At 25.4% G+C, this 72,089-nt stretch overlaps 2 protein-coding genes across 2 annotated transcripts; one reads left to right on the top strand and one right to left on the bottom strand.

Annotated features, from left to right (window-relative positions):
• Positions 1–8,870: 8,870 nt before the first annotated feature.
• On the bottom strand, positions 8,871–16,290 carry LOC145833977 (uncharacterized). Its single transcript, XM_082941273.1, has 5 exons — positions 14,980–16,290; positions 14,611–14,823; positions 14,104–14,146; positions 11,123–11,282; positions 8,871–10,402 (listed from the first exon to the last, which is right to left on the bottom strand). The coding sequence occupies exons 1-5, from the start codon at positions 16,246–16,248 to the stop codon at positions 10,246–10,248; spliced, it is 1,842 nt and encodes a 613-aa protein (XP_082797399.1). The 5' UTR covers positions 16,249–16,290; the 3' UTR covers positions 8,871–10,245.
• A 14,118-nt stretch (positions 16,291–30,408) lies between these two features.
• Positions 30,409–51,563, top strand: LOC145834120 (exportin-1-like). The gene is made up of 26 exons (XM_082941475.1): positions 30,409–30,537; positions 30,795–30,896; positions 31,336–31,408; positions 32,343–32,574; positions 33,004–33,118; positions 33,349–33,468; positions 33,644–33,698; positions 33,804–33,880; positions 34,332–34,487; positions 34,784–34,969; positions 35,275–35,478; positions 35,709–35,826; positions 38,728–38,883; positions 39,198–39,361; positions 43,777–43,878; positions 44,107–44,244; positions 44,741–44,827; positions 45,004–45,102; positions 45,823–45,945; positions 46,169–46,291; positions 46,998–47,115; positions 47,769–47,903; positions 49,503–49,659; positions 49,970–50,066; positions 50,498–50,660; positions 51,214–51,563. Exons 1-25 carry the CDS (start codon positions 30,418–30,420, stop codon positions 50,648–50,650), a joined length of 3,210 nt encoding a protein of 1,069 aa, XP_082797601.1. The 5' UTR covers positions 30,409–30,417; the 3' UTR covers positions 50,651–50,660; positions 51,214–51,563.
• Positions 51,564–72,089: the final 20,526 nt, after the last annotated feature.

Raw genomic sequence — 72,089 nt, 5'->3', positions numbered from 1 at the left:
TTATTCAGCGTTCTCGTCACAGTTTTACTGGGCATCTCCTGTTTGAAAATTTTGTCTTTTTGATGTTCTATTTCTAATAAACAGACAAATATGGAGTCTTTCAGGTCAGATTTGTTCGTATCCCGGTCGTTTGTTACCATTTTATCTAATCTTTGGTTGCACCAATCAAAAAACAATGCCATTTCCAAACACTCGTCTCTGAACTGCTTCAGTTTCTTCTGACCACTGATGCTTCCAGCGTTTTCCGTTGAATCAGCGGGATTGCTGACATTGTTGTTAGCCTCAGTGTGAGGTGTTAGATCATCAGAGACATTCTTTTCTGAAGGTGGTTTTTGTGGTGCTGGTTTGCTATCATCAACCTTAGAATGATCAGTAGAAGCACTTTGAGGTCCCTTTGTTTCAGCAGTGTGCCTTCTTTCATTTACAGAAATTTTACTTTTAGTAGGCAACTCAATATTTTTGGTCTCTTTTTTGGAATGTAGAACTTGTTCATTCCTCTTTTCATCTTCACGTTCTTTAGGATCCTTCTTTTTGTCTTTATGACGTCTGCCTAGTGATAATTCCGAAGGTTTCGTTTGTTTTTTTGGTCTGATAATTGATTCGTAGAGGACAAAAATTGACAAAGCACAGACCACTACAACATCGAACCATCCTAATTCAATAAGTATTTTTAAATCTGCCATGACTTTTTAGAAAACCTGTTGAATGTTTTACATTTAGATTTAGATATAGCTTAGTGAAATTTAATTATGATTCAGCATACGGTTACATGACATAAATAATCTGAAATTTAGCAGCATAAACACTCTAAACAAAATTATTATTGTTGATAATTGCTGTTCTTAATATTTACAAATATATTTTTAAGACTATTTAATTATCTACTGATATAAATTAAGTTTATAAACTGTTTGATAAAATTCTGAGTATAACATTTTGCTTAAATATTTGTGTTTAAATGACTGTACTTTGGTTAACTATTTGTTCAGTTAAACAAAATGATTTGAGAGATTTTGATAAAAGTCTCCGTGTGTATAGTTTTATTGCTGTATTTACATTAATTTCTAGTTGTCTAAAGTTTATGATATTTATCTTAAAAGAGAAAATAAAATAGTTGCTTTTATTTAACTATTTTAACTATCTTAACTAGTGCTATTTTGGGAATCAAAACAATGTTTACAACTTTGTTTAGAACAAACTTTAGTTAAGTACAAACTACAAAATCTTTTACATATTTTTTAAAATATGCTATAGATTGCTTTGTACCTGCTAGTCTTTTATTAAATATATCAAGTATAAGCTTAAAATATCAACTTAAAGTTTCTTACTGTGTAATATATGTTGTTTGAAATGATTAAGTGCGTGCTTAATAACCATTCTCTATCATTTACTTCATTAGAATAAAACACATTTTGCTATAAAGTAGAATATCAGTTGTACTTTTAATGAATTCTTCATGTACTTATTTGAAATAGTCTAGTATTAAAAACTATGACAATTAGAAAAATAATAAAACATTTTATTTCTAGCAACAACAAAACACATCTTTTATTAAATTTAAAATTAGATTGTTAAATTTTTTTACACTTATTTTCAGTAAATAAAAACCTTGTATAGGCTTTTATTATAAAATATTTTGTCTTTTTTCATTCTAAACTACTTAAAAACAAACAATATAAGGTTTTAATTTGCTTAAATTTGTTTTTATATAACTATATTTAATGTATAATTCAAGTATAAACAGAATTTACTATTTACGATACGTTTTGAACTTTACGACTAAAATAAATAAAGCCAATCGTGAACAATTTTATTTCAATAATAGTCTTTCTTAATCATTAATTTTTTTTTATTAAGCTGTTTACCACATAATATTGCAATTTATTTAAAGCTAATTGAAATTAAATTTGATAACCTAAAGATTTAAATAGCCATTCGATCAATTTCCACTCGAATAATTTCCCACCCAAATCGAATCCCATCTGATTAATTCCAACACGATAAATTCCCGTCCTTAGATAGCTTATTATAAAAAGATAATGTTGTCAGACTCAGACTCTCTTTTGAAAAATTGTTGCTTTAATAGCGTATAATTAAGTGTGGATGTTTGACTTGGTAAAATAAAAAATTTATATCAAAGTAGAAATTGAAAATTTATTCGAAAAAAACAAAACTTAAGTAAAATAGCTTTTTTTGAGACGTCCGTATTTTAATAAAAATTAATTTAAATGTATAATATTTACTTTCTTTAAAATAGTGTTGAATAAGCTTAAATTTACATTTACTTTTGTGTCACACTTGTTATTTAGGTTTTACTTGTCAACGGTTTTTTTTTTGCTAGGCTAGCTCATAGGTATACAATTTTTTAATCTCATAAAAGAACTTAAAGCAGCTACAAAGCAAGTTTTCCAAAAGTGGGTCGTAAGCATCAAAGGGGCCAAAGGAGGCATGAGGTCATAATTTGAAACTTACACTAAATATTCTTGAAATAATGATGTAGAACAAAAAGGAAAAGGGCCTAAGCGTTTTTAACGGTAGTTTACAAACTTATACTAGATGTTATGGAAAAAATTAAAGATATTTAAGGGCCTTAAGCTGTAAAAGTAGGAGCCACAAAGCCATAATTTGAAACAGACACTAAATATTTTGAAGTTGATGATTAATCAAAAACTAGAAATATAAGTTTGAGAAATAATGGATATTTTGAACAGATAAACATATCAATTGCCTATTTTCTATGTTTTTGCATTTAAAATTTGTAGCTAATCTGATAAGAATTTTTTAGATAAGTACTACAGGTATTAACTGTTTGCAATCAAATTTTTGACAAATAATGATAGTTTGTTTAGTTTTTACACTGTAGAAGCCAAAAACTGGTTGAATTTCAATTTACAAAACTTCTTGAATGCTTGTAGTAGAAAAGTAACAAAGCCTTTAAAAGAAATAAACGAACTTCTATATGCGTGTAAATCTATTGAATTACTACTTAGCAAAATTAATTTATAGTTTTAGCCGCTAAAATCTAGTTTACAGCCGTCTGTGTTCTGTTACTCAAGCTTATTTGAAAAAAAGCAAGAGTTCAGTTGTTTTACAAAAATAGCTTAGTGCTTTTTATAGTTTTTTAAACCATAATTAAATAAACTATAGCTACCAAGGTTCACCGACATGATTTTATATTAGATTATCTCATAAATACTACCTTTCATCAACTAAGTTATGGTTATTATATAGCTACTTATTTACTATTTAAGAAAACTATTTGATTGTGTCATTTAATTTATTTGCATTCTAACAAAACAAGAGTAAACACTTCAACAAAAGCGTTTGTAAACAAAAAGAAATCAGAGCACAAAACTGAACAATTCTAAACAGAAACCAAAGCTCAAAATTAAACTTATTTAATCAAAATAAAACACTCATAAACTATTAATCGTCAATCTACAACTGTTCGCTTGAAAACTGCTGTATTTCATCGTTCAAACCTTCAACAATTTCTTCAATCTTTAACAGGTTCGTTTCATCAATTCCTTTCAAAGACTTTGGGGCAGATTTGAATTCAGCTTCAACTTCTTTCTTGAGTCCTTCCCATCGATCACCGGATCCATCACCGAACGAATCTTTAGCTCCGTTGCCGAGCCTTTTAAACCCTTTAGACAGGCTGTCACAAGCCCAGCCTAAACAAGTGAGATTCATACTGATGATACCGACTTGCCCATAACTCATGTTGCCGTCATCAGTAGGTTTGGTGATGTTGAGATACAAATTATGAAAATTATTCAGCGCTCTCTCCACAGTTTGACTGGGAATCTCGTGTTTGAAAGCCTTCTGTTTTTGATGATCTATTTCTGATAAAAACTCGAATATGGCTTTTTTCAGAACAGATTTGTTCACATTTTGATCGTTCTAGCCAATTTCAATTAATCTTTGGTTGCACCTATCAAAAAACAATGCCACTTCCAAACACTCGTCTCTGAACTGCTTCAGTCTTTCCTGACTGCTCATACGTCCAGTGTTTTCTGTTGAATCAGCGGGATTGCTGACATTGTTGTTAGCCTCAGTGTGAGGTGTTATATCATCAGATACATTATTTTCTGAAGGTGATTGTTGTGGTGCTGGTTTGCTATCATCAACCTTAGAATGATCAGTAGAAGCACTTTGAGGTCCCTTTGTTCCAGCATTCTGCTTTCTTTCTTTTACAGGATTTTCACTTTTAGAAGGCAACTCACTGTTTTTGGCCTCTTCTCCGGAGTGAAGTGCTTGTTCTGCCATGATTTTAAAGAAAACCTGTAGAATATTTTTAAAATTGAGGTTTTATTATATGTTAGTAGCTTAGTGGAGTATTATAATTTACATTGAAAACACAGTAACTAAACATAAAGAATTTAAAACTAGCAGTATTAATACTTTTGACAAAAATGTTATTGTTGATAATTGCTTTTCTTAATAATTGCAAATAGTTTAAGAAATATACTAATCTACCTCTTTAACTGTTTGATTAAATGTTGAGTATAACATGTTGCTAAAATATTTGTGTTTAAATGAATGCACTTTACTTAAATATTTGTTTAATTAATTCAAACTATTTTAGAGATTGTAAGAAAAGTATTCATCTGTATAGTTGTATGCTGTATTTACATTAACTTCTAATTGTCTAAAGTTTTGAATATTTAACTTAAGAGAGAACATTATTTGTTTAATTTTTTTTTTTTATTATCAACTGTCAAAACTAGTGCTATTTAAGGAATCAAAACATTTTCAAGTTTGATTAATTAGTCTTTAGTTGCGTACAAACTGCAAAAATTTTTAACATTCTTAAAATTTGCTACAAGTTGCTTTGATGCCTGCTTGTTTATTAAAAAGCATTTCTATAGTAAGCTTAAATACTAACATATAGTATTATACTGTGAATTATATGCTGTTAGAAATGATTAATTGCGTGCTTAATAGCCATTCTCTAACATTTACTTTATTAGAATAATAGACATTTTGTTTTAATTACAATATAAGTTTTAAATTTAATAAATTTTTCATGTACTTGTTGTAGATAATCTAATATTCAAAAATATTACCATTGAAAATTAACAAAATATTTTGTTTTTAGTAACAACAAAACACATCCTTTATCTAATTTAAAATAATATTACTAAAATCTTTTACACCTATTTTCAGCAAACAAAAACATTATATTGACTTTTATTTTAAAACAGTTTTAAACTAGTTTGTCTCTTTTAATTCTTAACTATTTTAAGATAAAAGTCAATAAATTGTTTGCTTATAATTAATTTATAATTCAATTATAAATAGAATTTACTGTTTAGGATATTTTTTTAAACTTTACGACTAAATTATTTAAAGCTAATCGTGAACAATTTTATTTTATTAATAATATTTTTAGTAGTTAATGCTTTTTACACAGTTTAGCACATATTTTTGCAATCTATTACAAGCTAAATTAAATTAAGTTCAATAACCTAAAGATATAAAACACCTCTCGATTAATTCCCACTCGAATAATTTCCTACCCAAATCAAATCATTCCCAGTCAATTCCAACCCGAACCTATTCCCACCCAAGTTGTTCGTCACTTTTGCATGGTGTCATTTTCATACGGGTTCATTTTTTCACGATGCGTCTCTTTTTACGAGTATCCACTTTTGAATAAGTTGTCACTTTTACACAGATGACATTGTTACACAGTTTGAAACTTTATTAATATAAAACTATATTTAAGATAAATCAAACTAAGTTGAACTTAGATGTCAAAACCTTAAAAAATCAAATAAATCTAAAACTATATTTTAATTTCTATTATACATAGTTATATATCTTAACTAAAAGGATTGCTCGGTTTACTGAATTGTGAAAACCTTATTTAAATAAAAGTGTGCATACTAAATATTTTGTTTACTACCAGGTTTACTGTTATTTTTTTAAACTTGTAATTATTTTTCTACCGAAAACTTGTAGTAAATAAAATATTAAATTTTCACATTTTTATTTCTATTATACAAAATCTTTAATTTAATTAGAATAAGATATTTTAAAATCAAAATAAACTTCTCCTAAAACTAAACTTTTTAAAAATATTTCCTGTTAAATAAAATCTATATCTAAGTAAAATTTTCTTTCAACTCAAAAAATTCATAAGTCTTTGTTTGTTTACTTTTTCTTTAACTTTCAATAGAAATCACTTGGAGTATGTTAAATGTATGTTACAACGTTTTTAGAACTAGTCTAAAACTATTAGTGTTTGTCAATATTTTAACAAAAAAGTAAAGTTTTGTCTAAAAAATAGTTAAAAGTATAACTGTTTGCCCCCATATCGTGTATAAGTGCAGTTTTAAGCAATAAATAAACTAAACTTCTACTTTGATACATAATTTTTATTAAGATTCGTGTGTAAACAGTGTAAACACTATTATAAGTTTTTATCATTTTAATTTTATGTTATACAAGCTCAACCAATCGTACAACTTAAAAACTATTTGTTGTAGATTGAATGTACTGATTCTTGTTATAGTGTGTCTTTTAGTTTGTTTTACGTTGCAAGAAAGTCGATGAAAATTTTAAAATATTCACAAAATTTTAATTTAATAAAATGACAAACTTATTCACACTTTAATTTTTCAACTACTACCATTTTTCAACTACTACCATTCTTTCTCGGAAGTACTTAAAATTATTATATTTCTATTATTGAGAAATACAACAAAAAGTTAGTAACAAAGTTTGAATAGTTTATTAAGTTTATTGGCTGCCTTAAAATGTACCTACATATATTTTTATAGATTAAATTTTTTAGATTACAATTATAAATACCCTTCAAAAAAAATGCCGTATATAAATAAACGACATATAAACGTTTACTTTAATTATGCTGTCAAATAATTATTTATATTTACCACATGGAAATTAACACGAACTAGTGTTTGTTTAGAAGCTATAAATATCACTATTATTGTAATTTGATCTAAAATTACTATATAATAAAATAAATTAAAAGCTTCCTTGCTTATAATTGGTAATTGCATCAATTTATTTCAATTTATAATAAAAAAGAGCTTGTTATAATTTTTTATTAAATTTAACTGTTTTTTTAGCTTAAAAAACGCTTTAACAATGATATAAATTATAGTTTAAACAAATATACATATGTCAAGTTTAATCTGCTTAACATACGTTGTCATTAGAAATATTTAAAAACTTGGCTAGCAGTGTAGTATTTTAATAAAAGGATACAAAGTTAATCCTTTAGAATTTAAAAGCCAAGTTGAAATATAGCTGAATTGATTATTATGTTTGGCGCTTATATAGTTTATTGCACATAGATCATGTACAATTTAATGAAACATTTTAATGGATAACGTATGTCCAGTTTTAAATAATTAAACTTTTTTTTTTTGAAATGCTTTTATGATAAAATGTACTAAACTTATTTTGTTTAACCTTTTAACTACAATCATTAAAGCAACATTTCGGAAGTACTTTGGGGTTATTATGAACTTAGTATTTAGACGTATAGCAGTTGAGTTTTATAAGTAAGTTCAGACAATTGATTAAGTTTAGACCGCGCTAAAATATCCATATAAACAACTTGTCTGCATTAAATTGGTTAGATTATAATGGCAAATATGCATGCAAAAACTGTTGCATCTAAACTCTAAACTAACGACTTACAAACAGTTACTCATACTAAGTTAGAAAATGTTTCAATACAGAATGTACATAAAAACTTGTAAACTAAGCTTTTGTTTATAAGCTATAAAGCATACTTTAGTTGTACTTTGATCTTAAAAATTGGAAAAGTTTTTATTAAAGCTAAAGAGCTTTGTTTCTTACTGTGGTACTTGGATAATTAATTTGTTTTTAATATCAAAATAAGACTTTTAAATTATTTTAAAATTAAGTATTTGTTTACCTTGAAAACTCTTAACAATCTTCAATTCTAGATTAAACAAATATACATATGTCAAGTCTGAACTGTTATACAGACATTGTCATTTGTAAAATGAATAAAATATTTATTAATTTTGCAAAGCAATGCAATATCTAATAACTAGCATGCAAATTTAATCTTTTGAATTTCAATGCCAAGTTTAATTTAAACCATCGCTGAACAGCTGGTTAGTAGATTAAAATATGTTTTGGTTATTCAATGTTATTCATATTGCATATACAATAAATACTTTGCATTAAAATTGTGTTCATATTAAAAGCATTTTACTGCTTTTTAAAAATTAAACTTTTATACCCATCAAGCTTACCTTTAACTTTTTTCTCCAAATTAAAATTTAAGACCAGTTTTGAAAACTGTTAGCATACTAACAACGGTTTTCAAAATTTATAGAATTTTTTACGAACACTAACAAGTATAACATTAAAACCTAAAACTTATATCTTTACAAACTTTATTACTTGGTGTTCGTTTTTTGTTCATTAATTACAGTATAAGCATTATAAGCAATTCAACATCAAGTTATTTAAAAAAAAAAGTTAAATATAACAGTCTAGCTCACAAATGTAATTCAAATTCCTCTACATATGCAAATTTAATTATTTTAAAAAAAGACAAAACCAGATAACTTTGAAATGTTGCTAAATCGCTTCTGAAAATACTTAAAAGCTTTGGCATTTGCACTACACTAATAATATCGCGTATGCATAAAATATTACGGTTTTATTAAACTTGTAGGGGAAGTTTTAAAATATGTTTTTAAAAAGCAATCTATACTACTTTTATTGAAGCTTCAAATGAAAACTTTCTATAAATACTACGCCTTTATAAACTTATATAAACTACGACTTCCGATTTACTAAAGTTTATTTTACACTACACAAAAGGCAAAAGCAGTCAAGAAAACACACAAAAGTAAGTTTATTCAAACTCCGCTATCCAAACAGTATTTACACAAACTTCATCAGATAAAAAAAAAATTCTCTGTATTTAAACACTGCCACGTTGAACTTCAAATCGTGACGTCACAATCCTTTTGAAGCAACAATTTCACGCTCGAACGATTTCTGCAATCCACCGTGCAACGCTCTGTGTGTGACGCAATAATAAAGTCGGCAACGCCCTGGAATATTTCGCTGCGGTTTGAAGGGAAATTGGATTGCAGAACTTTTTATTTAGAAATGAAAAGAAAAATTCAAAGTTGTAAAGGTTTATTGTTGTAAAAAATGTCATTGTTTGGGTTGTTCTGTTTGAAATTAATATTTTCCTGAATACTTATATTAATTCTTGTTTAAAAATTCAAAGTTGTTTTAATATTTTTTGTTTATTTTAAGCTGAAATATTAAAAGGCAAACGGGTTTATGACGTAACAAATATAATTTCCGGTTGCAGCACCTCAGAGCGCGAACTTAAGAATTTTTCACAAATAGCGAAATGTTTCGACTTGTGAGGTTTTTTATGAAACTTCTTATCTTGAATTTAAGTTTATCTTTTTAATCTTTAAACTACGAGTTATGTTAGTAATATTTACAAATTTTAAAGCAGTTTTACAGAACTTAAAAAATTATAGTCCAAAAATTATGAACAATTTCAAAGTACTTAAAAAACAACCGTTTCTAACTACAGTTCTTGATTTAACAATGCCATTACAAAATGGTATAAGAAATTTAAATTTTTGAGGCAATTGTGTGGCTTGTAATTTCATATTTTACAAAATTTACTGCATAAAACGTGATTGGTGATATTTTTGCTTCAGTGTTAGTGCAAATAAACAAAAAAAACACTTCCTATAATTTTATTAATGTACAAACTAGCTTAAAATATACTAATGTTTAACGGCAAAATATTATGTTAATGTTTAATTCACCTAAAGACATTATATAAAAACTTCTACAAACTAGTTTAAACATACAAAAGATAGTTTTTACAGAAAAAAATTTGAGCACTTTTCAAAAAAACTACAGAAAAAAACGAAAGTGTTTCCGCTTCAAAAATATAAATTTACAAAAAAACTAAAGGACTTTGCACCTTACAAAAAAATTGAAACATCTACTTTGCGTGGGCTCTCAACTTAAAACCTCGTAGTTTTTATCTCAAAAATAAAACAAGAAACCGAATTATGAGAGAATAAAAGTAACAGAGAAGAGAATTTTTAATCAAAGAATCTCTACTTTAAATTCTCATCAAGTCGGAACCTCATTAAAATCATCTCCATAAAAAAACTCAAAGTAAAATTAGAGAGTCGATGTGAGATAATTAAAAGGAGAGAATTAAAATACGAGAGAAGAGAATTAATCGAAGAGTCCGAATCCCATGTCGTCGTCGGAGGATTCGTCTGAGGAACTTTCGACCTTCTTCTCCTCAACCTTTTCCTCCTCCTGTTTTCCTCCTGAAGGTTGGTTTCCTCCTGACGAAGGAGCGGACGCCATCATGGTGCTCATCAGCGTTCTGAAATTAAATTTTTTTTGAGGAGGTGTTTTTTTATATTTAACTTATGAGTTTTTTTTTTGTATGATAGTCTTTGCGTTCGTATTTTTGCGTTTTCAGAGTTTAACCTACTTCAATTTTATGATCAAACAAAATAAATGTACAGGAAAAATAACCTATGAAATTTATTACAGTAATATTTACTAATAGTATTTATTACATATAGTTATATTAGTAATATTGCAAAGCAGACAAAATTTTTGAGTTCAACTTATGACGTTTATTTCTCATTTGCTATATATATTAGCAAGTGAAACATCAGTACTATTAATTACATATGTGCACTTCTGTGCACGCACTGTGAGAAACTGTTAATTGGCTTGTTTGACTTTCTCGTAACTATTTGTTGAATTTTTCCAAATGGAATGCATAATAATTACGTACTTTTCAGTCTAGACATTTGATAACACAATAAGCCAAACATTGGGTTTCAAATATAATTCTTTTCACTGTTCATGTCATTTGTACATAAAATATTAAATCAAAATAAGAACAAAGTTTGAACTGTATATTTTTGAAGTGTTTAAATTAAACTAGTTTTTTAAATCCAATAGTACATTGTGTAGTAAATGTTGTATAAAGGTATTTGTATCTTTCAATATTTTACAAACTCTATTATAACTTTATTAGACTTATCTTGAAAAAATTTACATTTTTTTCTATCTTTATTCAAACACGAACCTGACATCGATACCCTGCAAGGCCCTCTCAAACATGGGGTACCAGTATGGTTCCACCTTGAGACCCGCGGACCACATGATGGCCTCCAACTTGTCAGCAGTTATGACCAGTTCGTCGTCCGCCAGTATGATGGCCGCATAAACCACTGCCATCTCCGATACTGTATTAATAAAAATTTAATTAATATTATACACTTTATATTAATATATGTTCATTTATAAGATATGAATTATATATTTGTATATATAACTAATATTATGTGCTCATTAGCTTAATGGCTGCATACACTACTGTAATTTCTGGTATTGTATAAAAACACTATTTGGTAAAATGTAGTTGATACTGTATTTTCTCAAGCTTAATAGCTGATTACACCATTGCTATATTTGAAGCTGTTTAAAATTAATTTGTTTACAAATATAATCAGTGTCGTATTCATTGGCAATGTTTCCGCATAAACTAAAGCAATCTCGGAAACCATGTGGAGAAATAAATGTAAATAACTATGAATTAGTTAAAGTTTATTTTTAACAGCATGATTTCCGTGTATACAACTGATTTTGAGACACTGTTTTGAGAAAAAAAAAAAGTTAAATAGTCATGTGTTTGCTTATGTATGGGTAAATACATTTTCATGATTTGAGTTTTCTAACTGGCTTAATACTTCGCTATGCTTTTAACAATCAGTAAACTTATAGAAACATCAATATTTTCTCTAACCTCTTAAACGACAAATGTTATGCCAAAGTCAAGCAAGTATAGCTGCATTTTATATTTTTTTTTTTTATTACAATTACATAATTTATAAACATATATAAATTTTAAGATAAACACTGTTGCTAATTTGAATAGTGAACATAGTGCTATCTTTCACATTATATAGAAATCAAAGTTTTATTGAGTTTTGTATTTCTTTTTAACAAAGTTTTTTAATACTATATTTTATGAACCTAAGAATCTTAAACCGAGCATAAACTTTTTATCATATTTTAAAGCATAAAAACAGCAAGCTAAAAGTTTTAAAACTAAGTTTAAGTAATACTTTTAGAAAACTGAACTAAAGTAAAAAAAATGAATGGAAAGGTTAGTTTTAGATTGATCTTGTAATAAAGTTTCTTAGAAGTGTTTCAAAACTTAAGTAACTTTTATCTTATATAAATGTTAAAAATTTGTTTTAATATTGAAAATCCATTAGGTATGTTACAATTTAATACAATAAAATAAGGAATTTTTTTATGACGTTGTATTAAAACCTTTTCTTAAAACATATTCTATAAAAAAAATTAATAGATATTCAGTTTTATTAAACAAATTGGTAAAACTTAGTTAATATTTTTTAATTTTTTTTTTGAAGTAGTTTTGAACTTTTACCATAGCTACAATTGCTTTCTGTGCGATTTTTTATAGTTTTATGGCTCATTTACCAAACATTTTTCAAAATGTAGAAAACTTGAAGTTGTTTTAAAAGTAAAGACCTAAGCTAATTAACTGGTATTTAAATATTAATTAGTACTTTCGTGGTGTGTTTAAGAATAGTAAACAGTGCTTCAAAATACGCCAAGTAATATTGTTATTTTTGCACCAACTCAAGTTTTTAAGCTCTTAAAATTTTAACGATACAACTTTTGTTGTATTTAAAGTTTTTTAAGTTTACTAAAATGTTTTTGAAAACAATACACAAGTTAAAGTCACAAAATAATACTCGTTTAGCTATATTAAATATCAAGTTTATAGTCCTTAAAGTTAGCTCAGTAGTAATGCTATTTTACCATAAACTTATTTTTTTGTTGTTAAAACGCTACTGATTAAACTACTTTTTAAGCATTTTAGATTTAAGTTAGAAACAAAATCTATGAACCTTATTTAAATAGTTTATAAATCTATTGTGTTTAAAATAATATTTAAACTAGCAAAAAAGCTCCGCTTAAAACACCGAGTTTACCGTTTTAAACGGTGAGTTCGAACTAATTTGAATATAAAAGTTACATAATCTTCGTTCGCTCGAAGCTCCTCTGTGCGCATTCAACCGTTAAGTTCGGACACGTAGCCAGAAAAAGCTAAAAACATTACCTAACGAAGCGCTTACTTTCCAAGTTTGAATTTTAGCGCAAAAAAAATACTTATGAAAGGTCAAAAGCTAAAACCTTTTCCTTTTAGTTTTTGGTCGAAAATGATAAGTTTTATTACGCTAAATTCCTACTTTTCTCTTGAGTTGCATTAATTTCGCTTCTTTAGCGCATTTATTTTAAATTGTAAGTTTGCAAAAGGAAATAAACGTTTAAAGCTTCAAGTATTGAAGTTTAAATTCAAGCATTGAACTCTATTTTTATGAATAACCGAAAAGGAAACGCGTTGGTGTTAAATGAAAGTATTTTGGTGCTGAAAAGTTTTTAATGCGCTATAACAATTTTGCGTATTAACTATTTTCTTGAAATTTCAAATGGAACACTTAAATTCTTTTACAGTTAAACATTTTTCCTAATACTATTAAAATGAAGTTTAATTGTCGAAAAACATGTCATTCACTTCAAGTAGAAATACACCGAATATGATTTGTATGATATTTTACAAAAAAAATTTATAATGAGTATTTAATGGTGTCTAACGGCCTATATATTGGAAATAGCGTAGCACTCGCTAATATCTTTTTAATAGTGCTATAAACAAAGTAGTCAGATACTGCATTACAAGAATATATGCTACTTTTAGGCTAAACGTTTTTTTAACATTGTTGTTTGAAAAAAAAAAGTTGTATAAACTAAATTAGCATAAACTAAAAAATTTTCAACTGTTTATACTAGTAATTGGTCTTTAAAAAAAAAACAAGAAGTGTTTGTTCTGTTTAAGTATAGCATGTAATGTTTATGTTTTTAAACAAGTTATAAACAAAACATCTAGGTGTGTGACAATAAAAAATACAAAAACTTCTTGAACAAAAACATATTTTAATCAAAATATTAAAATGTAATAATAAAACAAACCTGGAATAAGCACTTTGTTAGGAGTGGGTGGTATGAAAACTGCCTGTAATAAATAAAAAACTTAATTAAAGATTTCTATTTTTGTCTATAATCAGACTTTTTGTATGTAATATAAGCTTAAAAAAGACCAAACTTTAACTTGCAAACGATTACGCATTAAAAAGCTACTTTTAATTGCATAATATCAATACAGCTTGCGACTTAACCTACAGAAATAATGTTTGTCGTTTAAACGGTTTATGTCTACAAATCTCTGCGTTTCTAATGCAGTTGTTTAAGTAAAATGCTCTACATTATTATTTCATTGTAACTAAAATAAACATTTAAAACTTATATGTGTTCTTTGTATATATAACTTTTTATATATTTTTTAAGGAAATTAAGCACGATTTTCTTTCATTCTGGCTTTAAAAATCTTTTTCTAAAGGAGTACCCAGCATGAATCATACTTTCACTCACATAACAAAATAATATCAAAGCATAAACACACTAATTATAACAAACTACCTTCTTGACGGGTTCAGGCTCAGGTTCCGCATCCGATTCAACAGGAGAAGGTGTCGTGCTCGGAACGCTGGGAGCTGGTGAAGGTTCAGGTGTCGGTTCAGGAGTCGGCTCAGGAGTCGGATCCTTGGGGGTCGGTGGAGGTGTTGGTTCGGGAGTTGGAACCGGAGTTGGCTCTTTCGGAGTTGGAATTGGTGTTGGATCCTTAGCAGCTTCCTTAAAAGAGAATAAGATTTGTTTATCACTTTTAGCTTATTTTATTGTTTTGAAAGACTTAATTAGTAAATTATTTAAATATCTATTGAAATTTAGAAAAAAAATTGTTTATTTTATCTAACAAACTTAAAACTTGAATCTTTATTAAATTTCAACCTGTACAACTTCTTCTACAACTTCAACGGTTTCTTCTTCTTCTTGAGCTGGTTCTTCAACAGCTTCTTGTTGAATTTCTTCTTCTACAGGTTCCTCAACAACTTCTTGTTGAGTTTCTTCTTCTACAGGTTCTTCAACAGCTTCTTGTTGAGTTTCTTCTACGACTTCAACTTCTGCTTCTTGTTCTTCTTGTACCTCTTCTGTGACAGCTTCTTCTGCTGGAGCTGATTCTTCTACAGGAGCGGCTTCTTCTACAGGAGCGGCTTCTTCTACTAGAGCGACTTCTTCTACAGGAGCAGCTTCTTCAACAGGATCTGCTTCTTCTACTGGAGCGGCTTCTTCTACAGGAGCAGCTTCTTCTACTGGAGCGGCTTCTTCTACGGGAGCAGCTTCTTCAACTGGAGCAGCTTCTTCTACAGGAGCAGCTTCTTCTGCTGGAGCTGCTTCTTCAGCTGGAGCTGCTTCTTGTTCTGGAGCGGCCTCTTCTGCAGGAGCAGCTTCTTCTGCCGGAGCAGCCTCTTCTGCAGGAGCAGCCTCTTCTGCAGGAGCAGCCTCTTCTGCAGGAGCAGCTTCTTCTACTGGAGCAGCCTCTTCAGCTGGGGCAGATTCTTCTACTGGAGCTGCTTCTTCAGCTGGAGCTGCTTCTTCTGCTGGAGCAGCTTCTTCTACTACCTCTTCTTGAGCTTCAACTTCAGTGGCAGCCTCTTCTTCCAAAACTTTAACTTCAACCTCCTCCTCAACAAATGGAGCGGCTTTAGTAGATTTGTGGACAATTGTTACTGTCTTGAGTTCTTCTTCAGGGGCTTCTACAAGTTCAGCCTCTACTACTTCTTCTACTGCAGCTGCTTCTTCCACAGGAGCTTCCTCTTCTTCAGATTCTGAAGCCATTTCTCCGCCTCCCATGAAGTCGAAAGCATCTGCTTCAGCTTCTTTAGGTGCGGCTTCTTCTACTGGAGCGGCTTCTTCTGCTGGAGCTGCTTCTTCTGCAGGGGCTGCTTCTTCTACAGGGGCTGCTTCTTCTGCTGGAGCTGCTTCTTCTGCAGGGGCTGCTTCTTCTGCTGGAGCGGCTTCTTCTGCTGGAGCAGCTTCTACGATCTTTACCTCTTTGTTGCTGCCTTTAGACGAAGCGGAACTACTAGAACTCGATGAGGATGAAGATGAGCTGCTGGAGCTGCTGGAAGATGAAGAGCTGCTCGATGAGGAGGAGCTCTCGGAAGACGTGGAGGCAGCGTCGTTGAAATCTTCTTCTACTTTGATTGCGGGGCTCATACTGAAGTCTTATTTCGATTTATTCGACTAAGAATAATTAACTAATTGCTGAAACAATTGTCTTTTAGTTTTATGCAACAAATTATAGTTTATTTTAATAGTTTGAGTCGTTGTATGTAACTTAAACAAATTTAATTTATTTGGGTTTCAATTTTTTTTCAACCAACACTTGTATTACTATGAAGAAAATATACTAAGACTTAAATTAATTAACCACATTTATTAATTGAAACAAGACACATCTTGTTTTTTGAAAAGATTTCCTTAATTTCTTGAAATATTAGGTTTTTTAATGTTTTTTTCTATTTACTTGTTAGCAAAAATGCTTTTTTTTTTAGAAATAAAAACAGGCTAGTTTATGTTTATATAACTTATAAAGGCTAAAGTGTTTTAAAACTATGCATATCAGTTTTTTTTGCATTTGATACTTTGTAGACTTCTTACTAAAGTAAAAAGTAAACGCTAGTTTTAGATATAAATACAACAACTTCTAAATCTGTAAATCTAATATGAATATTCTAGTGAACATGTTTTTACAAGCTTAAACATGTACGAACTTTAAAAATATTTTTTGAATATTTAAGAATTTGTTTTTAATGACTACAACAGCTTTAAAGTATTTTGTAAAAAAAATTAAGCGTTGCTAATAGTTTTTATTTTTTATAGCACGTTTAGCATTTTAAATTGACTTTTTAATAAAATTTATAAACCAAGCTTAAATTCGTTATGTGACACTTCATCAAAAAGTTTAACAAACGATGATTGAGTAATGTTTATGTTGGTGAAATTTCAATTTATCTAAATTGTGTATGGTTGACAGTTTTAAATTAAACGTGAAGTTTTTAATGTATATATTGAAATATAATAGGGTGTTTTGTATATGCGGTTAAAACTAATTTACATGGAGCTTTTTGTATGTCATTATAGAGATAATAAAAATAAATTTACTTGTTTTACAAAAATAACATCTTTTAAATTTTCAAGTTCAATTAGTTGGAAATTAAACTTTTTTTTTTACGACAATACATTTAATATTTTTGTCGTTTAATGCTGCAAAAAAAAATAGTCGAGCGAAATTTAATATGTTTAAACTTTTTATAAATTTCCTTAAGACGTTAACGCTTTTAACACCAACAATGAAAACAAAAGTCTCTTCAAAATCGAATGTTTATACTGACACTTCAGCCCTCGGTGCCTTTTTTAGACGTGAGAGAAAATGCTTATTTAACTTTCATAATTTCATTTAAATATTTTTTTATTAATCATAATGTTTAAAACTTTATCATTTTAAATTTACTAAAACATACTGGGTTAGTAGAGTACTAAACTTTTAATTCTAATACTTTAATAGAAAACATGATTATAAGCACATAAATAATAAAATTATAACTTAGTACTAAATAGTTAAACTAAAGGTTTTCCAAATTCTGTATAAATCTTAATAACAGGTATAAATTAAGAACCGGTAGCTAAACAACTAGTTTTAAACATACTATTATGTAAAATGTGACTTTTATTTTTAATATCGTTTTATTAGTTATAGTAATTTTGTACTCCTAATAATTTACTAGAATAGTAAAACTTCTTTTACTACTAAAGGGCTAAAAGCAATAAACGTTAAATTTAAAAATCATTAATGAACTTTAATAAACATCAAAGTAAGGTTGTGATCAATTTCAAATTGGTCAAAAAAATAGGAGTTAGAAATGAACCGTTCAAATAAAAAAATTCTTAAGTTTTATTACGTAGTTTTACATTAGTTAATGGATTAATTAAACAACATTTTTTCAAAAGATAACAAAAACTATTTATTAGAAATTTGATCATCAATTCAATAAATAACTATAAAAAACAAAACTTGAAATCTAAAATTAATAAAACTCTCTTAAGCTTGCACAAGCTGAACTTTAAAGAAAAACAATGGTTAACTTTGTTGCCACTAATAAAACAATTTCAACTAAAACACTGTGACTCATATTTTCTTCAAAAATAAAATCAATATGTCTAATAAAACAACTATAATAACAATTAATAACTATACATTACTTTTGCTTCAGGAGGTAGTAGGTATTTACATGCAAAGTGTTTTAAAGATTGTAATTTTTAAATTAACCTATAACTTTAAATGCAGTGTAAACGTATGTAGTTGAAACAAGCAATAAAAATTAAACTGTTTATGCAGGTTTTTTAAAGTTTAGATAAAAGCTTTCCATGAACAAAAAATAAAAAAATCTTGTTTTAAAGTCTGAATCGAACCGTGTAAGAAGATTTTTTCAGAAAAATTTAGCGATTAAAATTTTCTGCAATGACGCTTTCTCTTTCTCTCATATTTCAGTTCTCTCGTTTTAAGGTTAGATAACTTGGGATGACTAATAAACTTTTATCTAAACTTTCAGCGAAGATCTGTTTGTGATAAATAGCCTTTTGTCTAAAGTTAAAACTTGCACTTTTAATTTTTTATCAGTTCAAGTAAACTTTATTAGAAACGCACTTTATTAAAACAAAACATAAATAAACAAGTTGTACAAATTTTTCACGGCAAGTTTGTTGCATACATTGCTTATATATTTTTCTAATCGCGTTATTAAAGCTTTCGAAAGTATAATAAAAAACAAAACGACTTCATAAACTAAAACAGTTTTAAAAGTTTGCAAACTAAATAATTCTTGTCAAAAGCATAAATCAACTTTGACCATTTTTAGCTTTTTAACACAATAAATGTTTACTAAACAGTTTTCTCCAGCAACAAAAGATTCATTGTTGCATTTTGAAGTTTGCAGCATTTAGTTTCTGGTTGACCAACTTTCAGCTTTATTTTTCGAGCAAGTTTTTAAGACAAGATTTAACTTGTAAAGATTTTAACGTGTAGTTTTTCGTCTGAACATAAAAATGTTGCTTTTACATGATTTTTTGTACAACGTAATAATCAAGTCTAAAGTACTTGATTTACAGTTCTTATTTTTAGTTTGGACCAAAAATGTGTGGTGTTTTATTTTACTTTTAATGATTAATATTTTCTACAACTTACAGTCTTGATAACTTTTTAACAAACTTTTTTTTTCTAATGCTAGTAGCAAACGTAAGGTTTTTTGAAATTCAAAGTAAGCTTTTTATAATGATTATGTTATCAAAAGTTTCTAGTATTAAACTCCTTTATCATTGAAAAGTGTTGAAATTATTACAAAGATTGCATTACAGTGTCAATAAAATTAATTTTAAAAAATCTTAACTTGTGTTTTTAATATTACTTCTAAAATCAAAACTAAAATAACTCTATATTTTTTTAAGTTTATAAACTTTTTTTACGTGATACGTTTTTAATTTATTTTTTGATTTATTTTAGTTTTAACAATAGTAAGAATACTAAATAAAAACAAAACACTACAAACTTAAAAATATATATGATTAATAAACGAACAAGTTTATTACAGTTTGTTCATTTAAAAGTTTTATACTTTGACATTTTGATTTTTCTACGTAATGTAGTATTTAAAAATAGTTCAAAGCAATTAAAACAAGCTGACTTTAAAGTTTACAAAACTTCAAACGTAAGAAACTGCTTATGCTGAGTTTTTATTTTAAAATTTTATTAATTTTGCAAAATTTAGATGCTGGTAAAAACATTTTTTACGTTTAAATTTATCATTTTAAAAAAATAAGTTTTATTTCTTGTTTTAATGTTGTAAATTATAAAACTTTTAAAGACTAAACTATGTGTTGACTCGTCATTTGTTAAGAATGTTTTGATTCATAAAATGCTCAAATATTTATCATACTACTTAGTGCTCGAAGGTTATAAAACAAAAATTTCAAAAATTTACTCCCGTTAGATTTAGTTTTTTTGGAGATTTTTCCAGTTGAAAACTTGGAAATAATTTTTTCGAATAATAGTGGTGGTATTTACTCAGTAAAACATAAATATGAGAAAAATACTATTATTAAGTTCTAAGAGAAAAAGAAAATAAATTAACATACGCCAATAAAGAATATATAGTCAAATTATAAAATTGTCAATGCACCACGTAGGAGTTTAAAATTAAATTAAACTTCAATCTTACTATACTTGTCTAAGTATAAATTTTGAAACTTTATTTTATAGATAGAAAAAAACGTATAGAAAAGTATAAAAAACTTTTCTTTATAAGTTAGCACATTTTATTTTAATTACCAAAAAAATCAAAATCAGTTCTATACAAGACTTCTAACAACAAAATGTTCTTTTGTACTGACCGTTTTAAATAAATTTAAAGTTTTTTACATTAAATATTTTGTTTTTCAATTTTTTTAAGCAAAAAGAATACATACTTATCATATGTTTGTAAAAGTCAAAAGTTCAAAAAACACAAAAACAAATCAGTATTCAACATAACTGACCTTTTCAAAACACGACAGATACTTTGAACACGTCATTTATGTAAATGCCATATAAGTTCAATTTTCATAAAAATTGTTATAATTTGCTATGACTAACAATTGAAATACTCTATTTACTTGAAGCAGATATTTGCTAAAATATATTCAAAAAAACAATTTTTTAGTTTTATAAATGACAAGGCTTATAGTACTTAGAAGACCGGTAAAATTTGATGAAAAACTTTTACTTAATTTTGAACAAAAAATAAATAAACTAAGAAAATAAAGTTAACATAAACATAAAGTACACAAACTTTATTGAAATATTTAAAAACAAAATGTTTAAAGAAATTTTATCTTGAAACTTAAGTTGTATGATATCTGTAAACCACTAACACTTTGAACTAAATTTTTATCATTTAATTTTAAGTATTCATATTAAATTTTTTTGACAAACTCTTATGTACTATTTAGTTTAGAAACAATCATTACGACGTTTTGCTCCAGCAAAGTTATTCATGTGGTTTTTTACTTAACTTACAGTAAAAAAAAACATGAACTCAAAAAAGTTTTTGCAAAAATTTCTTAAAGTTTAAACGTAAAACTTACGGCTTTCAACATCTAAAACGATTGATACAAAATTATACAACTAAACAAAATTTAAGCTTAATGAACTAATGGAAGCTTTATTTAAACAAAATAAATCTTTATTTTGCACTATAAAAGTATAACCTGCACTATAAAAGAAACAAATAAAGTTTTAAAAAAAAAACTATAAAACTTATAAACTAGATTCTAGAACAAAGTATACGTTAAAAACGATTTTTTTTCAAAAAATAAGTTAAAAAGGTCAACGTTTTGTCTTCTAAGCAATAAAAGCCTGAACAAATAAACTGACGTTTCAATAAAACTTATTTACTTTCACTTCTTTATCAAAAATTCTGAGGAGTTTCAATAGACTTTAAATCCCACACAGGCAGCAAAAGCTACTTAACAAAATGTTTACTTTGCAAGACTCTGTAGCGATAACTAGCGGATAGTTATCTGCCATGTACATACACTTAGTTTTATTTGTAGTTTTGTTCTTTAAAGATGTCTTTTTTAAATGTGTGATTTCATTATTTGTTTCATTTACTGTTTTGATACTCTAAAACAAATAAGTCATCATATTTTTATGCAAAATAAGTACTAAAGTCTTTTCTATTTCAATTTTAGACTTAATATTTTCTCTGCAGAAATGCAGTGCATTTTAATGTTTTATAACTAAATTTTTACTTCAGGAGTCGGTGAAAAGCGGCACGCGAACCACATATGCTACGTCAAGAAACATTTATGGTAGTAAAGATATGTTTTTGGCTCACAACACCTGCTAGTTTAATTTAATCATAACAAAATTTTTAAATACACTATTTTCAAAACGAGGGTAAACCGTGCTGCCGATTTTATTTTTAAAATTTACTATTCTACACTTTTTTGTTGCAAAAATTGTTGTAAAAAATGACTCTAGCCCGCGAAAAAACAATCTTGTAAGTTTGACTGCAAAGAATTTTTTCAGTAAGTCTACCCCTTTTCTCAAAAAACGGCTGCCGACCTCTGCATGATGTCTTTCTTTATTTTAAATAATAAGTTTAAAACTTTTGTGACGTCTAAGATGTTTTTATTGCCGGGCCGACCGTTATCTACCCCTAATCTAAGTTATACTTACAAGAACTTGAGTATGGCGTATATTGCTTAATATTTACTTAAACTTAGATCGTCATTAGCCTAGTGTTTTAGACGTTTTAAAACAGATAGATTGAATGAAAGTTCATTTATCACGGCCTTGCTTTTAAAAGATTCAGAAGAACTAATTTTAGAATGAAATATATTTTGCAACCTAAAAAAAGATCTATTATAAACAATGAATAAAAAAGAATTTAAAAGCATTTAGTCAACAATACTTCTAAAAACATTCAGAAGCACAACAGTTGAAACGACTACTAATGAAGTTTAATTCTATATAGTAGATATAGTACAAACAAATAGTTAAACTAAATGGGAAAAAACATAACAAAAAAAATACCTTCAATAAATTACATAAAGCAAAGCGACTTTACTTTTGTAGTGCAACTAAACTAAACTGTATAATGAATCATTTATTAATCAAATAATATTTCTTAGTTTGTATAAGTGTTAAAGTTTGAAACCATTGTGCTTTGAATTTACACTAAACTTATAAATATTTATAACAAATAGATTTTTTAAGTATAAAAAACAAAACTATTTTAGATATGTCTCATAATATTTTCAATCAAATTTTTAAACAACCGAACGATTATAAATTGTTTTTGCGGTATAAATAACAAAAGACTATGTAATAAAAACCATAGAATAAAATGTTGCTTCTACTCTTCGTATCAACATGGCCGTTTATATAATAAAAACCTAAATTAGAATAAATATTATTTTTTAAGAATTTAAAATTTTTAAAATTTTAGTTACTTAAGCAAAAAAGTATTTTGATCTAGCTAACTTCATCGTATTAGATAAACAAAGGCTTATAATTTCATTTAAGTTTCAAGTATTATTAAATAAAATCTATTCACGTTGTTTGTTGTAAATAAGCCTAGTTAATTTAATGCTATAAAAAGAATGTGAACTTTTAAAAGTAATTTTTGATGAACGATAAAGCTAACTCTATAAAAAAAAATTAGTTACAAGTTTTAGACTTACTAAGTAAAACTTTTGATGATAAGACTATTAAAACAGGTTTGGTTTTACTCTCCTAAATTAAAAAAAAACAATAAATATAGGTTAGAAACTGTTGAAACTTACAAAAAGTATTTACCCTTTATTATAAGATAAAAAAGTATGAAAATTTTTCGTAATATACACTTCTGTAAATAATTTAAATCAATAAATGGTGATTTTGACTTTTTTTACTTGTAGTGACTTTTGAAAACAGCCGGAACTGAGAAAACTAGTAGGAAAAAATTATCATTAATCTTTGACTGTGATTATACCTTAAGTAAGAAATGGTTGAAAAAAAACTTGTTAGTGTTTAAAGTTTATCAAAGCTTATTTTGTGTTAACAAAAATATAAAATATAGAAATTTTTTAATTGAAACTTTAAATTTGATTAAACAACATCAAGATTAAAGTAGTTTGAGATAAGTCAATCACAAAGTTTGATGAGTTATAAGTATATGTATATTTTGCTAACTGGTAACTCATTTATATAAAAAATAACAAAATTTTTGTTTGCTAAATATAAATGATTAGATCAATTTATTGAGTATTCTACATGCATTCAAAATTTTTTGTTTAGATAAAGTTCATGTCAGCAACTATTGATTGCACATATCAAATTTTTTCAGCTGCTAGCTTCATGACTAGTTAAAAAAAGCCAGAAAAGTAACTTTCATGGTTCGAGGGATTTGAAGCTACAAACATAGTCAAGTCAAAACCAGTTCAAACCAGTTGAAATAATTTTTTACACTTTCTGTCATTCTTTTACCTAGTAGCTATCAGCACACAGTGTGTTCACATGTAAAATTCCTAAAAGCTGAAAACACTTGAGGTTAGTGGTTTGATCTATAAGTATGTGTTCTGAGAAAAACTACAGCAATATATAATTTCATGTAAATTATTAATATACCTTGATTTTGGAAAGTAATAATTTTAGAAAAATTAAATATAAGACCAATGATAAATAATACTTTTTTATTTAACTTTAATTCAAATTTGAATAACTATTTTTGTAGTTTTTGGTTAAATTTTTTCAGTTGATAATTTGTACTAATTATCTGAAATCATTTTGTAGATAATAAATGCTAATGTTCTCTAAATTTCATACTATTTATTAAAAAGTTCAGGAATTTTTATATTGAATAATTTTTATTTTTAATAATAATTAAATTTAACGGTTAATAATATTATGAGTAAAACATTATTACACTAAAATTATGAAATTAATAATATTAAAAACAAAATTAATAGATATAGGTGTACATGTTTTATAAGTTTTTGTGCCAATTTCTAAATAAATCAATAAAAATAGTTGCCTATAATTTTTTTAAGAGTAATTAAGTGTGTATCTAGTTTTCAAGTTTTTAATATAACTAATTTGTAAATATTTAGCTTAAGGTATTAGTCTTGCATTACCACTATTTTCAATAAAACTGGTTTAATTATGAGAAAAACTTAACTGCAAATTTATCAGTCTGTCATATCTTTGTTCATATAGAAATCATAACCACAACAAAAACTTGAGTCAACTTTTTTAGTGGTATCTCAACAACTGTTTTGTATGAAACAGGGTTACCACACACTCAATAGTTCAGGCTAGTTTGAAATTCAAAAACAACTCAGGATGACTCAGAACAGTTTAGTTTTTTTTTTAATAATAAACTCAGAACAGTTTAAATTAGGTTTTTTGAAAATTTTACTCCATTTTTTTTATTAGATCTAAAATGAATTTAGTTGTTTCATTAAAAAAAAGTTTACAAACAATAACTTGATTTGAATAGATTTAAATCAAATACTTTTTTTTCAGTTTATTTAAGATTTATTTAAAAAGATTTACAAAGTTCTGAATAACTCAGGACAGTTTAAGGTTACTCTAAAAAGTTTTTTAATCACCCAAGAAAAATTTTTTTACTCTAATAGTGGCAAACCTGATGAAAATGTTTTCAAGATTGAATATTAAAAAAAGATATCACAAAAAGTTAAAGCTGTAAAATTTAAATAACCAAGTTGTATGATTTGTTAACAACCTATAAATTGCAATCAATACTTTGTAAATTCAAAATTAAATATTTTCAAAGTATTTAGTCTACAAGTTTCAACTAGTAAGTTGTTATTATTAGTTATGTACTTTTTGAGCTCAATGCTTTACATTTTAAACAGATTTTCAGCAGCTGCAGATGAAGCATTGGAAAATTTTGTTCCAAAATCAGTGGTTACTTGTTATTGTTATGAATAAATATTTCTTTGAATACTAAAAACTAATTACCTAACGCTTAGTATTTTATGTAAAAAACAAGACTGAATTGAAACAAAAAGATTTATTTTCCTATGGCCTTTAATATATCACTTATCATGTTTTAAATTATTTCTGTAACTTTTGAGAGTCATATAAGTTTTTAACTGAAAAATATGGTAAAAAGTTGAAAAAAAGTTTTCTTAACCATATTTCAAAATTGTTTTAATAAATATTATATTTAACACTTTAATACAATCATTAAAGGGTGATGATTTAATTTTATATGAGTTAAAATGTTTTTAAAATAAAACTTAAAAAAAAAATTCTTGGTCATTTTAATATTATGTTTTAAAGATATGACCTAATATATAAGAAGTTCTCATGATTTTGGATTTTTGAGAAAAATAAGATCATTAAAAAATAATTAAAGAGGATATTTTGCAAAAAGTAAATAAAGAAAACTAAATAAGTCACACACTTTTATATTAATGAATAAATGTTTTTTCTGTAGATTAAGATTTTACTTTAATGAGTGTTTTGTTTATCTTAAAATTTTTAATGTAAACAAATTTTCTAGGACAGCTGTATTAAAGTAAATATTTCAAATATATTGATTTTTATTAAAAATTTAAAGTTACATAAGCATGATTTTGTAGTTCATAAAATTTATTTTAAGTTTATAAAAAGTTGTTATTGTATAAGTTTTGAAAAATATTAAAAATTGATGTGTTTCTCTTAAGATTCAAAGCTATACTTGATGCCCATAATTTGGTGTAATTTCTCCAACACTTGTGACAGGAGTTTGGCAGTTTATATCATATTTATATTTGTCTCAATTTTTTAATTAAAAATATAAAATCCATCAAATTTTCAAGGCCAAGTCATATGAAGTTTTTAGAACTGAAATGTTTACTTGAAATTTTTGCTCAAGTTCATAGTTTTAATTTTGAATTAAAAGGGTAAATTTGTGTCATAGTTTTTTTAAATACTTGTTATCAAATATTGTTTTTGAGTTATAAAATATTTTTTAAAGTTTAATTTTTTGCTTATCAATTTATCAAAAACTTATGTTTATAACTTAAATTAAGGCGTTTTGAACTTTTTTTATCATGCAAACTTTCCAAGCTTTTTTTTTAAACCATAAAAAAATCAAGTTTAATATCCGTTCCAAAAAAGCATCAAAAAGCTTTCCAAGGCCACATTTGTGTTGTGTACAGCTTGAAACAAGAGCATTCCAGTTTCAACTCAAAGCAGAAACTAGTTTGGTTCGGTTTGATGAACCGGAACAAACCAGTTGTAACTGGAATTGTATGTTTGTGAAGTAGCTTTATATGCGTGTGTAGTAGCTGTGTGCTCTGCAATTATGTGTGTGTTTGTTTTATCAAGTACACATGTTTGGTTATTGGATTATGTTTAAATACTTGATGTGTTAATTTATTGTATAATAATTTTTCAATAAAGAAAAATTTTAATAAAAAAAGTTGTATAACTTTTTGCAAAAAAGTTTTTGAATTTTTTTTTATTCATTTGTTGTTTAATTAATTGAACTAGATTTTGTTTATACACAATTAAGTGTTTATTTTAGTTTAATATTACTTGTTGTTATAATATAAAATTTATGTTTAAATAAGATGGTTATGAATTTAATTTTGTATGTTTAGTTTAATTTAAATTGAATTGGCTAAGCATTTTTAGTTTTAAAAAGTTTAAGTTGTTTTCCCATATACAATCATCTAAAATCAGATTTAATTTTTAAAGTTTATAATAAAAAGTAAAAGAGACAAACAACTATATTTATTGTCATCAAAACCTACAACAATTGATATTTGACCCTGTTGTTTATGCGCGAAATGATAATTAAATTACATTTCTATATTAAGGCCAACAAAAATAAACTTGTTTTCCCCATTATAAGTTTGAACTCAGACAAACCCTGAAAGTGTTTTTGCAGAAACACATATCATGAGCATATAGACTGGAAATTTTTAGTTGAAATTTCAGCGCTCACTTTTTTCTGTGTGCATGTAATGGAAATTTACTATGAAATTTACTACAAATCTCAGCGCGCAGTGCAATGTGCAATGCGTGTAGTAAATTTCAACAAGCGCTATTTGGAAATTCTTCACCAAAAATGTTTGTTTAAACTTGTCTTTCCCTCCCTTATGTAATTTGGTTTACTAAATATAAAGGTTGTATTTGTGTTGTGAAGTTTGTTTAAACTTACAATTGAAGTAACTTATTAAGTATAATGTTTTAAAAATAAGTAATAACCATGCATAAAATTAGATAAAAATGTAATTTAATAAAGTTTTGTACCAACTTACAAAATATTTGTTATAAAATAGTACAAAGATTTTTAACAATTAAAATCAATACCAAAAGTACACTAATAAATTTGCATTCAGTTTTTTCTAAAAAATAAAGGTCTAAACTTCATAATTTTTGATAAATAGTTGGTATGAATTTTAATTCTTTTAATCTTTGTAGTATTTAGTGACTAAAGTTTTATTGATAGCAGAATAAAATTGTTAATCAATTTATAAGTAACTTATTAACTAACATGTATTTAAATTAATTTTTTAAAGTTGATAAGGAAATGATTGCCATACACAAAGTTAAAATTAATTTTGAACTTGTTGTATTTATCAAACTAAATAAACAAAATAAATGTTTGCTCTTTTTATAAATATAATTTATCAGATAAAAATTTGAAACAAGTCAATATTATTTCACAATAATTGATCTACATCTGAAATTAGTTTTATCTAAAGTTTTTTGTCTGTATAGAAATAGAAATTATTCAAAACATCATATTGTTAAAATGAAATATGTGTCTGTTTTAGTTGTTATAGTTTATAGTTTTATATTGTAACTTAAAAATACATATAATCTTTTTGATGAAATAATTTTTCTTTCTTATGTATTTTGTATGCAGCTACTTAAGATATATTTATGCAATCACCTATTTCTCACTCCAGGCAATATAGCTACCCACAAATCAAAATCTAATTATACAATGCTGTTTAAAAACAAACAAGTCTTAGAAATTTTAAAGGATTTTAAGTATACTTGTAACTTAAAATTAATTGTAAAAATAACTTATTTTATTTTTGTTCAAAAAGTGAGTTCAAAGAATTGATTTTGTTACATAAAGGGTTTAAAACCGCTTCTGCAAAATCGAAGTGATTTTAAAAGTGTTATAGCTAAAATGACTCAACTTTGTCCACAAGAAAATGTTCCAAACACAATATTGAGTAATGAGTATTGATTTTTTAGCACCACACATGTGTTGCTCGTGTGATGTGCACAAGTTTTGACACACATACCACGTTCAAGTTGCGTTCATTAATATTTAAATTAGCCCTGTGTGCGTATGTGAAAACTCATGCAAAATCTTTGCTTAGTCATTTATGAAATTTTGTTTGGGTTATTTTTAGTCAAAAGTTTTGATAGCAGCAATATAAACATATATTTTATAGTTGTGGTAATTCAGTATTTATGACTCTAACAGGCTGGTGAAATTCTTATAGTTGCTACTTTTACAACCTTAATAGCTTTTTATTTTATAAGTTAATGCTTTTTTTATTATTAGAATTATTTTTATTACAGCTTTGTTTTACTATTATCCTGCATCTTCAATTTAACTGCTTATTAGGCAACAAGTTGTTACTTTCGAATTTTATGATAGTTTTTGTTTATGTAAAACTAGGTAGGAGTTGAAACTTGTCAGCCACATCGTTTATTGTATGTATTTGCAATTAAATAATAAAAAATGGCTGGAAATAAAAGTAAGCAATAAAACAGGAAACTTTTTGCTGTCAGTTAATTTTTATTGAGATTTTATTATCTCAGGGAAATTTTATTCTTCTTCATCCAAATCTTTTTAAATTTTATTAATAGAAATAAAATATATTAACAATTTCAAAACTTATAAAATATATATTCAATAAAAAAAGTGGTTTTACATATAATAGTGATAATGCACAGTTATAGAAAAATAAAATTGAAGAAACATTTGTTACTAAAGACATGTATTCAGAGTAATTTCCACTAAATTTGGCAATAAGGCCAATAAAAAACAAACCCTACACCAAAAAGTCCCAAAACAAAATGTTATTCGAAAAATAAGTCTGGAAATGAAAACTAGCTGTTTATAAATTGTCAAAGTCATTCTATACAGCCACTTATATGGAATATTTCAATATTTATTAAGTACTACAAATTTGCCACATATTTAACCACATAAGAGCAATTTTGATGAGTTTATTTGAACATGTTTAAACTCAATAACTTTTTCAATACCATTTTTTTTGAAACATATTTAATTTACATAACTGCATTTGAACAATTAGATTATTTTTTATTACAAAGCAGTTTGTTTCATTATTATTCCAATTCAGTTTCATCTAAACTAAATTTACTTATTTAAAGTAGAATGGTATTTTAAATTTTAAACTTAATGTAATTTTTTGAGGCTGTATATTATGATATACAGTGTGAATTGTGTGTATTTACTATTTATATGTAAATAAAAAGTAATAAAAATAAAACTTTTTTGAGTTTTAATACAGAAAGGTGAGCAATTTATAATGTCTTCACAGAAAGTTTAATTTTTAAGCTTGTTTAATAAAATGAAATGTTGTGGAGTGTTGGTACCAATTTTTAAGAAAATTGATATAATAAGTTAAAAAAAATATTTTCAATAGATTTTAATTAAAACAAAAATTTTTGTAGTTTTTATTCTAGTGAAATTTGTAAAGTAACATAAATTAGTATTGATACAGAAAATGTTAACAGCTTAATTTAATATAAAATAAGTTTACCAAAAGTATTTCAATAGATTTTATAATAAAATGAAAGATTTTGGAGTGTTGATACAGAATTGTGAGCAATTGCTCAACTTTCAGCAGAAACTGGACATCAATCTGCTTGACAATGTTGTTTCGTGCCTCTACAACGGACATGGTGATTATGTGAGTTCAAAAATATACTTTCTGTTATATAAACATATAGAACTTTATTGTGGTAAATTTTAATTTTTGAAAAAACATGTTTAACCCTCCTATGACCTTCATTAATTTTATAAACTTAAACTTTGGTATTTCAACTGAGTTAACAAACAGTTTTAGTTAAAACTGACACTTACTTAATGTTTATCCTTAAAATTCAAAAGCAGACTATAAATTTATTTCAAACTCTAAATTGCATAATAATTTTATGATATTTACAGCAAAAAATGGCACAAAACATTCTGACCCAGCTGAAAGAGCACCAGGAAAGTTGGACGAGAGTCGACATGATCCTTGAGTACTCTTCCAACCAGCAGACTAAAGTTTGTTTTCGAAATTATTATTTTTGCTTTATAATTTACATGTAAACAGTTTAGTTTACATAAAAAATCCAATCAGCCAAATTGTTTTGATTAAATAGTCTATATATACATGTAACTAGCAAACTAAAGTTTGTTTTTAAAATTAATAAATTGTTTAATAATATACATATTCAGTAGACCAAAGTATACTTTAATCTGTTTAACTATTTTATATTATTTAAAAAACATATTAAAATCTGTTTTTATTTTTATTGGTCAATAATTTTTTTATCTTGTCAGCGGTATAGATTTAAAAAATATATGCTTTGTTATACTAGAACGTATACTAAATTCAAATTTAAAAGTTTTTGTATAACAAAATATTTTTAATAAGAGTATTGCCATTATATATTTAAATTTAGATTACATTTTTAAAGATATTCTTTGTTTTTAAATACAGTATTACGCCCTGCAAATTCTTGAAAACGTCATCAGATACAGATGGAAAGTTTTGCCAAGAGAGCAATGTGAAGGTATGTCTAGAAATTATGTCTTTTAAAGAAAAGCTAGTATCAATATTGTTAAGTTATTATTATTAATAAAATAAAGTAGTGAAATTTGTTAAGTAACATAAATTAGTATTGATTTTTATAAAACTCAATTAACTATTGTGTGTAATTGGCGTATGTTTTATTTGTGGATTTAAAAAATAACTTATTTGCGAAAACATTTACTATTTAAATTTACATGAAGCTTAAAATTAAAAATAAAAACACCAATTAGGTTTTGCAAGAATAAAGAATTACAAATAAAGTCTATATCTTAAAAATTACTTTGAGTTTTAAAATCCAATGAAAGGCAGCTTTTAGCTTGCTAAAAAGTTTGTTAATTAAGATCCAATTATAAAAACCAAATATACACAGGAATTAGTCAGTTTTATAATAAATAATTTTAGTTACTTAATCACTAGGGTCTTAAATAATTTTAACTAAATTAAACAAAGGAAGTTCATAGAGTCCTTGACAATAAATACAGGGTTATTTCTCTATGACCTACTTTAATTTGTAATTACAGCCATTAACAAATAAATTTGCATAAAAATTATAATTATACATGATATGTATATTTATATATTAATGAACTAATTAATCCCACAGGAACCAGTAAATACTTATAACAAATTTTTATGAAATTAACTCAACAAACTACACAAATTTTTTCAATAACTAACTTTGGGCGAAACTTGGGTTTGCAGCAAGTAATGGCATATTTAAACTATAACAATGTCTCCTACTTGATCTACTATAAGTTCAGAACTTTAATCTATATATTTATTTATAACGGCACTCAATCAATGTACTTATATAAAAATAGAGCAAATTATAATCAATCACAGGCATCAGGAGGAAATACATGGTGGAAGTACATGAAATAATTTATTGAATAAATAAAATAAAAATTACACAGGCATCAGGAAGTACATAGTGACGCAGGTGATCGAAACTTCCACGAAGCCGCAGGAAGAGCTGGAGAAGCAAAAGACCTACCTGTCCAAACTCAACATGATCCTGGTGCAGATACTGAAGCAGGAGTGGCCGGCCAAGTGGCCCAACTTCATCACCGAAATCGTCGGAGCTTCCAAGAACAGGAACAACGAAAGACTGTGCCAGAACAACATGACCATTTTAAAATTGCTCAGGTTTGTATAAAAAATACTGAAATAATGTTTTTTAAATACAAAATAGTTTTATTTAAGTGACTTGTTTAATAAATATATGATAGGTAAAGTGACTCATTTGTCTGACTAATTTTTATTCTGAAAATTTTGTTCTGTTTAAACAATTTAAAAAGCTTAATAAAAAAAAGCAAATATGTATTTTAAAGTGAATTAAAAATAAGTTGTAGTTCAATTATATAAAAAATAAATTCATGTAAATAATATGAACAAAACTAAATTTACTGTGAATAAATCAAAAGTTAATTGATAATTATTTTTACACATTAAACAGTCTGTATATACTTATCATATGATTACCTACCACATGATGGATTAAGGTTTACACAACTTTCACAAAAACACATACACTATAACATACGTTTTATGAATTTAAATAAATAAATAATACAGTGAGGAAGTGTTTGACTTCTCCCAAGATCAGATGACCCAAGCAAAAGCGAAACACTTGAAAGAGTCAATGTGCAACGAGTTTTCTGAAATTTTCAAACTCTGCGAACTTGTTCTTGTTAGTTTGAATTTTATTGCAGGCTAAATAATTTTTTTTTTTGGTTTTCGTATAAAAAAAAAAAAAAAACTAATGTAGAATTTTCATTTGATTCATCAATTTTAAAACTCTTATTATTGAAAGTTTTTGTATTCACCTTTTTCTTATACCTATTTATTTTTTTGTTAGTTATAACAGTATATTTAAAACTAAAAACTTTTATTAAAGGAAAAAAAGACTAATTTTCACAGGAAGAATCACAGAACGCCTCTCTGGTGGACGCAACTCTGAACACTCTTCTGTGTTTCCTCAACTGGATTCCGCTGGGTTACATTTTCGAAACACAGATGGTTCACAAACTCATTCACAAGGTACATAAGATTGTTAAAATTCATTTTAAACTATTTTATGCTTATTATACTATAAAATAATTACATCTCATATCTTACTTTATCAAAATCTTACTAATATGATTTAATACTATATTATTAATTTTATTTTTTTAGCTTTTCACTAGTATGTAAATAAAATAAATTTTATTTTCAGTTCTTGCCCCTACCAATGTTCAGAAACGTCACCCTGAAATGCCTCACTGAAATTGGTTTGTTCCTGATATTATTTTGGTAATTAAACAATAAAAGTTCAAACTATTTTTTTCTTTGTATATTTAACTTGCATTGTGTTAAATTATTTTATTTTACTTTAGCTGGAGTGAACGTGAATGGAAAATGCCAGGAACAACTCATTTCACTTTTCAACAACGCAATTCAACAGCTTAAACTAGTTTGTTTTAGTCTGTATATAAAAATATTTAAAATATTTAAAAATTATTTAAATAATGTATTCGAAGTACACTTCTGTGAAATGTAATAAATAAAATTATCTGTTACCGCGTATACTTATATACTTTTGTTGAAACTAATTTTTACTACTGTTTACTCTCTTTTAATATAATTTACTCATATTTTATTACACACATACAGTATTGGTTTAAATAATACTCTTTCCAGATGCTGCCATCAACAGTTAAATTATTATTAGTAAAAATTATTTAAATAATATATACAAAGTAAACTATCTGTGAAGTCTACATCATAATGAATTGAATAAATCTGTTAATGCATACCCTTCTACACTTTTCTGAATATTATTGTTGCCACCAATAATATAAAACTCTTTTAAGTTAATTAACTTATGCTTCAACAACTTGAACATTCCTTAATATTTTAAACAGATGCTGCCATCAACAGTGGATATGAAGAACGCGTACGCTGCGGGTTCGAACGACGAGCAGAACTTCATACAGAATCTCGCCTTGTTCATTTCAATTTATCTGAAAGAACACGGAACGCTGGTGGAAGGCGAAGAAAACAGAACCAACTTGATGGAGGTGTGTGTGATGAATTTATTAGGCTTACGTGTTTTTTAAAATTAAGACTAATTGGTCTTTTATTAAAAGTAAATTAAGATCGTTGTTTTAGTCGTAAAATTAATGCTTCTCATCGGTAAATAATGAATTAAAATGTTTTACATTTACTTAAGTTTTTTAAATAAAATGAACCCGAAATACGAAAATAGAAAATAAAGACTAACCATATTATACATGGAGCACTTTTTGTTTCATATTTGAATACATCTATAAAGATGTATCTGTATTCTCTTATTAATAGTTTTTTACCACTACAGGCACTCAACTACCTGGTCAAGATAAGCGAGGTCGAGGAAACTGAAATATTCAAAATTTGCCTGGAGTACTGGTACGCATTGTGTAGCGAACTTTACAAGGAATCACCTTTCAGTAGCTGTATTATCGGTCAGAACAACAATAATAACGGTCCTAGAAGAACCATCTACATCGACGTTCTCAGCAGGGTTTGTTATGTTGATAGTAGTTAACATACGTTTGTAATGTTAAGATGATTATTAAATGAAATATAGGGGTCAAGGCATTTTACAGAAATATAATTATCTTTTACATTAGAGTTTAAGGTATGAAATATCAATGTTTAATCAATTATTTTACGTACAACCTTTATTTTATCGTGAATTTTAACTATTTGTATAGTAAGTATTGCCTGAATTCATGAAAATTCTAACTTTTTTTCCGATATAAAATAGATGCTACAATTTTCTTTTAGTTGTTGAATAGTTTTATTTTTAACATTCTTTAATCACAGGTGAGAGTGGTGATGATCAGCAGGATGGCCAGGCCCGAAGAAGTGCTCATCGTTGAAAACGAGCAGGGAGAAGTTGTGAGGCAGTTCATGAAGGACACGGATTCAATAAATCTTTACAAGAACATGAGGGAGACGCTGGTGTACTTGACGCACATTGACGGCTTGGATACGGAGCGGATCATGACTGAAAAGCTGTACAATCAGGTGTGTTGTGTGAATTGTGTATATGTGTAAACGCAGCTAAATTAAAAGGTTTATTTTCACAAAAAAAAAAAGTTTTTGAGCCTGGTTTATAAGATGCAGGTAAATATAACATCTATGGCTCGTTAACAACATTTACTATGTTTTATACAAGCTTCAAATTGTGATATTTATAAGTAAATAAAGCCAAATGCATATATGACTTAGTGTAACATTTTATTTTTGATGTTCAGGTGAAAGGAAACGAATGGAGTTGGAAGAACCTGAACACTTTGTGCTGGGCAGTCGGCAGCATCAGTGGATCAATGCACGAAGAAGACGAAAAAAGATTCCTCGTAACTGTTATCAGAGGTTAGTAGTACATCAATGTAATGTAAATGGTATGAAAAATAATAAATATATAGACATTACAAGACTAGTTACATGAGCTGTGTGGGCAGTAAAACAATAGTTACCTCATAAATGGTGATTGTACAATAAAAAAAACTCCCAGCCAACAAATAAAAACACACAACAGCGCATTGTAATTTCTGTATGAATATACCAGTTTTTTTATGATGGAAATTACTCTACAGCGCAAAATCAACTGTTAGGTTTATTTCAGGGCGGAAAATTTGAAGCTGTCAGTTTTCACGCAGTTTAAAACCTTTACATTCTACATAAGTTCACACAAAACACTTTTCAAGTACAGACACAAGCAGGGGCGTCGCGTGGGGTGTTGCACTGCCGCAACTGCACCACCTTGAAATTTTCTAAGAGAAAAATAAGTATCTATAACGTTTTCGTTATTTTTTTGAACGAAATCTCTTTTAAAACTTCAATTTTGAAAACGACCATTTTGCCCACTTCACTGCCGCAAACTCTTAGCTGACTGCCGCAAATGAACTCAAAAAAGCAAAATTTCTTCAAGAATTACCGCAAAATCAATATCTTGCGGTAAGTAAGCTAAGTTGAAAATTCCCTAACACAGGACTTGCTTAAGTATCATCTACAAGCTATTGTAAACATAAAATAAAAACAAACCAAGCTACTGCAAAGGATTAAACTTGAGTTTATGTACCCACATGATTTTTTAAATTTAACAGATTACTTCTATTAAAAGATTTGTCATAAATTGCATATTTCGAAAAAAAAAGATAAAAACCCTAAATCACCAAAGTCTTAAAAATTCGATTTTTTATTTTAATCTGCATACATAAACTTAACTATAACTGATTATTGTTATCATAAAGTTAATAAAATAAATTATAAAATTCAAGTTCTGAAAAAAAGAATTAAAAAGTTTATTATAAACTTCTAGTTCACTCTTACAGAAAAATATTTTAGATTTATATTAAATAAAAAATAGTATTATTGAAACAATCACATATTTAAATAAAGTAATTAGCCTTAATTTAGAAACTTTAATTACTTAGAGTAGTTTAACATTTTCGGAAAATTTAGTCTACCTCTACTTTATATAACTTTTGGTTTAATTTTTTCATAAACAAAGCAAAATTTTAGATAAAATTGTTGAAACATGGTTGCCTTGCCTCATAATCAGGATAACTTAGAAATGTTAAAAACTCAAGATGACCCAAGATAAATTAAAACAGACCAAATTAGAAAAATATTCAGGCTGACTAAAGCAGTTTTAATTTTTACTCTGAAAATAACAAGGTTATTTAAAATTAAAAAATAAGTGTTTTACCCCTATGGCCACATGAAAACTAACTAACCAAACTTTTACTTCTATAATGGTTACATATTTATAAATTATCTTTAAAATTCTTGAAAAGTTCAACAGCCTCACAACTAAACTTAAAAAAGTTGAGCTCCTGAGAAAAATACTGTCATCAAAATGAAAAACAAATAAATATTAAATAAAGAAAAGATACCCTTAAAAAACTATTGAACTTAAACCTCCAACAAAAAACATTAAAATTAGAAAAAAAGTTAATAAAAATGTTAATGTTTGTAAAAAAAAATGTGCAAATTAGTGAGGAGTAAGGGGGGAGGGTGTATAGGCACTTTTTTACATGTTGTTCTTATTTTAACTTTTTCAGAAAGCTAATAGTTACTCTTTAATAAACTTGAAATTTCCAATTAAACTTTTAGTTACAACCAGTCAAAGCCAGAGAGTACAATGGTTTATTATACAAGGAGCAAACCGAAACAGCAAAAAATACAATTTTACTGAAAACCTATATTCTCCATCATTTTTAAAACAATTTTTAATTAAATTTTTTCATCCTAATTTTTTTAAAACTTTGTACTTTTGTTAAAGAGAAGTCTTCAATTTTTAAGTATCAATATATATTTTTATGTATACAAAAAAAACTTTTGTTATAACTTTTTTTTTCTTGGTGTTTTAAATATCTAATTTAGCAATTTTTTTTTTGTTTTATAAAAGAAACATCTAAAGATTTTGAGGCCAACTTATAAAAAAAAGATATGATTTTAGTGATTTTATTTATTTGTTGTTTGAGTTTATATTATAAAAATAAGGATTCATTTGTACCTCTGACTGTGAATTACCATATCTCAAAAATTTTAAGAATTTTTTATATTGATAAAAGATGACTTGTAGTTAAATTAAAACTGTATAAAGTAATTTCAGTAAAATAATTATAAAGTAGATGTTAAGGGCATAAAGGGGGGGGGGGGGGGTAAAAATTTTTTTAAACACTGTTTTAGTTTGTGCCTCCCATTATGAACCTTTTGTTGCCTTTAACTTTGACAGGCTATATCTTAGAACATATACTGAATTTTTAAAATCTGTAAAAAGCATCTTGTAGCTTAGTAAAAACTACATAAAATAAGATCAAATTGTTTCATCCCCCCCTTATGCCCTTAAAAGCAAAGCTTATCTTCAGGTGTAGCATAGTTCAGTTGTTTTCAAACTTGACAGTAAAAACATATTTTTATTAAAATAATTGATATTTTTTTAAATTCTGCACCACCTAAAAAAAATACCACGCGACGCCACTGGACACAAGTATTAAGAGATACACCCTATTTTGCTAGTTAATAAATCATCTTTAATTTAGCAAATATTAGTACTTGAAAATTTTTTTTTGAACAGTTAAAACTGGAAAACAATATCATGGTATTTACAATTTATCAAATAATATCACTTTAAGTCACTAGTTTTTTAATATATAATAAATATTTAAAACAGTTTTAACTATGTGCTTCAAACTGATAAACGTTTTTTTTTTACAAGTTATAACAACTTATAACGTATAAGCAAACACATTAATATCAATACAGATTTATTGGGATTGTGCGAGCAGAAGAGAGGCAAGGACAACAAAGCCATCATCGCGTCGAACATCATGTACGTAGTCGGTCAGTACCCCAGGTTTCTCAGGGCTCATTGGCGGTTCCTGAAGACTGTAGTCAACAAGCTCTTCGAATTCATGCACGGTTCGTTTTTTGATTGAATCAATATAGAATAATTTAAATGGTAAAGTAAATTAATGGATGGTATTAAAAAGATATGCATAAGAAAACAAAGTTAAAATTGCTATTCAACTTGAATATTTGCTTAGGTCACGACTCAAGTTTAAATATTTGTAATTTTGATGATTAAGCTAAAATGTTGTATATTTTTGCTTTTTCGATAGTCTTTATAATTGTAGTATAAACAAATGAGTAACAATATCTAACAAACAAAAAAAGAGAAATGCAAATTGACTTATGACATTAAAATGTTAATTTATAAAACAATTTTCACACAGAAACGCACGACGGTGTGCAGGACATGGCTTGCGACACTTTCATCAAAATATCTCAAAAGTGCAGGAGGCACTTTGTGGCGATACAGGGTGGCGAAGTGGTACCTTTCATTGAAGAAATATTAAGCAACATCAACTCCATCATATGCGATCTGCAGCCTCAACAAGTTAGTTGATTATGTATTTTATTATTTCTAATAGTTTATACATTTATATATATATATGCAACCACAACACTGAATATCAGCTTTTCAAAAAAAAACATGAACTTCATAGTATGTGGTCTTAAACTATATTTAATAAGGTGTGGTAATATGACTTGAATAAGTTATAGTATTAAATAATAAAAAGAATTTACGTTTAAACTTATATAAAGCATTGGCAGTAAGAGCTTACAGCTATTGCTTAACCTTCACGAAAGTTTTTAAAAAAATATTTACAAAATTTTGGAAAATTACTAGTCAATACTTTTTTACATCATCTAAAAAACCTTGTAAATAAATTGAAAATTGTGATGGATAGCCAGTAAGTTATTCAGACATGCTATATAAATCACGACTATTGGTCACATGTTATCAATTATGTATTGTTTTCAATCGTGAATTCTTGCAAACTATTAAAACATAAAAAGTTTTTTAGAAATTAATAATAGATAATTTACTAAACGCTCGATTATAATTGTTATTAAAATTATTTTCCATATCCAGTGGAAAAAAAATTGCTAATTGAGAAAAAATTCCCACATCATTTACTGTAAACAAAATAGTAATAAAGCGTTACAGTTGGGAATTATTTTTACAAATATTGAAATAATTAGCAACTTTTATGTTAACGCAAAATCAAAAAAAAAAGGAGAATTTCAAGGCAGAAAAACTAAAAGTTATCGGTTTTTACTGTAGTTTGTTTTCCAACATATAAACAAAAACAATTAATTTTTATTCGATTAGTATTAATCCTTGTAGTTATTTATGAATCTTGCAGTTTAGTTAATGTCAACCTAAAAACTTACTTAGTTAAATAAAAAACTTAGTTTAATAAACAATGTTTGGAAATAAATATTTATTACACTAAACTTTATGTCGAAACTTAATTATATGTACAGTACGGGAGCCGATCATTTCTAACCCGCTATCATTTCTAACCCGATCACTTCTACCCCGATCATTTCTAACCCGATCATTTCTAACCCGATCAATTTTAACCCGATCACTTCTAACCCGATCATTTCTAACCCGATCACTTCTAACACGATCACTTCTAACCCGATCATTTCTAACCCGATCACTTCAAGCCCGATCATTTCTAACCCGATCACTTCTAACCCGATCACTTCTAACACGATCATTTCTAACCCGATCACTTCTAACCTGATCACTTCTAACCCGATCACTTCTAACACGATCATTTCTAACCCGATCACTTCTAACACGATCATTTCTAACCCGATCATTTCTAACCCGATCACTTATAACCCGATCATTTCTAACAAGATCACTTCTAACCCGATTATTTCTAACCCAGTTTAGCCAGATCATTTCTAACCCGATCATTTCTAACCCGATCATTTCTAACCCGATCACTTCTAACCCGATAACTTCTAACCTGATAACTTCTAGCCTAATCGTTTCTAGTCCGATCGTTTCTAACCTATTTAACTTGTTTATTTACATTTCTTTGTATTAAGGATTTAATGCAAAAACCACCAAATCTTAATAAAGTAATTAAACCAATAAAAAAATATTCAATTTTTATTTTTTTATAATATAATGATTTAATTTGTTACATAAAAAATAATTTTTGTTTAATTTTTTATTTTAGTATTAACTTAAGATAATATTAATTTATTTTATTTACCTCATTTTTTGAGTTGTATAAACGAGTCTATTAACTTATATTTATAATTCATACATAATGATCGCTAAATAATATAAAGTTTTTCTGTTTTTGTAAATCTGTAAAATAATAACTTTTAAGACATATCAAAAAAAATATTAAAGAAGTTTTTACTATTAATCGTGTAAAATTATTTTTGGAATTTTAAATTTCTAAAAATTTTAAATTTTTATTAAAAATGTAAATTTATTTTGCTCTATATACAACATATTTTTAAAGAAATATGAAAAAATCATAATATTAAGTTTTCGACACTTAACTTTTATGTTCAAGTTTATTGTATAATATTTCTTATTTAATCTTTAGATATAATTTACCATTGGCTAAAAGAAAGAAAATCTTATTTAAGTTCTAGTAAATGACAGGGTCTATTTATAAACAAAAAAACGTTTACCTCTACTTTTTACTTTGTGCTATACAGTATACACTTTCGTTTTAAGAACTTATGATTTAATGATAATAATTTTTAATTAAATTACCATACTAATTATTATTACTAAAATTTTTTAACTGTATTATTTTAAGTTTCATATATACTCATACTAGTACTCTTAAAAAATGGTATTTCGTTTAAATTTGCCCTAAATTTGAATGCAACTTGCCAGTCCGGTCTCCATATTTAAAATTTATACTAACCATATAGAATCTCTTCAAGAAAAAGTAAAGAATAGTCTTTAACCACTGCAATGCTCATTATATTTCTTACATTGACGACTATCAAAACTTAATATTTAATCTTTAGATTTCAGAAGACTTCTACTTTTCCTAATGCTTTTAAAACTAAAAACTACAGTTAATTTATAATCAATTTTTGAACTCTATTAAAATAATTAATTACCACGAAAATTACCACAAAGTCATAAATATTTTTCAGTTTAAATGTGGACTTAGCTTTTAAACAAAACTAATCTTTACATAAAGTTGAATAAATTTGATTAAAATAAGATAATTTATATTAGAAACTATCAGTAATTTAACAAATTTTGTACTTATGAACCATTGATTTAGTATGTAGGATTTTGTTCATTCTATAGTTTGATTTTATTGTAATTGCCTTTCCTATGTAAATAATAAATCATTTTCTAATGTTTCCGATAAATGTTTATTTAAACTGTATTATTAATGTGCTTTGGACTTAAGGTTTTAAATTTAGTGGTTAGTCAATGTATTTAAATTTTTCGATTATGCTTTGGCAAAGCTACAAAAAATGATAAAAAAACAATGAAATACCAAACGGTTGCACATATGAGCAGAGTCTAACTCTAAAAGTTAGGATGTAAAAATCTGGTAGATGTATAAACTAGAAGAAATTTTATTCATAAGTTTTTGTAGTTTGTTTAAATTCTGACACTGTAGTATATTCTAAATGAATTTCATAAAAGTAATACTGAACCTTATTTCAATGTAGAAGTGCTTGATTAAGACTACTTTGCTGATTTCTGAACTAAATTCATAGAAGAAATTTTCTAAATTGTCTAAATATGTATTGCTGAATTTTGCAGAGAAGGTTGTTTGTTGAAAAGAAATTAAAGTTAATTCTAAAAAGAAAGGTTAAGCAGCTGTGTTTTGTTTTATTGCAACTTACTGATCGTTGAAAGAGTTGATATTTAAGTTGCTTATTATAAAATAAAAACTGAGTTTGTTAAAAAAAAATTTCTTCGAATCATAAGTAACTTAATTAGTCTTATAATAAGTGTTGATTTTTTTTTTGCTGTTAAAAAAAAAAACTGTAGTTTTTTGTTTTTAGATATATAAATTTTTGTCTCTTTGTTATGTGCTATTTAGTTTAAGCTGCCCAGATTATTATGTGTGGGTCTAGCGTAGGAAAAAATAAACTTCCAATAACAATAAATATCAAAAAATTAAATTTTTATAAAGCTATCTAAACATTAGGTTTTACTTTAAACAAAATATACTAAATTTCGATAAAAAAAAAACAACTTTGTTGAGATTTTTTTGTTTTTAAAACAAATCTTTAATTTACTTCAATAATACATAAACATATTAATACAGATCGAATAAATAATAGTCGGGTTAGAAACGATCAAGTTAGAAATGATCGGGTTAGAAATGATCGGGTTAGATATGATCGGGTTAGAAATGATCGGGTTAGAAATGATAGTGTTTAATCGGGTTAGAAGTAATCGGGTTAGAAGTAATCGTGTTAGAAATGATCGTGTTAGAAGTGATCGGGTTAGAAATGATCGGGTTAGAAGTGATCGTGTTAGAAGTGATCGGGTTAGAAGTGATCGGGTTAGAAATGATCGGGTTAGAAGTGATCGTGTTAGAATTGATCGGGTTAGAAATGATCAGGTTAGAAGTAATCGGGTTAGAAGTGATCGGGTTACAAGTGATCGGGTTAGAAATGATCGGGTTAGAAATGATCGGGTTAGAAGTGATCGGGTAAGAAATGATCGGGTTAGAAGTGATTGGGTTAGAAATGATCGGGTTAGAAATGATCGGGATAGAAATGATCGGGTTAGAAGTGATCTGGTTAGAAATGATCGGGTTAGAAATGATAGTAAACCGTACAGTACAGCTACTTAATATATAAAAAAGCATACGACAACACATGTTAGTAAAATTGAGTATATTTACCACACACTAACACTTTTTATGGTATAAACCTTCTAATGATGTAACTATGATGATGTAAATCTACTTAATAAATTAAAAACCAATTTCCCAGGTACAAACATTCTACGAGGCTGTGGGATACATGATATCAGCCCAATCCGACAAGAAAATGCAGGAACATTTGATTGACAAATACATGAAGTTGCCCAACCAGGTATGTTGTTTAAATAAATAATATTAATGAAAAGTACTTGAATTTACCCAAGCATTTATAACTTATTCATTTTTTTAGTTATAATTGTTTATTCTTCTTTCCTTGGTATAAAAAATTTAAAGTTTATATTTAATAAATATAAAATATGATATGTCTATAATGCTATTTGAATTCAATGAAAGACATACATATTTACCATGAAATTATCAAATGATATATTTCAACCAGGTGTGGAACGGCATCATACAGCGAGCCACGCAGAACGTTGACGTTTTGAAGGACGAGCAAACCATCAAACAGCTGAAAACCATACTTAAAACTAATGTGAGGGCTGTTAAGAGCGTTGGACACCCGTTCGTACATCAGGTAGAATGATTTGTACAATGAAAAAATAGTTATAAATGATAAATATATATTTGTTTTAATATAAATTGAAAGGGTCAATGATGACTTAGTAAAAGGTCCGAGCTTCAAATTTAACTTTTCAACGAACAACAGAAAAATTAAGTATATTTATTGCTTACAAGATAATTGGCAATAATATATTTTCATAGCTGACATCAAAAATTCTGTAAATAAAAATGTTTTATGTAGAGCCATACATGATGCTATAAAAAGCAGAAACAATTTTTTTTTTGTTATAATTAGTTCTTGTCAAGTTGATTTGAATGCATATGACTTGAAAAGTATAACTGAGACCTTAAATATCTAATTAAAAAGTATCCAGTTGTAGTTTTAGAATCTTCTATAAAAGTTCAAAGGATAAACACAATTGTGTTATTTATATTTATAAAGCAGAGTATAATTAAAAGTAAATATTCCTAATTACCTTACTAAAGACATTATATTTTTCACTAAACAGTTGGGAATAATCTACTTGGACATGCTCAATGTGTACAAGTGTTTGAGTGAGAACATATCAGACGCAATCAAGCAGAACGGGGATCAGGTAGAACATTGTTTTATATGTTAATAGATTGAATGTTTGTATTATCAAGTTCAATAACCTTTTTCTAAATAAAAAAACCTTTGTTCTCTGTTTTTTTTTGTTTTCGTTCCGGTGAAGTATTTTATTATATACAAATTGAATGTCTGTATAAAAAATAAATCAATTAATAAATTCAGGTGATGAGACAGCAAGTAATAAAGAACATGCGAACAGTGAAGAAGGAAACATTGAAGTTGATCAGCGGATGGGTTCAGAGAAGTCAGGAACCTAACATGGTTTGTTTGAGTTATTTAATATACGTATTCGGATTAAATTAAGATTATGAAACTTGTTATGGTTTGTTGTTAGTTTCTATTAAAATTTAGAGTTAACATTTTTTTTAAATTATGATTAAATACTTTTTTAGTCAATTTTTTATTAATACAAAATAATCGATGAATTAAATTACATTAATTAAGTTTATAAATGTTCAATTATTTACTTTGCCACATAGTTAACATGATAAATAAGTTAATTAATACTAATTAGTTCATAACAATTATGTGGTAAATTATTGTGATAAAGTAGGGCAAAGGAGTACATAACGTAATTTAATTTATTAATTAATTTGTAATGTAATTTTAATTACTTAATTATAATTTATTATTTGAAATTATTCAACTGTTACTGTTTAAACAGTTATTAGTTTTGTTTAGCTTGTAGCTAAAATACTCTTAGATACTTTTAAAAACTAAATCTATTCATTAATAGGTAATTAATTTTGATTAATTAAAAGGTTATAATAAAAAATACCTTCTTACGATGTTTAATAATAAGGAAATAGTTTTTTTTATTTGTTGATAATAATATAAGAGTACTCTCAATGATGATCCAAAATTTAAAGAATGCGTTAATATACTTAACGATTTCAGATAAAAATAAATATCATGAACTTAAATATAAGTATTACAATATTTTTCTTGTTTCTTGTTTACTAACGTTAGAATGACGATCAGGTTGCGAGGTTTTTCGTTCCACCACTACTGGAAGCAGTTCTGATGGATTACAAAAACAACGTTGCCGCTGCCAGGGAACCCGAAGTGTTGTCTACAATCGCCGTCATTGTCAATAAATTGGAGGTTTGTGTTGACTTATAATTAGTTTTAATATTAAAAAAAGTATAAAATAAAAGATTGTAAGAAAAGTTGAGTGTTTTTGATTAATTGCTGATTTGTTAAAAACTATATACAATTTTGGACACAATTTACATAACATCAAAAATTTAAAGTAAAAAATATGTATTTTACAGTTAACACTTTAAGTTTGCAGCTAATAATTTCATTAATTCAACAATAACAACAGAGAGACATCACGAACGAAATCCCGCAAATATTCGACGCAGTATTTGAATGCACGCTGGAAATGATCAACAAAAATTTCGAAGAATACCCCGAATTCAGAACAAACTTCTTCTTACTCTTACAAGTTTGTATATTTCTAAAATTACAACTTATAGTATAAGTAAATTTAAGCTGTTTTTATGAACTTACACCTATAAAACAAAGAGAAAAAGCTTTGAACCGAGAATTGTTTACAAAATGTAAAACATACTAAACGGTCGCAACTAAGTGCAAATTGTTATTTCTCTCATAACAGGCAGCCCGATTTAAACAAACAATTTTGTTTTCAAGCACAAATACAAATAAACAGTATGAGCTTGTTTTAAATATAAAGCGTTTCAAAAATTTCCAACTAGTAAATAAACAAACCTGATTGTATATATATATTTTTTCTTAACAGGCGTTAAACAATCACTATTAAACACCATATATTTTGTTTTTTATTAATATATAAGCTTTCCGAGCTCAACAAATAAACAATATAAATTTTGTTATTATTATTTTAAACATACACATATCAACAAGCTAAACAATAAAATCAAATAAATACATCATAAACTTAAGCAGTAAACAAGCTTATTTTTATCAAAAAATTTCAACATGCGGTTAATAACCACCGCTAAACATTTTTATGTGTTTTAAGCAGTACATATGATCGATGTAAATTTGTTGATTTATTTTAAATTTTAACAGGCAGTAAATAGCCACTGTTTCCCGGCATAAATTATATAAAGTTTATATATATGTATATATAAGTTTGTTATTATTTTCTTATCAAATCATTCTATCAGGCGGTCAACAACCACTGTTTCCCGGCATTACTGACGATTCCCCAACCGCAGTTCAAATTGGTGCTTGATTCCATCATATGGGCTTTCAAACACACAATGAGAAATGTTGCCAACACTGGTAAGATAATTGTTTAGTAAATGTTAAATTTAGCTAAACTGAAATGTAGTTTTAATATAAATTAAAAGGGTCAATGATGACTTAGTAAAAGGTCCGAGCTTCAAATTTAACTTTTCAACGAACAACAGAATTATTAAGTATATTTATTGCTTATAAGATAATTGGCAGTAATGTATTTAATATCTGACATCAAGAGTTTCTGTAGTTTAAAATGTTTCGCGTAAAGTGATACGTGGTAACATAAAAACAATTACAGATACAATATTTTTTAAACTAGTTCTTGTTAAGTTGGTTTGAACGCAAATGACTTGAAAATTATAACTGAGACCTCTATAATACAAAAAAAAATTAACTTTAGCTTTCCATAGTGTGAATTAAGTTTTATTTGTAAAGTATTGAATTATAATTACTATATCTTTATGATGTCATAGAACTTGTCTAGCCGGCATATAAACTTACAATTAACAATTTTTACCTACTTAAATTAAATGGGTCAAAGTTTACCCGTGTTAGTTACTTATTTACTAAATGTGATCTATACGACAAAGTTACCAGTTAATTAATTGAACCTACTTTATGAAGTTAAGTTTGTTCTCTTCATGTGTCAACTAGAGGTTTAAATTTTTGTTATATTTATTTACATGTAATCACAGGATTGAACATATTGTACCAACTGCTTCAGAACATTTCCCAGGTTGACGGAGCCGCCCAGCAGTTCTATCAACTTTACTTCACCGATATCTTGCAGCACGTATTCAGCGTCGTAACAGATACCTCCCACACTGCTGGTTTGTATTTTTGAAAAAATATAAAAAGTTATCAATTAAATCAAAAAAACAAAATCAGTTATTTACAAGTGTAGGAAATTTTTTTTCTTTAAAACTTAAAGAAATGTGTATTAATTGAGAACTTGATTAAGATATTCAAACAATAACATTTTAAGAGCTGTAAAAATACTATGTCATAAGAGTATTTGTTAGGATATAGGATTATTAATAAAGAACTATTGATTTGTTAGAAATGAAAAGAAAAAGTATGAATCAAAAATACAAAGAAATAGTTATGAGTGAAAATTATTAGTCATGGTGGTACTTAAATTAAATTTTTTTGCAGAACAAAATTTTTTTTAGTCAAGTTAAATGATAAATTGATTATCTGCAAGTGTGCTTTTGTTTTAACATTTAATAATTGTTTTGAGTAAATTCAGTTTTGTCTGTGTCCTTTTTTGCATAACAAGGCACAGGCAACAAATTGAAATGATCTGTTTAGAATGCAGTTACTTGATATGAGTTAAAGCCAACAGTTTCAACTGTAAAATTATCTGATGTTTAAGCAAGTAATTTGTCCAGCTAAAATTTTATTTAATTTAATCAACTCGGTAGGGACTGAAGTTTTACTTCTAAAAATAAACCTTTTGAAAGCAAATCGAGCCAAATCCGACTGAAAAAGTATGAATCTAACATACAAAGAAATAGTTATGAATAAAAATGATTAGTCATGGTGGTACTTTTTTTCTTTTGCAGAAGAATAGTTCTTTTAGTCAAGTTAAATGATAAATTGATTATCTGCGAGTTTGCTTTTATTGCACAATTTTTTTGAGTAAATTTTGTCTATATCCGTTTTTGCTCATCAACAAACATGCAACAAATTGAAATGGTATGTTTAGAATGCAGTTACTTGAATTTAATTTACTTGAATATGAGACAAAAAGTTTCAACTGTAAACAAAAATATCTGAAGTTTAAGAAAGTAATTTGTCCAGCTAAATTTTATTTAATTTAATCAACTCGGTAGGGACTGAAGTTTTACTTCTAAGAATAAATCTTTTGAAAGCAAATGAGCCAAATCCGATAGAAAATTCTCCATTTTTGTTTTGAAAACAACAATGGGTGTCAGATAATTTAATTGTATACAATTTGAAATCTTCATTCAGTTCTGGTCAATTATATGAAGACTTGAGTTTTACTCGAGAGTGAAATCACCGTTGCATATAAAAGCTATGATGCTTTTATATTAAAATACAATTGATTTTATTACCTTAAATGCAAACAAAAAAAAAAACTTCATAAAATCAAGGAAAAACCGTTTAAATTTATTTTTATTATTCAATTATTTGTCATGATATGTAGATTAATTTTATGATATTAAAATAAAAAGTTTTACATAGTTATATTTTACAATGTTAATATAAAAAAAAAGTTCTGGTATAAATTTATTAAAAGTTATTTATAAAAGTATAACTATAATTTATTGTAGTATAAAAACGTTTCTGAAAACTAAATTTTCGATATAAATTAAAAATTGTTTATAAAAGTATAATTATAATTTGTTCTAATATAAGTACGTTTCTAAAACTAAATTTTAGATATTTTAAATATTTTTTCTTAGGAATGACGATGCACGCTTCGATACTGGCTTACATGTTCAGCTTGGTGGAGAACAACAAAATAACAGTTAAACTGTCGCAGAACGAGCAGAACAATTTGTTGTTCGTGCAGCAGTACGTAGCCAACCTGCTCAAAACCGCCTTCAACCACCTGCAAGAGTTTGTTTTTATTATTTATTATTAATTCAAAACTTTAATTGTTTTTGTATAAATTAGTTAATGATCTTTCTTTTCCAAGTGTTTTTATTTATTATGTTAACGATTTTGTTAGTACTAAATCATTGAAAGATCTCCATTTTTTGTATTTAAACAAATTTAAACAACAAAATTTACTCTTAATTTTTATATATATATATTTATAACTATTAAAAATATAAGTTTATTTTAATGTAATTTTTTCACTAAAACCAAGCTGACCATAAAACTGACTTCTATCAAGTTTTTTATTTGTATTTATTTGATAAAACAGCGAGCAAATCAGAATATTCGTGAAAGGACTGTTCAGTTTGAATCACGACATTCCGCAATTCAAATCCCATCTCAGAGACTTCCTAATTCAAATTAAAGTGAGTTTATTAATATTTAAGTTTTGTTTATGTTTTTAATTTAGATTATCAAATTTAGAGAAGTAATAAGTTTAAACTAATAATAAATAGGTCGAGGTGTTAATTTATCATAATGTGTATAAGAAAGTCTAACAGTTAATTAAAAGCAAAATATTAAACGTAGATTTTTTTTTGTTTCACCACTAAACAGCGCTTTCACCACTCGGTGGCACTAATTCCACGTAAAATTTTAAATTGTATCTTATGGCACTATAAAATGCAAAAAACAAAATAAATAAAGCTGAGATCTTAGCTTTTTTACACTGAAAATTTGATGTGTGTTCGTGGTTTATGAAATAGCCCTGAAAAAAAAAACTAAACCACCCACTTGACTTCAAAGTTTTTGAATGTTGTAAGCAATTGACATAAGTTATTAATTGTTTTATCCACAGGAGTTCGCCGGTGAGGACACACACGATTTGTTTTTGGAAGAAAGGGAAGCGTTGCTGTTGAAAGCGGAAGAAGAAAAACTGAAAGTGGAAAGGAGCGTGCCCGGTATACTGAACCCGCATCACAAAAACAACATAAATGTTGAAATGAAGTGATTTGTATAATGTTAGTATATTTGTATATCTATCTATTTATTTATTAAAAACAACATAAATGTTGAAATGAAGTGATTTGTATGATGTGAGTTTTATATATATATCTATTTATTTATTAGAAACAACATAAATGTTGAAATGAAGTGATTTGTATGATGTGAGTATTATATATATATCTATATTTAATAAAAACAACATAAATGTTGAAATGAAGTGATTTGTATAATGTTAGTATATTTGTATATTCATAATATTTATCTTGTTTTCGATAAAGTTTTTCCTTCCAATTCTTAAAATAACGTCTTTTTAAACTCACGTTTAATCAAATTGATTACAACTAGCTTGTAGCTAATAAAATTATATTTTATAACCACTTTATAAGTTTATTGGTTTATTTAATTTAAGTAGTTGTTGTGTAGTTAGCGTATATGTTTTTATCGCATTAAATATTGTAAAACTGTATTAAAAGTTGTATTAAAAACTGAATAAATAGGTTTAGTCAAATATTAAAAAATTTGAAATAAAATATATTACCAAAGTACATTATAATTCTTTTTTTACAGGTTCGAGGAGTTAGGAAAATTAAGTTGGAACGCCAAATTATATTGAGTGTTGGATTCTAAAGTTTCGAAGTATAAATTGGCTGAATTATAATTGTTTTTGACATGAGTTTTAACTATTTTTTTTAAAGATGTATAAGGAGTTTTAAATGTTATAAGTCTTAAAGGTGGTATATTTATGTTGAAAAAAAGTAAATCGTAATTTAGTTGTTCTTTTCATGTGTAGGATTATATCTCAGTTAAATTCCATTTTTAAATTTTCCGTAATTTATTCTTGACAATTATACGTACAAACTGTTTTTGTTTTAATATTTTTTCCTAGAAAATTTGTTCTTTTAATAAACTTCCATATATGATTAGTTGCGTGTTTATTAATTATGTAAGTATTGTTGGTTTTCAAGCAATAATCTTTGTATGTGGGTAATATACATACTGATAATAAACAAGCTAAACGTTTAATAATATATGGTAATATGAAAATAATGATATACTAAAAGTTTGTTTCAGTGTAGTATAAATCACTGAGTAAATGTACAAAACTTGAATTTCTAAATATTTTACAAATTTAACAATATTTATTTGCTGTTTTGAAACATCATAGTTTGATGCTTTAATATTCAAATTAAGTGTATATTAATTACTATAAAATATTTTTATGTTAGGTGACTGGTCATTTGCGTACAGACCGTTTATTGTAAATTTTCAGAATACAAATTTTGGCGATTGAAATGTAAGTTATCAGTCCACAGAGCAATGTCCGAGCTCGAAAATTTGACTCTCATTTAAGCTGTTCGTGGAAAGTTCATGAAACAGCTAAGACAAAACTCAATTTTGTCCCTACGACCTATTAATTGAGATCTTAACAACCAACTAACTATAATGCTCTACTACTAGATAGTATGACTATTTTGAAGCGATTAGTTTTGAAAAATTAAAATTTTACTATCTTTCAATTATAAAAATACAGAATGATAAAAAACTGATCAAGTTTAGTTCTTAATAGTCCCTTCATTTATTATTTGAATCGGACATATCCTTCCATTTTATGTCTTGAAATCTATCAGTTATGAAAAAAATCACAATGATAAGAAACTGATCAAGTCTCTCGATTGTCGCTCCATTGGTCAAGCTGCCAAACGCTGTTGTTTAAGTTTGCACCGAATTTAAATTAGTATATTACTGGCGTCCCAAACAAACGAAACCGAGAGTTTCCAATTAAATTCTACTTGCTAAATGATACGTAATTTGAAATTAAGCCGAGGTTGTTATCGCATAATGTTCTTGACGGGTTAGTTTTGAGTGGTTTCCTGCGCAACCCCTGAGAAAAAGAAGATTATTCACTAAAAATGTTATTTATAGATTATTTGCTAAACCAATTATAAACCCAAAAAGGTGTACTTTTGAAAACCTGGGAAAAATTTGAAAAAACTAGTGGCAACCATGTATGCCTGCCTGATGAGTCTTAATAAGGACGAAACCGGTCGTAGGTTGTCTCAGAAGCTGTTGTTGATGGTCGTGTGGTGAAATTAATTATTCATTATATTAAAAGGGAAAGTTTCCATTAGAAAATGCTATTTAATGCAAATAAATGATTTTTATGCATTGTTTACGAACTAGTAAGTGCAATTTTACTTCAAAAGTTTCCAGTATATTTTAAAAAGTTTGCTTGCATTTACTTGATTGTACAAAACATTCTTTTAATTAGTATATCATACATACCTTATTATTTTAAACTATATAGGAATTGAAAATTATGTTGTATATTACATTGTCGACATTAAGGTTTGTTGAACGAAAACAAAAAATTTCTCAAAAATTTATTGGTAAAAGGACCTGGATACACAAAAAGACTTCTCGGTCATCGAGTTGCACACCCAACTATATAATAGTATCTAACATTATACACACATGAATATTCATTGAGCTCTACGTTAAAAAGTAAAGTTTTAATCGGAAATGTTTTTGTTTGTAAAATTTGTCCATAATTTCAGCAAATTATTTAACCTTTTATATGACTCAAAAAAAAAAAATCAAACAATAAATAAATGTAAAGTTTTAAATAGTATGTTTAAGAATTTGGATTCTACTATCAATAAAATTAAAAATAATAAACAATTAAAAAAGTAACAACAAGGTAGAGCTATAAAATTTAAAAAATATATAAACCTGCAATATTCAAAATAAAAAAAGGTGTATCCAATAACCTAAACTAAATTAAAAGTATAAAATAAATATATCCTTTTAATCAAAACCATAAGTTTTTACAAATTTGATAGATATCTAAACATAGGATTTTAACTAAACCAAAAAAATAATGTAAACAATCACAAAAAACACTTGTAATAGTTAATAAGTTTAAAAAATAAATTAAACAATGATAATCATAAAAAAAATCAACTTATTTAAAGTTTCAAATTTCATCTGTAACTTCAGTTTATGATTTAAATATTTAACTTTCTTTTTTTTCTTGCAAAAATATATATAAAATTAATAATGTTGTTTACACAAATGAAATGTAAAACATTAAATGAAATTGTTTACTAATACACTAACAAACTATAAACAGAAAAAACAAAACACATTAAATCTTTTTATAAATTAGACTATTGAAACCCAATTAACATAATCAAAAAAAAAACCTACTCAAATGAAAAATAAATACTTATGTACTGTTTATGAAGAAACAAATTTTCTGTTCATTTCGTGTAAAGTCTATTTTTTTAGTTGATCATTTAATAAACTCTCATTTAGTTCAACCTGAAACCTTCCAAGATAGTTTTGGTCTTTAAAATTAATAGGCAGGTCTGTACATACTAGTATTTTTTAGTTTTGATTTTTATAGCTCACTAAAAACTGAGTATGACATTTAAACATATTGACCACGACATTAAAAAAAGTGTAGTTTAAACATTTTGTTTAAAACGTTATTTAACATAAATCTTTTACAATTTTGTATATGTGGTAACCACTGGGTAAAAACATAATTTGAATGAGTGAAATTTTTATGAAATATTTTATTCTGAGAGTTTTTAAAACCATTATTTGGAGCCCTACACCATCAGGCTACACTTTTTATTATCATTCATAGATATCTTAGTTTTATTACTTAAGTTTAACTATTATTTTTCAAGTGACATTTATACTATAAAAATAAATTAATTAAAGCAAAATAATTTTTTAAACAAACTGTATTAAGTTTTAGGATGTTCAAGTAAGATTTATAAAAATATTATCTAAAGTAATATATTTTAATTATCAATAATTGAAAAGTTTAAAACTATTTAAACAGTTTTGATCATTTGTAGTATTATTTTTCAATTAAACAACTAACTTTTTATTGAGTAAATTGAGCGAATTAATGTTTTAAAAATAAACTTTTTAGAAAACAAAACAAAGCACGTACAAATAAATATTGATAATAACATAGTATTGACTTTTGAGTAAATACTTTTATTTCCACCACAATAAACAAATGCTCTAACGTAAAAGTAGACAGTTGGTCTACTTTCTAAATTCTATTATTAAAATCTACGACAGAAGATACTTAATAGTTAAAAAAATTAGGCTGTTCCACTGAAAAAAGTTTACACACGCCCCTGCTTATTCTTAGTGTCTGTGTAAGTCTGGTGAAAAAATCTTTTCATTAAGTTACCGTTCAAATTTACTGTTGGTATTTGAACAACAGCTTTTGTGACGATCCGGTTGAAGACTTAAAGGGTGCCGTATTTGTGATCACCCATATATGCATTGAATTAAGTTACATCCTAACATTTAAACTTATGAAACAATTAAAGTATTGAAACTTTAATTTAACCTCAGTTAGGTACGAAATAATAAGTTGTAAAACTTTTGCACGAATTAATAATTATAATCATTGTTGCTTTTTATATTAGGTTGATAAGTTGAAGCAAATTAATCTAAAAAAATATTAAATACTAATTTTGTTAACAAAACGTCTGATAAGGAACAACATTTATTGAGAAAGCTTAGAATTTTTTTTTGTTTTTCTATCAAAAATTCTGGATTGTATAGTGTAAGTTTAATAATAATTTTTGTGCACCCTGAAAAACACTGGTCTAATGCAAAGTTTTTTCAAGATTCAATTTCAAACTACATTTTTTTAAACATTTGGTTAAGTAGACTTTTCCAACTTAATTTCATTGCTAATAAACTTTTTTTTCGTTTTGTACTTTTTTTAGTAAAACTTGATTTAAGTATTACTTTAAAGTAATTTTGAAATAAACATAAAAACTTTGACGAAGACTTTAAGACCTTAGGAAAGTCATTAAAAACTTTTTTATTTATGAAAATTTCAAAGAAAAGTAAAAAGTATTAATATTAAACACATTTATATGAACAGCCAAGTAGTACTTCAAACTAAAAATTAAATTAAAAACAGTTTTTGTATTATTTGTTTTAGTTTAGATTATATATTAGTCATTATTACTGTTATACTGTACTTTTTGGTAAAAATAAACATGTTTTTATTTTTTGCTGTTTATCATACTAAATTTTTATGTTTCATTACATTTTCAGTTTTTTTGTTATTCATCTTATAAGAAAAAGCAAGAGAATTGTAAATCTATTTTTGATTTGTACTATTTTACAAAGTAAGTTTTTCAAAAATTTGAACTAGAAGTTTGTAAATTTCAAATGGTTTTTAAAATAATTTTGGCTTTTTTTTAAAATTTAATACATTATTTTAAGTATATCACTACTGATGATAAACTAAAAAAAATTTTTGTTAATAAGACTGCAAAAAACAATTTAACGTATATAAAGTTTCATAAGTTTCTGTTAAAAAATGTGATTTTTTTTATTTAACAAGTTTCACAAATTACTTATTTGCGTCCAAATCAAAAAGGGAAAATCGGGCCCAAGGGCGAAAAGGGTTCCAAAATAAAAGAGTAAGAATTTAAATATCAGCCAGTACAATTAACAATTGTGTGCAAATTGGTTTTCAAAACTTTTATACTTCACACTTTCATAAACTATAAAGTTTTGTAAGTTGTGAAATTAAAAATATATAAATTTTTGCAAAACATGCTCTGTGTCAAAAAGTTAGGAAAAAAAAACTTAAATTTTTGGTGTTGTTATATAATTACGTTCAAAAAATTAAAAAAACAGCGAGTATAGTTTTAGTAAAACCAATAACACTTCTCTTTTAGGTTTAGCTGAGCTTTTTTGCTTAAGTAAACAACAATAACGAGTTTTTTCTACTAAGTCTTTTGGTAAAACTTAAAATTTTATTATCCTTTGTCCATTTACTCAAGTCAAAGTAATTTTTTTCTATGATTACATCATACAAATTAATTGTACTAAAAAAACTGATTGCATACTTTTTTTAAAACAACTTCAAATTTGTTTCAGACTATATGTATTTTAGGCAGTAATATATTAAAATAGGCAGTTTATCTTATTTATTGCACTGTCCATTAAAACTTTTAGAAGTGAAAAAATCAACTTATAATAACTTGTTTGAAAACTAGTTTCAACTAGTTTTAACAGTTTTTCTTCAGAGTAAATTTTATAAGTTCTGTTAATATTGTAAAAAAAAATGTTAACTAAATACATAATCCTTTTTTTTCGCTTTTTAGCTTTTAATTTAAATCATAAAATCAAAACAATTTTAGTTGTACAAATTTCAACCTCTGGAAAACTATTTTAAAGTTTATTGAATAAATATGTTTTTTGCTTAAACATTAGATATCTTTATTATTTCACAAAACAATTATTGTGGCAAATAAAAGGGGCAAAGTAGGACCTAAGGGTCAAAAGGGTAGAAAAGATATACAAAATAAAAACTAAATACTAGTTGAAACAACTCACGTTTGTATGTTAAATAAATGTTTTTTTAGATGAAACAAAGTTTTAAGTTGTTTAAATATTTGAAAGTTGAAAGTTTGTACACAAATTTTTTTTGTGTTAAAAATGGGGAAATAGCGGCCCCAACGGAAAGAAGGGGAATTAATATAATAAAAAACATTTTTCTTAAATAGAAGTATATACTATTTGCGTTTGTTGTATGATCTGATAATTCCGTATTTTATAAAAGCTTTCAATTTTTTTTGTTGTTTAGTTATTTGTTTTTAGTGTTTATAACAGAAAAAAATACATATTTTTTATATAGAGTAAGAAACTTCGCTTTTAGTTTGTACTTTGATCTTTTGCTTAAGTAAACAAAGTTAGGTAACATAATGGAATATAAATTTTGACTTTGTTTTTATAAATTTTATAAAAACTTTAAGTAGAACAAAAAAAAATCTTTGGAAAACCAAAGTGTACCGGTGTTTTTAGCATTAGTTACTATGGTAGACAAAACTAATATGTTGTAAACTTTAGTAAAAATCTGTAAACAATGAATAACACAAAGAAATTTTATGCCATTAAAAAATTTTCTCTTAAATAAATACGCGAATTTAGTTTTAGCAAAACAAAATATGTTTAGCTTGTACATTTAGTTAACTTTCTACGCATAAACAGACGTTATTAGACAATAAAATTATTTATTTTACAACATTTTATTGAAACTACTAAACTTACGTTATTTTTATTTGAAAATCAACAAAAATAATTGATATACTTATTAAATACTAACACTGTGTTTTGAAATAATTAACAAAGGTAGCCATTGTAAAACTTTCAATATGACTGATTGTAAAACAATTTAAGCCATACTGGTATTTTCTTTATTTATTTTTTTTCAAGTATTGATTTAGATCAGGGCTTGGAAAGGGCAGTACCAAGAGGCAATAACTAAAAAATTTCGTTTTGTGCAAAATATTAAAAAAAGGCAAAATTCAAAATTAACTCTGTAAAGTATTTTGACATTAACAAAAATTTTTTTGAGTAAAGTAGTTTAAAAAAAGTTAGTTGAGTAAAATCCAAGGGCGAAGTAGTTTTGCAAGATAACTTCTGAAGTTAGTTCATCTGTGGTCATAGTAATTCATTAATAGCTTATTTGCAGTTACAAACGTTAAATTGCCACTGTTAAAAAGTAAAATAATATGATATATAATAAAAATTTAGGTATTTTTGCTTTTTTAAAAACACATTTTAAAATTTAGCTTGTTTTACAGAAGAAATTCAGTGCAGTTTTATGAGTTATGAGAATATTTCTTTGCAAAAAACAGTTACTTTTGTGTTAATAAAACTATAATTTCTAACCACTTGGAATAAATGAATTAGTTACTAATTTTAATATAAGCATAATAAGAAATATTATTTTTTAAAAATATATTAGCTAAGTACATCAATTTGTTCATTTATAAGTATTATACTTAACTTGTTTGATTTAAATTTACTGCTTAAATTTTTTTAACTAAAATAAGTGTATATGTTCTTAACAACACGATGTAATACACCATTTTAAGTATGACTTCAAAATTTACTAAAAAAGATTTCTAAAAAATAAAGTATATTTAATTTTAATAAAGTGCTATATATTTATTTAAGTATTTTATTACTGTTTTTAACTAAATTTCTCAAAATTTATTTTGTGTTAAAAAGGCTATTTCAGCCAATGAGAAACACATGACTAAAAATAAATATTATTTTTACTTTTTTATTAGATAGTACTAGCTTATGTCTCTTGCTAGATAACTTGTGTAAAATTAAAAAAAAAAAACAATGATTTAGCATTTTTATTTCTTAAAATTACAAAAGGTATTTAAGTTGTTTTTAAAAAGTAGACATTGATTTTTTTGATATATTAACTTTTTAAGATAGTTCTTATAGTAGCTAAAACAATAGATTGATACTAACAAAAAAGGTACAAACATAGTGTTGTTTTTCAAAAATAAAAATATTTTTTAGAGAACTAACTAATACAGGTGTAACCGATAAAAAAAAGATTAAATAATGTTAGTAACATATGATTAAACTATACTATGAAAAAAGCCATTTATGAAAAAATAATAAAAGCTTCAGTAAAATTTTATATTTTTTTAATACGATAATGGTATATTCTACACAGAATGTATTTATTAATTTTGTCTTACACACCATAAAAAATGTTTTTTTCTTAATTTTTTTTTCTCATAAAACAGAAAACATATTAAGTCTTCAAATTTCTTTATACAATATAAGTCTCACCTAACGACCGGAATTTAACCTTAATTTTTACTTTTGAAAACACAATATTAATTTTTCCAATCAAATATTTTATAAATCTTGATTTTTTTACAATTTTTTTAAATTCAGAAAGTTTAAAAACACTAACAGTGTCATTCAGAGAACAATTTGTAGAAAATTAAACAAATTTCAAACTATTTCGATGTAAAACTTTTACTTCGTAAAACCAAGTTTTTAGTTATGACTAAAAGTAAATAAGTACTTTTTCATATACTTCACTTACAATTGGTCTCTGAAAGTAAAACCTTTTTACAAATAACTGTTTTGTGTTCCTGTTGTTTTTGTTTTGTCTGCTTGAAATCTTAACTTTTTGAATTGCATAATAATTGCATAAAATAAAAGTATTTTAAATGCGGTTTCAAAAACATGTGTGATACTGTTGTAAAAGTATTTGAATTTATTAGAGTAAACAAAAGCAATGATACAGCATTTTGTTCGATTTACGAGGTAAAATATTTTCGCTATAATAATTTATTTTATAAAAAATAATAAAGCAAACAGACTGAAGTATTCTAAGTAATAAAAATTATTATTTGCTTGTATAACTATTATATTTTCTATAAAAAAAATTTTTAATAAAAAATTAAAATATAAACACAATGCTAACGTTTTAAGTTGTTAGTTTTTATTAGATTGGTGTGGAGTAAGCTAAAAGTTATAATTTTTAGAAAAGTTTAAGAAATTACAGTTATTTATCTTGTTCTTGCTTATTGTAAACTTGCCAAAGCACAAAAAAAAATATCTAAACTGAGTTAAAATGTAGAAATTTTCTTTTAAAATGAGACAAAACAAAGGAAGGTTCTTGTTACAAGTAAGTACTAAGTGTTTTTAGTTTTAATAAAAGTAAGTTTACGAGAGGTAGTTTTTAGTTGTTTCTAAAAGACACATTAAGTATTTGTTTAACAAAAGTGCAAACTTGGGTTAAAACTAAACTGTGTAAAAGCAAAAATTAGTAAAAAAAGTTATACATATTGCTCTGCAACTTTCAAAAAAAAAAACATAAAGCTCTAGAAAAGAATAAATTGAAATTTTTGTCTTTTAAACAATTAAATTTAAACAAAAAACTTTATGGAACACATAAGAATAAGAAATAAGTAATTTTTTTTTAGACTTAAATATAACTATTATTGCATACTGCTTTGCTTGTTTTAACTTTGTATTAAAAGTGAACTTTTATTTTGATATGATAAACATGTTTTGCTAAAAGTAATAGAAAACTTACTGCAAATTCTGAATTCTAGTTTTTACCTTCGAAATTCAGTGAGTTCTTAAAGTTAAGTATGATGGAAGTGGTCTTTTTTGCAGCTTAACAAAGTTGTTAGAAAATTAGCATTTATCATTTTCATTTAGGTGTATTTATCATACTATAGTTATGAATATATCTTGGCAAAAAAACTTTTCTTCTCAAAATTAATAAAGAAGTTATTATATTAAATTAAAAATCATTGAACTAAAAAATTAATTAGTACCAAGTTGTTATAAATAACCAAGTTAAAGAAGAGTATTAAAATTTATAATTAAAATTAATAATTATTAAAAAGAAGTTATTAATTAAATTGATAAAGAAAACACAAGGTTTTATTTATAATTCATTGTTTAAATACCAAAAAACATAGTAAAATATTTAACAATTTCTGTATCGACTTATTTAATTTCTATACTTTTTAATACAAAATGTGTTAATTTTGTGTACTACTTTTGAATATTTATTATTTTGGTTTTATAATATTAATAATTTTCACAACTTATTCAGTTCTTTTGAAACTTTTAATGTGACAAATTTCTAACAATTTATTCTATTGTTAAGTTTCATCTAAATCTGATACTTAAATTAAAAAAAAAACTGGTAAAAAGCCATTTAATATTGGTGATAGTAATTTGTTATAAAGCCTTATACTGCTAATGACAAATTCATTTACGACAATCAAGAAATATAAATATTCAGCTCAAAATACAACAAACGCTGGGTGATATTTTAAAAATAAACAAACATATACATTTATCAAATTCACCCTTCGACCCTTTAGGTCCCATTTTGCCACGCTATGTTTGCCACACAAGATGTTTGTGTAAGTTAGAAAAAAATTTCCAATATGACAGAACAGTAATTTTTAAAGTTTATACTTTGTTTTTGTAAAATCAGTACAGCTTACAACTTTTTTAGATCACAATTTTGTTTTGGGATTTCGAACAAAATTAAATGTTGAGTAAATTTTAAATAAAGTTTATTTCTTTAAATTGTCACAGATTAAAAAAAAAAGAACTCATATCAAGTTTGATGAAACGAGTACTACCATCATATTAAAGAATTACTTAACTAAAACCTATTTAGCTATAAATACAATAAATATTACTACGATCTAAGGTATTTCTTAGTAAAAATATCTAAATAGTTTAAAATTGACATGAAAATTTTTATAAGCTATAAAAAAATAATTGAAAAACAAGTCAATTAAACATACGCTTTTAATTTAATTAAAATAATTTTTTATTATTAAGTTAATTAACAATTTTTGTAAAAATCTTATATACTTAGTCCAATTCGACAATAGTTTAGAAACTACACAGTTAAAACTATTGTAGGGTGTATTTCCTTTTGAGATTTATAACTTAAAAAAAAAGTGTAAAAATTTTTTTTTTTTCAAATTTAAAGAACTTAAAATAATACAGAATCAAATTTAAAGCGTAGTACTTACACTGATAAAATTATATTATAAGCATTGAAGATATTGATTTATTAAAACTGTGAACAAAATTATTTTACGTTACATATATGTATATAATAGAGAAGTGTAGAGTTTGTAGTAATTGGTATTATTTAATTTAGTAAGTGTTTATTTGAGTAGAAATGTGTTTATGAAAATTTTTAATAAAATAGCAAATTGAAAATTAAAAATAAGTATAGAACAAGTAAACTAAAGCTTACTAATGCTTCCAGTACAATAATAAAAGTTTATTTATAGTTAACTAAATTTTTACAATTTTTTTGATAGTTAATATATTTACTATTGAAACTTGTTTCATATATCCTTACCATTATAAAACAATTCAATATAATTTTAGTAATGTATGCAACTTTATTTAGTATTAAACTTTAAAGCATTTATAATATTTTTTTGAAGATGTTTTTTTCATCTTATGACTTCAAAATAGTTTACAAATTTAATCACTTAGTAATTTTAAGATACAATTGATCGTTTTTGTTTTAATACTTACTGTAAAACGCTATTTACTTAAATATATCTTTAATCATGAAAAATAATTTATGTAAAAAGAAAACAATTAAAACTTTACTAATTTACAGTGAACATTTATTGGTATGAAAAAATAAGAATTATAATGCATTTCTAATGTTAAAAAATAAAAATAACTATTTTCACGTATGTCACAACTTGTAACAGGTTTTAACAACATTTTCTACAAAACTTTATAAAAATTGTCCTCGAAATAATCTCCGTTCTACTTATTTGCTTGTTTTACTACAAAATTTTTTTTCTTATTTTGAAAATCTATCATATTTCTGCTATCATATCATAAACAATCTGTGGATGACCCACAATCTGTGGATGATGTATTTACAGACAAAGGTGTAGAAATTCTCAATTGATAGTTGTATATTTATTTTGTTTACTTTATATCATATGTAGTTTTACGTGTTTTGTTTACTTTCAATGGGCGTCGCACACGGTAAACAAAAACAATGACATAAGCAATTTTATTTTAATAAGTCAGAATGTGTGCTTTTTTGAGTTGAAATATTGAAATGAAAATTTTTTTGTTTGTAGTAAGTTGTATAGTATTGATGTTGAAGTAGGATACTTTTTTAGACAAAAATTATACTTGCATAAAAGTTGTTTTGTGATGTAATGAACATTATTTTAAAATAAGAGTTCATTAGTTAGTTCTTTATGCAGATAAATTGTACAATAAAGTTCTAAAGCACAAAAATAAATTATAAAAAATATCTTTTACGATTTTGAATAACTTTATCTAAATCAATATTCTTCGATGATGTTTTTTTTCTGAAAAAAAAAATTATATATAGATTAGTAGTTTATTTTTATATCTTAATTAGTTGACAAAAATTTAGCGAATCATTGTCTTAGCTGTTTTTCGTGACATTTATATAATATAAAACAATATTTTTTTAACTTTGTAAAAGATAAAATGTTTGCTGTCTTTTGTTTTTTATTTTTGTTTTTGTTTAACTACTTTTTTGGTAAATTTTTAAACTATTAATAGAACATAAATAAAAAAGTATAAAAATCAGTAGAAAATTATAGTTTATGTAAAAAGTATGTAAATACTTTATAAAAATACTTTAGACTATACGTTTTTTTAATTAGAAAACTGTTTAGATCTCAATATTTAAACTGAGACTAAATTTGTTTAATTTCTTAACTTTTTACGGTTATACAAACAAAGAGTTACATTTCCAAGTACCATTAGTTTCATTTTTAATGCTTTTTAAATATAAACGGTCTTTTTAAGTATTACATAATAAATTTCTCCAAGATATATTTAAAACATAGTTTGTCAAAATTTGAGTAAGTATTTAACAATTGTTAGATAATATGAAATGAAGTATTTAAACGATACTTATATTTCATTTAAATGAGAAATTTTACAAGTCTTGGGCAAGACTTTAAACTTTATCCAAATGGTGTGCAAGTCGATGACCGAAAGGCTTTTCCGCACACCAGGTCCAACGACCAAATATTTTGATTTTTTTGTCGTTCTATTAACAATTATAACAGCTATATATTGAAACAACTTTTTAGACTTCGCCCTTAATAAACTACTAAAATATCAAATCAGGAAAAATAGTCATACCTTATTTTTCAAAAAAAAAAGGAGCGGAATAATAAAAATTCTTCATAAGATTTGTCGATAAATACTTTAAATAAGTATAATACTTTAATTAAAATCAAATTAAGCTGTTATGTTTTTTATAATACTTTATATTTTGCTATATAGTTTTCAAAGTTAAAAAAATTGTGATAGTAAATTGAATTATTAATTTAAAGCATTATATATACAACATATATAAAAGGAGTTATGTAAATACATTAAAATATAAAAATATTATAGAAACTTGAGGCTTTTATTACTGAAAATATTGTTTTAACAGATTTGATGTACATTTTAAATCAAAACATTATTGTTTAAACTATAATAAAATTCATAAATGCTATATACAAAATTTTGTTTATTTCACAAAAGTATTTTATTAAAATGTTTGGAAATCCCGGAACAGAAGGCAATAAAAAAGGTGTAAATAATAAACAAAGTTTTTCAATTACATAAAAACACATAGCATTTACTATAGAATGCATTATTATAATAAGTATCCTTTAGTTTTAGTTTAGATCGGTTTTGAAGAGTAACGTAAATAAATATTTATTTAAAATAATTTTAATTAAACAAACTTATTCATAAGTTCGACCAAGTATGTATTACTTTAAAATATCAATTATATGAAAATATAATATCGCAAATTTATTTTGTAGTTTAAAGAATAATAAACTAGAACAAATATAATAAAACAAAGTTGTAGTTTTTGTTTGATTTTATGTATTAAATCGCATTTTTGAATCAAAGAGTTTTGAGTTTTAGTCAAGCAAAAACTGAAACGGTAATTTAGTTTTAAATACGACATTTTTATTTAAAATTAAAGCAGCTATACTGTAATAAAACTCTTTTATTACACTTTTTAAAACTTAAAAATTCATGTTTAAAATGTTTATACTACTTTAAAATACAAACGAACTTAAACTAAAATACTTTAAGATAATTTGTTTTTTTTCGTGAACTTTCAGCTGTTAATCACTTAACCTTATTGGTTAAGCGTTTTTTAGAGCTAAAAGCATTTTGAAAAGTTATTTGTATAACTTTTTAAGAAATATTAAACATATAGATAATTTTTGTTACACATTTCAACTGGTTGTTTTTAGTTGTTTGAGTTTATATATAGTTTGAAATAAATTTTGCCGTAAATGCTCATCTACCAGCATAGTATATAAAGCTATAACACAGGTAGTTTTAAGATCCAAACACTACAAAAGATTGTGTAAAGTTTAGCAGTGTATTTATTACATTAACTGAATTTATTTAAACTACTATTTTATCACCATAATATTTTGAAGCTTAAGATCAGTGTAAAATAAGTTTTTACTAGTTAATTATGATAATAACTTGCTTTGTATTTTCTACTAAAATATGTTTATTTAAAGTGGACTGCTTTAATATTTAATAAAGTTAAAATTAATTTATAATTGTATTTTAAACTGAGAAGCTACAGTTTAGTTTATTTTATTAATCAAGCCATTACCATGGATCAATAAAACAATAACTTAATAGACGAATATACTGAGAAAATCTGCAAAAAGTTGATAAGTAACAAAACTTTTTGTAAAACAAAGTGTTAAAACTTCTTTCCAATAAATAAAGTTCATTAGTTAAATTGTTTTTTCAAATTCTTAAAGTAAATGTTACTTCCAAAAAGTCTTCTTCATTAAATAGTTTGTAACACTGATAATTTGTTTTAGTATGTTTTGGTTTTTAGTTAATATTCTAGCAGTATATTTGTTACGCTAATCTAATTTATTTAGGTATTTAAAAAATAAAAAATGTAGTTCAAAAAAATAATGTTTTATAACGGTTGGATTAAAAAAATAGTTTACATTTTTGTCGAAACAAAATGTACTTTAAAACTAGGATAAAAACGAGAACAATTTGAATAAAAATAAAATACTGTTGCTTTAGTATCAATAAAACTAATTAAGTTGAACTTTGTTTTTTTTAAGTTGATAAGCTAACCTGTTTTTAGTTCAGTAAATAGTAGGCAAAAATATTGTGAAACTATTAAATTGTAAACAGTGGTTTATTTTAATTTAAAAACGAAACAGTAAAACTTTTTAATAACAAACGATAATCAGTGGTAAAGTTTTGCCAAAGTTTAAAACAAGCGTTACTAAAGATATATACTAATATTACAATTTAAGTTAAAAGCTCATATATTTCTGTTATAAATTTTAAATATTCATGTTATTTTAGTTTAGTAGGTTTATCATATCTTTAATGTGTCATATTAACTTAAGTATAATAAAATCGTGACTTCATAAGTTTTTATTTAAGAATTTTATAAAAATAAAATAAAATACTCTAGTAATCATTTATTAAAACTAATAATATTGAATTTTCAATAAAATACCCTTAGAAGTAAGTTTCAAGTCATATTAATAACTGTAAGTGAAAAAATAAATTTGCATTGATATGATTTGTGTATAGAAATTGAGGTTAAAAATGGTTAAAAAAACATACAACATAATTTAAATTATTTTCGACTCAAAAAAAATTGTTTAAAAAAATTAAAATTTAAAGATAACTAAAGTCAAGTTATACATTAAAAAGTAAATTAACCATAAATTTTAACTTGTTTACATAGTATATAAAACTATAAGACATATAGTTTTTATTACTCAAATAAATATAAGTCTTCGCAAAACAAAAAGTTTAGCAGTGTATTTATTACACTAACCAAATTTAGTTAGACATTAAAACAACTTATAAAGACATTTAGTACTATTCAATAAAATTTATATTCACATTATAAACACAATATTTATAAGCTTTGAATTCGAGTAACATACCACATATAACAAGTATACTTACTTGTAGCTTTTCAACACGACAATTATCAAGTTAACTTAAAATAATAAACCAGTAAAATTTTTGGATTATAATTAAATTGCTTTTATTTTTATCAAAACTAAAATCGTTTTGGTTATTTTTTCAATTAGTAAGCTTCACTTTAAATAATTTTACTTTAAAGGCAGTAAAAACAGACAAAAATTTTATGATAATGAACAGGTAAATAAATTAAATTTTTTTTATACTTAAAAGACATTTATTATTTTGATAAAGTTTTATTAAAATTAAAAAATTTTAAATGCGTAAAAATAGTCTTAAGTTTTTTTTACTAGATTATTTTTTGACATTTGCTGTAGCTTATTAACTTCATTAGTCTTAGTGTATTATTTGTTTGCCTTTAGTACATTAAAAGTATAAATGATTTTTTTGTTCAAACATCCCAATAAAATAAAAGAGACGCTAGTTACAGTAAATACATTTTACAACTTCTTATTTTAACGTCTAATAAAGCTCACTTTAATTTTTTTTTAAGAATTAAGTATTACACTGAAAAGTGCTTTTATTACACTGCTAAGATTTACAACTTATCTAAGAAATACCTTTTCAAAGACTCGTAACATCTATTAGACTTTTAATATTTGCATAAATAAGTGTAAAGCGTTTTCGAAATTACTGAAAAGTATAAAACTAAGTTTTGTTTGTTTAGTAGTTATAGTTTACTATTGAACAAAAATTAAAAATGACAACTTAAATTAAATTTAAGTGTGCAGTTTTAGATAAGTTTTTCTGTTAGTTTGATACAATCAGAATTCAAAATCTAAACTTTTTAACACTAATACGTTTCATTCAGCAATACATATTAACAATATTTTTTTTTTGATTTTGTCTTTTTAAAGCATTGTTAGAATTATGATTGGAATAGTTGACAAATTTTATGAACTTTTAACTAATAATAGTTGAATTACAAAACTTTTAACTTGTTATATTTTATTGATTTTTTTACCAAGTAAAACTATCTTACGAGTAGTTTAATGTAGATTTAGTTTTATAATAAACTTTACTATGTTTGTTTATTTAGTTTTTCAAATATACCTAATACAACCTTATTAATATAAATTTTGAAATGAAACTTAATAAAAAAGACGACTTGACTTTTGGTTGATATTTATTATAAAAACTTTACTATTAAGAGTTTCATTTAAACTTAAATTTTGTTTTTACACAAATTTAAGTAATTAAAGAGAAAAATAACGCTTAAATTGTCATCAAGCTATCATAAAAAACACTTAAAAAGTTATACAACTTTGAAATTTTTAATAAAAATATTGACTGTTTGCAGTTATTACAAAACTATAAAACTTATAACTATTTTGACTTATTTTTGTGTTGACACTAAACAGTTTAGGATTATAAAAAGGTTATAAATATAATGCTGTCTACAAAAGCAGTAGAAGTATATTCTAAAATTCCACCAATAAAAAAATATTTTAGTTTTTGAAAACAAAATAAAACTTTAAACTATCTTATTAAACATATAATTGTTTTCATTATAAATGTTTTTTTTTTTCAAATTTTAACTGCTATAGAAAATATGCTGTTCAAACTTTGAAAATTCACAAAAACAGATTTTGTTTTAGCATTTACTGTTTAATTTATGATTAGATTATATTCTTAATTTAGACAGTTTTACAAAGCTAGAATAAGTACGTATTGTTTTATACATTTTTAAACTTAGTGGTGTTATTTAAAACGAATAAAAGTAAACTTGACCAAATACATTTTATTTGAAAACTGTTAATCATACATAGAGAATATAAGCAAAGTTTTTTATTCTTGTTTTTGATTTTTAAATTAGAAAAAACAATAAAGTTTAAGTTGATTGTTTTAAAACGATTACATGATATTGAACTGATACATGATTTTAAAGTAAAGTAGAGCAATGTATTTTGAGTTTTAAAAGCTACTAAAACAAAAGTCTAGTTTTAAGTATATAATAGTTATTAAAGAAAACACTGATAAAGTTTCGCTGCTCATTTGAAATATTCAAAAATCTTAAAGATATGATACTTGGTTAAAAAGTGTGGTACTCATCTTTTTCAGAAGCTGTGCACACTAAGTGTTTAAATAATAAATTCGGTGCACATAAGACTATTAACAAAAACTATATAAAAAAACAATATAGCTTTTGTTGTTTGATTGTCTTTATTTTTGAATAACTTTTTAGACTGTTAGCTTATAAATAAGTTAGCTTTAAAAAGAAAATCTTTTTTTTTTTTTTGAAATTTTCATAATCACAGAAAACAAATCTAAGCATAATAAACACAATAGTGTGCATGGTGAAGACCGATTATTTAAGTAAAAGAGAAAATAAAGAGATTTTATAAGTTAAATATGTGACTAATCTTGTAAATTTTACAACTAGAAACGGATTTAGTTGAATATTTAGATATAAAACAACAAACTTTAAAACAACTTGTAGTCATTTTATTATTGTTTTATGTTTTATTATTTATTATAGTTAAGTATTTTATTGATAATCATAGTTAAACAAGCTTAATATGTAGTAACAAATTTTTAATTCAAATAAAATTTCAGATACTTGTAATGAAATCATTTTTTAAACCAAAGTTTATATTCAAAATATTTTAACAATTACTAAACAAATTTTAAAGTAAATACTTCGTTATGTAGTCATATAAAAGGTCAGTTAACATTAAGTTTAGTAAATTACATTTATCAAAATTAATTTCATCTAGTATTTCATACAAATAAATGCAAAAATATTTTGTTTTAATAATACCACAAGTGTTCTATTCATCCACGATACATTTAAAAATACTAGAAAAATGCTCGTTAAATTGTGTTCAAAGAGGAAAAAGTCCTCAAAGAAAACTTTAAAAGTGTATAAACTTCCACTAAATACTTGAACTCTAGCTTTGAAAAAAATCTTACTATGTAGAGAAGAATAAACTAACTTGAATTAAATTTTTAGTTTTGTAGTTTAAAAAAAAATATATATATAAATTATTTCCAATATTTTTTTTGTACAAAATAATTAAACTTATATATTTTTTACTTTTATAAATATAATTAAAAAAATTGATTTTAATACAAATCTTTTTGGTATGCAAAATATTTAATTTCATGGCCCAACTAGTACGGTCTTTGTTAAATTAAAAAAAGAAAAACCTATGTTAAAGTTCAATTTTTAAAGTATTAACCGATTTTAGGTTTAAAAAAACTAAAATAATTTAAACAGAACAGTTTAAAGTCCTTAATAATTTTTTTTAAATACAAACATTGAACTAATTGAATTGCAAGTTATTTCACAAAAAAATATTTTATATTAAAATGTTTTTTTAGTTGTAGTTTCACTTTAAATTTTTTAAAGAAAATTAAGTTGGTAGGAGTAATAAATATTCCTAAACTTTTAAGAATAATATTTTTATTTAAACAATAGTTTTTTAAATTTTATAATATAATATTTAAAACTATACGACAAAATTTAATAATATAAGTAGTTTAATCAGTTGGGTATTATAATTTACTTAGATAAAAATAATATTTCACTTTACACAAAAACTATTTTGTTTTTTCTAACAACTTCAAGTTATACAAAGCAATTGTATATGGTATTTTAATTTTATTAGTTCTTTAATTGACCAACAAAAATTACTGAATCATTACATTAAACAAAACTCCCCTTTAAAGTATACAAAAAAAAACATAGCTGACTTAGCTACAAAAAACAGGCGAATCAATTACTTATTTTTCCCAAATTTAAAATAATGACTTTGTTTTTTATTGGAAATTGTATTAATACTATATCACGTAAAAAAATTCAGATAAAAAACAAATAACTTAAACTATTTTATAACATTGTTGTGACGAGGTCATATGTTGAATTCAAAAAAGGATTTTTCTTAATCTTTTTATTACTGTTGAACATACTTTTATAGTTGTTAGAGAAAATAAGTTTTCTAAAAAAAATACTAACAGTATGTAAAAGTTATAAGGCTAAGCAGATACTTTAAGAATGTAGAAATTTATTAAAAAAAAATTACTAGTTTTAAAACTAAAAATGTCTTCAAGTAAAACGATTAACATAAATTTATTAAAAAAAAATTACTAGTTTTAAAACTAAAAATGTCTTCAAGTAAAACGATTAACATATAAACACATAAACAATTGAACGTTTACTTGATAAATTAAAACTTTTTATACAAGTAAAACTATTTTTATTTACATTGTTTTAAATCTTATTTTTACGTTCCAAGCATAAAAGTATGCAATTAAATAATGGTGGAAACTGGAAAAACAACTGCTGTTCGCAAAATCATCTACTAAAATATTTCCAAAAGTATATATATTTGTTAGATAATAAAGTTTGTGATAAAACTAACTTTAAATTTGTTTGTAGAAAAAAAAATATTAGGTTTTTTAAAATGTTTTCGCACCTTTATGTATAAGTATTTTGAAAATTATTTAGACAGTTACTTTTTGACTCTTCTTTAATTAATATTATTAACTTAAATATGTTCTAGCGAAATGGACAAAAAAGTATATATGATAAAAAATACTGACTCAACTAAAACTTATTTTTGAAATACTAGACCGAAAACACGTTTAGCGGTAGTATTTGATTAAAAATTAATGCCTAATATTTAAACAAATAACAAATTAAACTCATGACTTAGACTGTTGTAAAATTTTTCGTGAAAGTATTAGAAATAGTTTAATTTTGGCCGCATTAAAAATATTGTCTTGATACATAACTGCTATTTAATTTTAGGCAATTATTTTAGGCTATTTTAGTTTAATTCAGTTGAAATTATTAGTTCTTATTATTATAATAATTATTTATTTAGCTGAATCAAACTCTACAATATTGTTTAGCGAAGTAAGTTTTTCGCTTTAACCTACATTTAGTAGATCGGTTATGATGTACTTAATTAAGTAAATTAAATTTACTGAAGAAGTAAGTTTTAACAGTGAAGAGTAACTAAATTTTTACTATAATGATTTATTTAGAGTTGATTAATAATTGAAAATAAAATTTATATATTGCAACATAAGTTTTTATACACGCTCAA

Source organism: Thalia democratica, chromosome 4 (assembly GCF_965202585.1).
Source record: "Thalia democratica chromosome 4, ktThaDemo2.hap1.1, whole genome shotgun sequence".
Classification (NCBI taxonomy): Eukaryota; Metazoa; Chordata; class Thaliacea; order Salpida; family Salpidae; genus Thalia; species Thalia democratica.
Note: the sequence above shows the minus strand (reverse complement) of the source record. Positions and strands in the feature narration are given on the sequence as shown.

Coding starts and splice junctions, on each gene's coding strand:
- LOC145834120 (XM_082941475.1), top strand. CDS start 30,418: ATGAAAGATTTTGGAGTGTTGATACAGAATTGTGAGCAATTGCTCAAC. Junction 44,245..44,740: donor GACACCCGTTCGTACATCAG/GTAGAATGATTT, acceptor TTCACTAAACAG/TTGGGAATAATCTACTTGGA. Junction 49,660..49,969: donor GCCTTCAACCACCTGCAAGA/GTTTGTTTTTAT, acceptor TTGATAAAACAG/CGAGCAAATCAGAATATTCG.
- LOC145833977 (XM_082941273.1), bottom strand. CDS start 16,248: ATGAGCCCCGCAATCAAAGTAGAAGAAGATTTCAACGACGCTGCCTCC. Junction 14,147..14,610: donor AGCCTGAACCCGTCAAGAAG/GTAGTTTGTTAT, acceptor TATTTATTACAG/GCAGTTTTCATACCACCCAC. Junction 11,283..14,103: donor TAACAAAGTGCTTATTCCAG/GTTTGTTTTATT, acceptor TTATTAATACAG/TATCGGAGATGGCAGTGGTT.